Genomic DNA, 71,863 nt, shown 5'->3' with positions numbered 1-71,863 from the left:
CGGAGCCGGAGTTCCTCTAGCAGCAAACACTTGTCGCAGATGTAATCACCATGAGCCTCAATGGGGTCCACCAGCTTCCACATCTCGCAACAGTAACACATCACCTGCTCCATTCTATATAATTAATTAAATTTCTTATTATTAGTTATGAAGACCCTGCCCGGATATAGATGATAATATCACACCACTATTCAATAGGACTTACCAACTTAAAGGTATAAAAGAGAAGGAAGAAAACCTACCAACCAGCTGATCACCAACCTCCTCTTTGAATACTGTCTGTGGGGCCTGTTTGGTTGACTCGTCTCGCTGCTCCGCTTCCGCAGTGCTGTCTAAGCCACACTCTCTCTCAACTCAAATGGCCTCCTCAACGCGAAACACCTACTTACTGACTATGGTGGATGAATATTCACGCTTTCCCTTTGCTTTCCCCTGTCCCAATATGCTTACTTCCACAGTGATCAAATGCCTTGATCAAGTCTTTTCCCTTTGCGGTACGGCCAATTTCATCCACTCTGATCGGGGTGCCTCCTTCATGCCAAGTGAACTCAAAAGTTATCTGTTCCAACAGGGAATCGCCACAAGTAAAACGACACCGCACCATCCCATCAGTAACGGACAGGTTGAGAGATACAACGCTATCATTTGGAACGCTGTTCGTCTTGTGCTGAGGTCACACAACCTACCAGACCAGCAGTGGGAAACTATGCTCCCTGACGTGTTGCATTCCATCAGGTCTCTCCTTTCTACGTCTACCAATGTCACACCTCACGAGCGATTCTTCAGCTTCCAGCGTCGCTCCACCCATGGGACGTCTCTACCATCATGATTGGCAGCTCCTGGCCCCGTGCTGCTCCGAAGATTCGTCCAATCATCTAAAACCGATCCTCTTGTCGACGAGGTAGAACTCATGGACGTCAACCCCACGTACGCGCATGTGCGGTACCCGGATGGCCAGGAGTCCACCGTTTCGCTCTGGGACCTGGCTCCCTGTCTGGCCGGTTCCACGGACCCAACCGATAGAGGGACCCACGGGGATGATGCCGACACTCTGCGCTCCCCCGAAGATGACACCCTACCTGGGGCATCGAGAGATCTGCCAGCTGCCCCACCGGATCCACTCGGGGAGCCGAGCGCTCCCCATGGGATGGCCACCCGAGGCCAGGATGCCAGTCAATCCCCGGCTATCAAACAGGATGAAGCCAGCTCTGCGCCTGTGGGGACCCGCACCCGGAGTCACGATCTCCCCAGCCTCCCTCTGGTCGATCAGAGCAACATGGGCCCTGTCGATCCACCGGTACGGATCAAGCGGCCCAGGAACCAAGACACGGTCCGGGGAGACGTGCCTTCTAGCCATAAACAAAAATCTAAAAGACTGCGGCTATTCGTGGTCCACCTGATCCGCTAAGAGGAAGTCGTCGGACTTCCAAATCTTTTAGGCAGGAAGAATGTTATAAATCTCATCATTCATCAAGAAACTACTCGTGAAATAATGCTGGACGACCAGCTGGTGGCGCCGTCCAAGGAGTATAAATACTCGGGCATCGGCCCCAGCTTGTGATGCACTATCAACAACACCAAAGACTACGAGTTGAACTTATACGAAGTAGGCTTTTATTGACTAAGAACTGGAGCATGCCTCTGCTAGTGGATCCATCCTAAGAGCTCCCGGGGGAAGGGTGGTGAGTCACCTTTATACCCGGGCTTAGGGGTGGAACCAGGGGCGGAGACATGCCCGGACCTGTACAGAGTTAACAGTGGTTTACCACATTCACCCCTCGTTTAAAAAAGAGTCCGGCGGGGTGAAGTGTTTCAAAAGTTCGTATACGAAAGTCTCTCCGGGGGTCTTGTCTGCCGTAATGATCTTCGTGGTGCCGGTTGCAGCGGTTCTTTGCCCGCGGCCGCTTCTCGCGTGGGACGGAGCACTGGTGTGTCGTCCTCTCGGGGTAGGGATGGCACCGGCATGTCGTCAGTTCGTGGTAGACACCCCGGTGGTGCGTCGTGGGTAGTGGTGGTGGGTGGAGGTAGTGGATGGTGATCGATGGTGTTTCGGGTGGTACCTGAGGGTGCGAGGTCTCGAATTGAGACTGTGTCCTCCCGCCCGCCAGGATACGCCACGTAGGCGTACTGTGGGTTGGCGTGGAGGAGGTGAACTTTTTCAACCAGGGGGTCCGTCTTATGGCTCCTCACGTGTTTCCTGAGCAGGACGGGTCCCGGAGACGTCAGCCATGGCGGTAGTGATGTCCCCGAGGTGGATTTCCTGGGGAAGACGAACATCTTCTCGTGAGGGGTGGCGTTTGTGGCAGTACAGAGCAGTGATCGTATGGAGTGGAACGCATCGGGGAGGACATCTTGCCAGCGGGAGATTGGGAGGCCCTTGGATTTTAGGGCGAGCATGGCGGTCTTCCACACCGTTGCGTTCTTCCTCTCTACCTGTCCGTTACCCCGGGGGTTGTAGCTGGTAGTCCTGCTCGTGGCTATGCCCTTCTCGAGCAGGTACTGGCGCAGCTCGTCGCTCATGAACGACGAGCCCCTGTCGCTGTGGATGTAATTGGGGAAGCCAAATATGGCGAACAGGTCGTTGAGGCAACTGATGACTGTGGCGCTGGTCATGTCCGGGCACGGGATGGCGAAGGGGAAATGGGAGTACTCGTCAATAATATTGAGGAAGTACGTGTTGCGGTCAGAGGAGGGAAGGGGCCCCTTGAAATCGACGCTGAGACGTTCGAAGGGGCGGGTGGCTTTAATCAGGTGTGCCCTGTCTGGCCTATAAAAATGCGGTTTGCATTCGGCGCAGACCTGGCAGTTCCTGGTCATGGTCCTGACCTCCTCGATGGAGTGAGGCAGGTTGCCAGCTTTAATAAAATGGAAGAACCTGGTGACCCCCGGGTGGCAGAGATCATTGTGGAGGGTCCGTAGCCTATCGACTTGTGCGTTGGCACATGTCCCACGGGATAGGGCGTCTGGGGGCTCATTAAGTTTCCCGGGCCGGTATAAGATATCGTAGTTGTAGGTGGATAACTCGATCCTCCACCGCAATATCTTATCATTTTTGATTTTCCCCCTTTGTCTGTTGTTAAACATAAATGCTACTGACCGTTGGTCAGTGAGCAGGGTGAAACGTTTACCGGCCAGGTAATGCCTCCAGTGCCGTACAGCCTCCACTATCGCCTGGGCCTCCTTCTCGACTGAGGAGTGTCGAATTTCGGGGCCCTGGAGGGTCCGTGAAAAGAAGGCCACGGGTCTCCCCGCCTGGTTAAGGGTTGCAGCTAGGGCGAAGTCGGATGCATCGCTCTCCACTTGGAAAGGGATGGACTCATCCACTGCGTGCATTGTGGCCTTCGCAATGTCCTCTTTTATGAGGGTGAAGGCCGCACGGGCCTCTGCCGTCAGGGGGAAGGAGGTTGACTTGATGAGGGGCCGGGCTTTGTCCGCATAGTTGGGCACCCACTGGGCGTAGTAAGAGAAGAACCCTAGGCATCTCTTCAGGGCTTTTAGGCAGCGGGGGAGGGGTAGTTCCAGGAGGGGGCGCATTCGGTCGGGGTCGGGGCCGATGACTCCGTTTTCCACCACGCAGCCAAGAATAGCGAGGCGCGTGGTGCGGAACATACATTTTTCTCTGTTGTATGTCAGATTCAGCCGTTGGGCCGTACGGAGGAATTTTTCTAGGTTGGCGTCGTGGTCATGCCGGTCATGGCCGCAGATGGTGACGTTGTCTAGATAGGGGAAGATGGCCTGCAGCGCGTTCTGGTCAACCATCCGGTCCATCTCCCTTTGGAAGACCGAGACCCCGTTGGTGACGCCGAAGGGGACTCGGAGGAAGTGGTAGAGGCGACCGTCGGCCTCGAAGGCCGTGTACTGGCGGTCCTCAGGCCTGATGGGGAGCTGGTGGTATGCCGACTTCAGATCAGTCGTCGAGAATACCCGGTATTGTGCTATCTGGTTGACCATGTCAGATATGCGGGGAAGTGGGTATGCGTCTAATTGCGTGTATCGATTGATCGTCTGGCTGTAATCAATAACCAGGCACTGTTTCTCGCCGGCCTTCACTACCACCACTTGGGCTCGCCATGGGCTGGTGCTGCCCTCGATAATCCCTTCCCTCAGGAGTCTTTCTACTTCTGATTTAATAAAGCTCCTATCCCGGGCACTGTATCGCCTGCTTTTAGTAGCAATTGGCTTGCAGTCTTTGGCGAGGTTAGCGAACAACGGGGGGGGGTTTGACCTTCAGGGTGGACAGGCTGCATACTTTGCGCGGCGCCGTGTTTAAATTCTGCCGGCTGCAGACTGTAAGTGGGGGCAGGGGCCCACCATATGCCATCGTGACGCTCTCCAGATGGCACTGGAAGTCTAATCCTAGCAGTACGGGAGCGCAGAGCTGTGGCAGGACGAGGAATTTAAAATCTCTGTACTCCACGCCGTTCACTGTCAGAGTCGCTACACAGTAGCCGTCGACGTCCGCCGTATGGGACTTTGAGGCCATAAAGACCTGGTGGCGTGTGGGCATAACCGATAGGGAGTAGCGTCGCACCGTGTCGGGGTGGATGAAGCTCTCCGTGCTTCCGCAGTCGAAAAGGCAATTTGTGGCATGGCCATTTACCTTTACGTTCATCACGGACCTGGCTAGTTGATGGGGCCTAGATTGGTCCAGGGTGATGGAGGCCATCGTCGAGGTCGGTGGGTCGCTGTAGTATTCGCCCGCGCCGGGGGCCTGGTCTCGAAATGGTGTCCAAGATGGCGGCTCCCCCGCGGCTGGTGTTGCCCAAAATGGCGGCCCGCACGGCTCACATGTGGTTGGTGGGGTCCAAAATGGCGGCCTGCATGGTTCACACGTGGCGCTGCTGGAATTGGGGGTCGATTTCGCCCTGCACACTCTTGCGTAGTGGCCTTTCTTGCCGCATTTGGAGCAGGTCGCATCCTTTGCTGGGCATTGCTGTCTGGGGTGCTTGGCCTGGCCGCAGAAGTAGCATTTCTGGCCTCTGGTCATTGCAGCTGTAGTTGGGCTGCTGGCGGCTTGTGGCCTTACCGGGTCCCAAGATGGCTGCTCCCGTGACATCCACGTGGCCATCCGGTCAGGGGGGTAGGCGTCCATGTTCTGGAGGGCCACGTCTAACGAGTTAGCGAGGGCCACCGTCTTCTGCAGGTCGAGCCCCCTCTGTTCCAGCAGCCTCTGCCGAGTATAGTTGGACCTGATGCCGGCTACGTAGGCGTCTCGGATCAGGTCTTCCATGCATTCCTTGGCCGTCACCGCTTTGCAATTACAGGCCCGGCCGAGGACTCTCAGTGCCAGTAAATATTCGGCGCCCGATTCCCCGGGGCGCTGTTTTCGGGTAGCCAGGAGGTGTCTGGCGTAGACCTCGTTAACAGGCCTCACGTATTGTTCCTTTAGCGTCGCGATGGCGGCCGCGTAAGTTGTGGCGTCTCGGATGATCGAGTAGACTCGGTGGCTCACCCGTGAGTTCAAGACAAGCCGTTTCGCGTCATCTGTAGTGATGGTAGTGCTGGAGGCCTCCAGGAAGGCTTCAAAACAGCTCAGCCAGTGTTCAAAGTTATTGGCTGCATCTGCTGCTTGAGGATCCAGGTCTAAACATTCCGGCTTCAAGATTTGCTCCATGTCGAAAATTTAGTCAATAAAATTGATGCACTATCAACAACACCAAAGACTACGAGTTGAACTTATACGAAGTAGGCTTCTATTGACTAAGAACTGGAGCATGCCTCTGCTAGTGGATCCACCCTAAGAGCTCCCGGGGGAAGGGTGGTGAGTCACCTTTATACCCGGGCTTAGGGGTGGAGCCAGGGGCGGAGACATGCCCGGACCTGTACAGAGTTAACAGTGGTTTACCACAGCTTGCCAGGGACATTTTGTAAGACAAGGAACTAGTGAAGTACAACTAGACCTCCATGTTCTGAAACAAGTTGATTAAAGCCTTGCTTTATGCTCAAACCAAGTGCGTAGTGAGTTTTATTACGTCACCTCTATTCCAAAAAAGTCCAAGTAATACTAGGGGTATGCTACAAATCCCCCAAGCCAGCACAAGAAGGACAAAGAGATAAGGATATGCAACAATAAAAGAAGTTGTTTTAACTGGAAACTTTAGTCAATCTAATATAAACTGGGAAGACCCATGTGTTGTAGAATCTGAGGGCGGAACTCCGGCAGGAGTGTAACACGGGCGATATCAAATCAGCCATCTGTTATATACCCGGTTGATGTTTCCTTTCCGTTGTCTTTTACAGACAGGAAAGTCAGGTGGGCTGTATAGCGGGTGGTCGATCTGACATAGCCCGTGTTACGCCCCTGTTGACGTTGAACATTCCGGCCAGAGTTGGTAAATGTAATGCAAAATGTTTTATGACCCAGTGGGGGTGATTTTGCCAATGGGGCGTGTTGGAGGCGGGATTGCTGCTTGTGCTGGCTCTTTGAAAGAGCTATCCAATTAGTCCCACTCCCCTGCTCTTTCCCCATAGCTCTGAAAATGTTTCCTTTTCACGTATTTATCCAATTCCCTTTTAAAAGTTACTATTGAATCTGCTTCCACCACCCTTTCAGGCCATGCATTCCAGATCATAACAGCTTGCTGTGTAAAAAAATTCTCATCTCCCCCCCTCCCCCCTTGTTCTTTTGTCAATTACTTTAAATCTGTGTCCTCTGGTTACCGACCCTCCTGCCAGTGGAAACAGTTTCTCCCTATTTACTCTTTCAAAACCATTCATTCATTTAATAAAATGAAAGAATAATCAAAGCAAATTGTTCGGATCAACTGTCAACCTCATTCCATCTATGGTTCACAACGACACGCTTTGAGTTAGCTTGATGGTGGAGTATATTCAACAGACATTATTCATATACAGTATAGGTGATCGATCTATACTGTACATAGAAAGTAGCTTTAGGTGTCTAATTCTATCTTTTGAGCTCGCCAAATAACTATTGAAAACCATGCCTCTTCACACACCTTGGTTTGCCTACATCAAAGGTACATGTCACAGATAAGATCTCATGATTTATCAGTTCCGAATCCTTTGAAAACAGTCTATTTACATAAAGTCTTAATTGTTTACTTCAAAGGTACATTCCTCAAACAAGAATTCCTGACCTATCTTTTCTTGAATCCTTTTAGTGGTTTTATTAACATCTGGCCTTCATAAACATTCCTCTCTACTATAGTTAATGGACCCCTCTGCCTATGTTTATCACACTAGCCACTAAAGATATACCTTAATCATTAATGTTTGATGACATCCCAGTCACTTATTTCCTTGCACAAGCATTTCTTGTAGATAATACTGATACATTAAAAGCAGAAGATAAGCTTCCTTCTCATGGCACCCCACTGCTATCCTGTCTATCTTGGACAGCTTGTTGCTCCAAGATACAAGGAAATATGATTATCAACTCTTAACTCTCAAAGATGTCCAACATACAACTCTTCCAAGATTTCCAACACGAATAGATTGGTGGAGTTCGTTCACCAGCACTTCAGTAGAAGACAAATGGAAATGCTGAAAATGCAGGTTAAATTCCCACAGAAAATCAGTAAGCCCAGACTAAGCAAACATGATATAAAATGATTTAACAAACAAATTAAAATTGATATAAAGAAGAAAAATAACATTTACCATTCCTACAGAAAGGGGTAGGGGTTCACTGGGAGGAGAACAAGAAAATGCAGAAATGAGTTAAATAGTGATCAGGGGACAAAGAGAGACCTAGAAAAAAAGCGTAGTGACAGAGGTTACACATAATGGTAAAAAATGATTTCAGTACAGTAACAGTAAGGGAGCAGTCAGAGAAGAGGTGAAAAGTATAAAAGATGCAAGTGGAACCAAAACTGAGGGTGAGCACAAGATAATCAATGTTCTCACAAAAGCAAAATACTGCGGATGCTGGAAATCTGAAATAAAAACAGAAAATGCTGGAAATACTCAGCAGGTCAGGCAGCATCTGTAGAGAGAGAAACAGAGTTAACGGGCTGGACTTTGTCAATGGAGATGACTTGGAGGCGGGACTACTGCTTGTCGTGTCAATGTCCCGCCTCCATCCTCGCCTGACCATTCAGAGGGATTTTCCCCTGATTGAGCTTGTTAAGCCTGCCCGGCGGGCTCAGCAGGCCAATTAGATAAGAAGTTACTGACAGATCACGTCAACGTCAGTCGTGCTATCTGTCAAGACTTCTTGAAAGAAGAAATGACAGCGTTTGACAGCTCTATGAAGCTGTCAAACACTGACATTCTCTTGAGTTTGATTAGTTTTTGTGGTGAGGACTGAAAAAACATTGTAAAAAAGTGAATTTCAAATGTCTGATGGATCGGAGGGTCCATCAGCCATTATCTGAAATTAACAAGGTGGATGTCCGCTCTCCCGATCCAGCACAGCTAAAGGTTACAGAAGTAAAAAAAAGGTAAGTGAACGCTTTTTTAAACTTATCACTCACCTTGCATACTTACCACTCCACACTTGCACCCATCACTCACCTCTACACCTTACATCCAGGTGCCTCCGACCGCCGCAGACCTCCTCCACGTCTCCTCCAACCCGGCGGGGTTCTCCGAGGTCGGGAAGCCTTCACCTGTGAAGGTAAAGTAGCACCAATCCCTTTTTCTGCCTGTTAACTACCTGTTAACAAGCAGTTAAAAGGAGTAAAAGCCTTTCCCGCCTCCAGGAGACGGGACCCGAAGCTGCACATCTTCCCGCCTCCTGGCAAAAGGGCACGGAGGCGGGATGGGGGCGGGTTTGCCATCCGCCCCCACTTTCTCCGATTTTACGTGCTGTCCCGCCTCCGTGCCCGCCTCCTCGGGGCTTGGAAAATCGAGCCCAACGTTTCAGGTCGATGACTCTTCGTCTGACATTAACTCTGTTTCTCTCTCTACAGATGCTGCCTGACCTGCTGAGTATTTCCAGCATTTTCTGTTTTTTGTAATCAATGTTCTGATTACATCCTCGAAGTATTCACAGGGGAAGCTCTGAGTAACATGTTAGAAGTCAGGTGGGCCGGGGGCGGAGGGAGAGAACCGACAGCCCCTTGGAAAGGGGAAAGTTGTGCCAACCTTTCTGGACTGTAGGTCCCCGAGGTGCATCCCTAGTGGCCTGGGCTCCCGGAGGCCCGGTGCAAATTCGGTGCCCTTCCCGAGCCTGCACTGGAGCACACTGGCAGCCGCAGACCCGGTGTAAGAGCTGGGAGCTCAGCCTTTGTCCACCAATCTAAATTAACATGTTTTTTTCCTACATCACAACAGCGACCACACTTCAAAAGTACTTTAGCAAAATACTGCAGATGCTGGAAATCCGAAAACAGAGCGTTGGGATAAATGGTTCATTCTCAGGTTGGCAATCAGTAACTAGTGGTGTTCCGCAGGGGTCAGTGCTGGGACCCCAACTCTTTACAATCTATATTAACGATTTGGAGGAGGGGACCAAGTGCAACATATCCAAGTTTGCCGACGATACAAAGATGGGAGGGAAAGCAGTGAGTGAGGAGGACATAAAAAACCTGCAAAAGGACATAGACAGGCTAAGTGAGTGGGCAAAAATTTGGCAGATGGAATATAATGTTGGAAAGTGTGAGGTTATGCACTTTGGCAGAAAAAAATCAAAGAGCAAGTTATTATCTAAATGCAGAGAAACTGCAAAGTGCTACAGTACAAAGGGATCTGGGGGTCCTGGTGCATGAAACACAGAAGGTTAGTATGCAGGTACAGCAGGTGATCAGGAAGGCCAATGGAATCTTGGCTTTTATTGCAAGGGGGATGGAGTATAAAAGCAGGGAAGTCTTGCTGCAGTTATACAGGGTATTGGTGAGGCCACACCTGGAATACTGCATACAGTTTTGGTTTCCATATTTAAGAAAAGATATACTTGCTCTCGAGGCAGTTCAGAGAAGGTTCACTCGGTTGATTCCGGAGATGAGGGGGTTGACTTATGAGGAAAGGTTGAGTAGGTTGGGCCTCTACTCATTGGAATTCAGAAGATTGAGAGGCGATCTTATCTAAACATATAAGATTGTGACGGGGCTTGATCGGGTGGATGCGGTGAGGATGTTTCCACTGATGGGTGAGACTAGAACTAGGGGACATAATCTTAGAATAAGGGGCTGCCCTTTCAAAACTGAGATGAGGAGAAACTTCTTCACTCAGAGGGTAGTAAATCTATGGAATTTGCTACCTCAGAGAGCTGTGGAAGCTGCGACATTAAATAAATTTAAAATGGAGATAGACAGTTTCCTAGCTGATAAGGGAATAAGGGGTTATGGGGAGAGGGCAGGGAAGTGGACGTGAGAAACATAGAAGCAGGAGTAGGCCATTCGAGCCTGCTCCGCCATTCAACGAGATCATAGCTGATCATCCAAACCCTAGCACCCGGTCCCTACACCGACAGCCATCCCACCCAAGCCCTATCCCCGTAACCCCACGTATTTAATCCCCCCTAACACTAAGGGCCAATTTTTATCATGGCCAATCAACCTAACCCGCACATCTTTGGACTGTGGGAGGAAACCGGAGCACCCGGAGGAAACCCACGCAAACACGGGGAGAATGTGCAAACTCCACACAGACAGTCACCCGAGGCCGGATTTGAACCCGGGTCCCTGGCGCTATGAGGCAACAGTGCTAACCACTATGCCACCGTGCTGCCCGAGTCTAAGTTTGGATCAGCCATGATCCTATTGAATGGCGGAGCAGGCCCGAGGGGCCGTATGGCCTACTCCTGCTCTTACTTCTTATGTTCTTATGTAACAACAGAAAATGCTGGCAAAACTCAGCAGGCCAGGCAACATCATGGAGAGAAGATAGAGTCAACGTTTCGGGTGAAAACCCTTTGTCAAGACTAAAGAAGCACAGGGAATGAAATAGATTAAGAGGCCAGGCTGGGAGAGAACAAAAGAGAAGAGACATTAAGAGGTATTCAAAACGAGACGAGATGGTGATAGGACTAGTGGAGACAAAAGACAGCTCTAGATTAGGTGTGGAATGCTCTGGCAGAATGGGAGACAGCTGCCATGTGGGAGAGGGGGGAAAAAAAGGAAAGGGGGGGTGGGGGGGGAAACCAAAACAAAGGATAAAAAATATAAGTAAAAATGTAATAGGGGCCGAGGTTATGATCTGAAATTGTTGAACTCGATATTGAGTCCAGGAGGCTGTAAAGTGCCTAATCGGAAGATGAGGTGCTGTTCCTCGAGTTTATGGTGAGCTTCCATGGAACAATGCAAGAGGCCGAGGACGGTGAGGTCCGAGTGGGAATGGGGCGGTGAATTAAAATGACAGGCGACCGGAAGCTCGGGGTCACCCTTACGGACTGAACGGAGGTGTTCCGCAAAGCGGTCACCCAATCTGCGTTTGGTCTCCCCAATGTAGAGGAGACCACATCGTGAGCAGCGAATACAGTATACTAAATTGCAAGAAGTACAAGTAAATCACTGTTTCACCTGGAAGGGGTGTTTGGGGCCCTGGACAGTGGGAAGGGGAGAGGTATAAGGGCAGGTGTTGCATCTCCTGTGCTTGCACGGGAAGGTGCCAGGCGAAGGGGAAGAGGTGCTGGGAGTGATAGAGGAGTGGACTAGGGCGTCTCGGAGGGAGCGGTCCCTACGGAATGCTTCAAAAGTACTTCATTGGCTGCGAAGCGCTTTGGGACGTCCTGAGGTCGTGAAAGGCGCTATGGAAATGCAAGTTCCTTCTTGAAGTAGAGTGTTCCATGCTGCAGCTTTGTTCCGATGTGAAATTTAAGGGTTAAAAACATTAACTGAGAAAATGGGAGATAGAGCAAATGTTTGCACGCTGTGCTGGTAAACATTAACACTTCAGATTTCGCAGATTCTGTAAATGATAGTATCTCAACCGAAATGTGTTCCCTGGATGATATTTAAACGCCGAGGGCTGAAGCCAGATTCCGTTCCTGAATCTTCCCCAGTGGCTTGAAGTGACTTCGCAGGATGGCCCTGCCTTACCAGTGTGTTGGCCAGCTGGGATGTCTACTGCTTTGCTTGCAGTGCTTCTGGAGCCCAGCTGAGAGCGGGAAGCTGCTGGTTATTCCTGTCGACGGGAGCCACTGGCTGAGCATACAAGTTGTTCTGGAGGAGCTCCATGGAAGGGGACATGATATCGTCGTTGCCTTTCCTGAAAACAGCTTGACGATTAAGCCGTCCCCTCACTACAGCAGCAAGACTTACCCCATTCCCTTCAGCAAGGACGAAGTGGAGCAGATATACAAAAGTCTAGTTGAGATGGCTTTTTATGAGGGAACTTTTTACGAAAAGGTGAGTAAAAGCTTGGAACATGTGAATAAATTCAGGCAGTTCGTGCTGACTATCTGCGAGGATCTATTGTACAACACAGAGCTGATGCAGGAGCTGGTCGACAGAAGATTTGACGCTTTACTCACTGACCCTTTCAGCCCTTGCGGTGCTATTATTGCTGAGTATCTCTCGCTGCCCACTGTGAATCTGCTGCGAGGAATTCCTTGTGGTTTGGATTATTTAGCCACTCAGTGCCCTAGGCCACTCTCGTACGTGCCAAGGTTTTTCACAGGGAACACCGATCGAATGACCTTCCTCCAAAGGACAAAAAACGTGCTGGCCAGTTTATCGGAGCCATTGCTGTGCCATTTTATATATTCACCTTTTGAAGAGCTGGCCACCAAGTTCCTTCAGAGAGAGGTGACACTGGTCCAACTGCTGAGTCGTGCTTCCATCTGGTTACTGCGGTTTGACTTCATATTTGAGTATCCGAGACCTCTGATGCCAAATATGATCCTAGTTGGAGGCATCAACTGCAAGGAGAGAAAACCTTTACCTCAGGTAGGAACAGCACTGGTGGAAAGGGAATGAGCGAATATGCCTTAACATAACAAATGCAAGGATAGGGATGTTAAATGTCAAATACACACTTCATTGGAACTAGAAATGCATGTAATTTGATATCATTATCTAATTATTTGAGTTTTTAGGTCATTTGAATAGCCATCTATTTAATTTGATAAATTTATCAGTGGTATTTTAATATCCAAACTTGTGCATGTACTTTTGGAATTTATATATGTACTGAAGTATGCTGATCCAATTCTCATTGTGCTCTTATAGCACTCCTTCACACCAAGAACATTACCAAAGTTTCTCCACCACCATCTTCGGCAGCACCTCCCAAACCCGCGACCTCTACCAACTAGAAGGACAAGGGCAGTAGGTGCATGGGAGCACCACCACCTCCAAGCTCCCCTCCAAGTCACACACACCATCCTCACGAAGTCATATATCGCCGTTCTTTCATCATCGCTGGATCGAAATCCTGGAACTCCCTCCCTAATGGCATTGTGGGAGTACCTTCACCACACAGACTGCAGCGGTTCAAGAAGGCGGCTCACCACCACCATCTCAAGGGCAATTAGAGATGGGCAATAAATGCTGGCCTTGCCAGCGATGCCCACATCCTATGAACGAATATAAAAAATTGTACTTAATGAGACTTTGGGTGTTGACATAATATCTTACATTAAAGTAGATTGAGAGTAACTTGGGTCTCTTTATTCATTCTGGGAATTTGGGTGTGACTGGCAAGGCCAGCATTTATTGCCCATCCCTAATTGCCCTTGAGGAAGTGGTGGTGAGCCGCCTTCTTGAACCGCTGCAGTCCGTGTGGTGAAGGTACTCCCACAGTGCCGTTAGGGAGGGAGTTCTAGGATTTTGACCCAGCGACAATGAAAGAACAGCGATATATGACTACGTGAGGATGGTGTGTGTGACTTGGAGGGGAACTTGGAGGTGATGGTGTTCCCATGCGCCTGCTGCCCTTGTCCTTCTAGGTGGTAGAAGTCGCGGGTTTGGGAGGTGCTGCCGAAGAAGCCTTGGCGAGTTGCTGCAGTGCATCTTGTAGATGGTGCACACTGCAGCCACGATGCGCCGGTGGTGGAGGGAGTGAATGTTTAAGGTGGCCCTACCTTTGCTTACCATTATCATAGAGGAGGAGGAGGAATGGGAGAACAAGAAACAAGAGGCCTGGAGAGTGAAGCATCAACAGCACAGTCAGCACCCCAAAATTAGGCTTGCCAGCTCTGGTTGGACGTACTCCAGGAGATTTCATCACTTGTCCTCCCGCCTCTTACCGGTCCACCCCCAGTCTCCTGCTATTGGTCCTCCGCCTTTCCACACCAATTGAGAAACAAACAGACTGTTCCTTAACCAATTAGATGGTTCTTCACTGATAAATAATAAACAAAGGCATTTAAAAAAATGAAAAAGGCACAGCTTTTTTTAATGCCCTTATGATTTTTTTCCCGTGTTGCTTGCAGCAGTGTCTTTAATTCCTGGAGACTCCAGGACAATCCTGGAGGGTTGGCAACCCTGCCACTCATGCCAATACCTGACTCGGAGAGCGCATAGGTCTCAACTGACATTCTAGGCCTATACAAAGGAGCCCTTTGGCTGACTCACCAGTCCGTGGCTGCCGGTCTCTCCAGAGAGGTGGCAGCATCCTTCACCTACTCAGAGTCTCCATGCTCCCTAAAACCTCTTTCCCACATCTGGAGAGCTCACCTGGTCTTCAGGCATTCACTTATCATGGTGGAATGTGTTCACGCTGGTACCCGGTTGAGGAGAGTCGGGTAACTCTGACTCTGCTTGAAGGTGGCCTGAAGGTGGGTGCTCTCCCAGGGGAAAAGGGAGGTGTGAGGCTCTGGCTTTCCATTACTTCCTCATCTGGCAGCTCAATGGGGACAAGCTGTACAACAAAGCCAGGGTCTGTGATCTCCAGCTCCTCCAGAAGCTGCTCCCCATCCCTCTCAACCCATCCCTCCCATTGCCATCTTCTTCATCTCCTCTTCCTCCTCCTCCTCATCCCCTTCTACTTGCACAGCGACTGCCATCCGATGCCTTGAATGATCTGTGGGAAATAATAAACATATGGTTAGAATAGTTGCCTTTGCCAGTGCTGAGATGCCGCATGGTGGTGGGGTGGGGGAGAAAAGTAGGGGTAGATGGGGCCCTGCTCTAGAGCATCAAAAGGTAGCAAGTGGACAGGTACTCACCTGGTTTTGGACACTCCCTGCCCCCTACCACCATGGCCACAGCTCCACTGCCACCTTCTCATGGGCTCAGAGGGTGCAGGGTTGTGACCCCTGCTCTTTGCCCTCTCGGGAGATGTGCACCATGTTGCCCTGCAAAGAAAAAAAGAGAGAAAAGTTAGGCTTGCAGTCGTTTGAGTGTGTGGAACGATCGAAAAGGCAACTGGTCTGCACCTTTCCAGGGATTTCGCTGCAAGATAATTTAGTTCCACCTCATAGCCTTGAGTGTGGGACCCACAGTGAGCGAAGAAGAAAGGGAGAGCATGATAAGTGTCTTACCTTCCCTGCTCTGGTCAGGTCATTGAATTTCATGCAGCACTGTGCCGCCACCCTGAGGACTATGGATGTGGCACTCAATGCCTCTGCCACCTCTGTCCACGCCCGCCTCCTGACTGTACGTGAGGGTTGGGATGTGGAGGATCTGAGGATCTGGTCACCTCTTCCCTCTATTTCATCCAGGAGGGCCTTCAGGTCACCCTCTGCGAAGTTGAAGGCCCACTTCCTGGCAGCTTCTCCTGTCAATCGGTAGGCATTCGAGACTGAGTGATTTAAATTAATTAATGAAAAACTTTATGATAGAGAGCTGGCTGACATTTACCTTGCACTCCCCAGCCTCACTCTGAAGGAAATTATTTTCACCCCACCAGTGCTTCGCCCTAACACCGGGACGCCCCATTGGTTATGGTCCAGTTGCGCTCATACCACGCTGGCCACTTATGCCAAGTTACACCCATTTTTACATTCTGCTGTATGCTAGGAAATTTGAGCATAACTTGGCATCAGCAGAATGGCGCAGGAATGCGCGTAATTTCAGGGTCAACGTCCAGGTTATGCCATTATATTATCACCTCCTCAAGGATGTTGTCAATAGCAGATCCTATGAATTACTGGCTCATCATTGGCCATCTTGGTATCAACAAGGTTTCCTGAATCAACCATAAATAATTAACATAATTAGACCTAATTACCATGGAACAGATGTTTCATTCAGTCATATTTAAATATTCAAAATGACTTCTCGGTTCCGTTTTTATTCCGCAGGACTTAGAAGAATTTATGAACAGTTCTGGAGAACATGGGGCTGTGATCTTCTCCTTAGGGTCAATGGTTTCAGACATGCCAATCGCAACAGCCAATCGGATTGCAGAAGCATTGGGTCAAATTCCTCAGAAGGTGATTACAGATAGAGGCAGTCTGTTGTGTGATCAACACTTGAACAACAAATTTATGCTGCTAATTGCAGTTTAGTAGTGTTAGGTATCTATTCATTGTGGTTTCACATAAGCTTCACGTGTTAAAGCTCTTCCAACTCATTCAGAGTCACTGCTGCTTTGTAATATATGGACCACAAGGATTGGGCAATATGTCATGTGGTTAACTTGGGTTCCATAACTGTCAGGACTTGAGAGAGGTCTGGAAGAAATATCATAACTTGGGGAGAGAGAGCATCAAGGTAAGGAAAGATCATAGAATCATAGGCCTAGAAATTCAGTATCGCCACGTTTGGGGCGCTATAGTCGAGCATGCGCTAAATTTAGCGCCCGGCGCAAATTATCGCCACCTTCAGCGAAATTGAGTTGCTTCGCCCCAAGAGGTTGTTGGTGCGCTAAATCAGGCGCTGCATAACTATCCTAAGGTGCTAAGCTGGAGAGGCGAGGCGCTACCACCAAGGGCGGGCGCAGCGCAGGTGCGGCCAGTTAGCGATTGCAGGCAGACACGCTGGCGCCAGTCACCTCTTAAAGGGGGAGTGTCGATTTGGCTTGCAGCCACGCCCTGCACATTGGAGCCCTGATTCTCAGCCTGGACAGACCTGCTGCGACATTGTAACGCCTACGACCATGGAGAGGGCCAGGGAGCGAGCGCAGCGGTTCAGTGAGGGGGCCCTGAAGGTTCTGGTTGGCGCAGTGGAGCGCAGGTGACCTATCCTCTTTCCGGACAGTGGCAGGAGGCCGCTGCCCAACGAATATCGAAAAGCTTGGAGGGAGGTGGCACACAGAGTGACCTCCAGCAGCATGGTACCTAGGACCCCGATGCAATGCAGGAAGAAGTTCAACGACCTCACTCGGGTTGTCAGGGTGAGTACCCTTTCCAGTATCCACTTCATCCCTGCATGTGCACCTCACTTTATGGCCAAAGGGTCCTGAAAGCCCCAATGCCCAGCCCTCATCCAACACCTATGGGCCTCTCATGAAACTCACATGCACATTCAGCAATTTACACACTGTAAGGGCTATTCCACCATGGGAGGCATTGCAGCCAAGATCAGGGCTTCACACTGTACTGAGAGCCCGTCCTTTCTCTTGCAGGGCAAGCTGGCGCACAATAGGAGGCAGCAGCAACGGACCAGGGGAGGCCTTCCTGAACTTAAAGACCTCAGCGATCTGGAGCAGCGAGTGGAACGGATTATGGCAGGCCGGCTGATTGGCCCCGTCGCCACTGGAGATGCCGACCCCGTTCTGGACAGCAATGGTAAGGTCATCACCTTTTTGACCTCTCTCCTTCCACTTGTGCCTCACATCAGCATCCTTTGCCACTATCGAACCAATGCAGTGCATTGCGGCACTCATGCCTCCCTCGCTGCCGCCCTGTCCTCACGCTAAAGCAACTCTTGTACCTCCCTGCTTTCAGATGCTGATTCGCCAGCTGAGGAGGCGGGCCCTCAAGCTGCCACTGTGAGTGATTCGGAAGGCGAGGAGGAGGAAGAGGAAGCCGGCCCATCAGTGCCACCCTCAGCCAAGGCAGCCCATGCCATAATGGGGACACGTCTTCCCTGGAGGGGAGCAGGGGGGAAGGGTCTGAGGAGGGTGAAGCTCTGGGGCCCAGCGGGCTGCAGCAACGCGGGGGGAGTAGGGAAGCGCGGCGGCCTTCTCCCCGGAGGGAGAGTGTGGCCTCCAGTCCTGCTACAGTGAGCGTAGAGGAGGTGCGGCTCCTCGCTGAAATGGGTGCCCAGGCGGAGCACAGGCACACTGAGCTCATGACTGCACTGGCAAGGATGCTTGACTCCATAGAGTCACTGGCAAGGAGTGTACAGGAATTCAGGGCAGCACAGGTCAGGAGTCTGCAGGACTTCGGTGCAGTACAGGCGGCTTCCACGCAAGTGCTTAGTCGTGCCATGCAGTCACTGGCTGGTCTGGTGCAGACACAGATCAGGGCCACACGAGCTCTAACTGCTGCCATCCTCGCTGGATCGGGCAGGATTCGCCGGGGCCCTTGCCACGCCACAGCAGGCCACCAGTCTGTGCTTCAGCAGATTGCTGTGCATGCTTCAGTGCTGCCCCGTGCGAGTGCCAGTGTCTCGTCTGACCAGGGAGTGCCTGTGCTCTGTCAGGTTGGCAGCATTCCTGCTGCCAACACTGTCACTCCTCCACTGCAGCTGCCACCTCCCGTAGGACAGACTGCTGCCGCCCATGCAGAGTTGGAGCAGTCAGCAGCCAGGCCATCCAGGCCCAGAGCTGGTCCAGGCCGTCCCCCAAGGGCATCTGCTGACTCACTATCTGACACTCAGCAGCCTTCCCCCAGCCTTGCTGCAGCCACTGGGGTCCCATTGCGGAGGAGCTGCAGGGTGGGAAGGGGCCAATCTCGCAAGCGAGGCAGATCACCCTCGCAGGCCAAAAAGTAGGAGGTATGGCAAAATGCTGTGATTTTTTTTAGTGAAGGCCAAGGATCATGGTCATTTTTGGTTAAGTCTTTTGTTCATTGTCTCCAGGTTGTAAGAGCCAGTTATGTGTCTGACTGTTATTTTGGGGGTTTCTCTGTATTTGTTTGTCATGCGGGAAGGGCACAGAGTTTGTTAAATAAATATTTGTCTTTATTCAGATTGTGCATGTTTGCTCTTTGAACTATTTGTTACCTTGACTGGCTCAGGGTTTGCAGCCCGGTTCCATTCTTGTTCTATTCAATGGCACAAGCCATTCACTCAGAGGGGGCCTAGAACCGACTTGCAATAAGCTGCTGACGGACTGCCCTTGCACTTTGTGCCTCCCTCCCGTCTTGGTGCTCCTCCTCCTCCTCTGGTGGTCCTCCAATGTGTGCTGGCAGTGGCTGAGTCCTGAGGATAGCCAGGTTGTGCAGCATGCAGCACACTACAACGAAATGGGAGACTCGCTCAGGCGAGTACTGAAGGGTTCCCCCAGAATGGTCCAGACAGCGGAACCGTTGCTTTAGCACACCAATTGTGTGCTCAATGATGTTCCTGGTCGCTTGATGGCTGTCATTGTATCGTTCTTCAGCAGGGGTGCTGGGCGCACGGAGCGGGGTCATCAGCCAGGTGCACAAAGGATAGCCCTTGTCCCCGAGAAGCCAACCTCCTGAGTGAGCCGGAGCTTCGAAAAGGTCTGCCACAGAAGTCTGGCGCAGGATGAAGGCGTCATGGCTGCTGCCTGGAAAGCGGGCATTGACAGCTAGTATCAGCTGTCTGTGGTCACACACCAACTGCACATGCAACGAATGGAACCCCTTCCGGTTGCGGTAACCCTCGTTATTCTCTAGAGGCGCCCGCAAAGCCACATGCATGCAGTCAATGGCACCCTGGACCATGGGGAAGCCTGCTATTCTTGCAAATCCCATTGCACGCTCTTGCTGCTTGTCCAGGGTCATGGGGAAGGAAATGTGCTGACGTCTCCTTTTGAAGAGGGCATTCATGACTTGGCGGATGCAGCAATGCACCGCGAACTGGGAGACATTGGCAATGTCCCCAGTAGCGGCTTGGAAGGAGCCGGTGGCATAGAAGTTGAGAGCCACTGTCACCTTCACTGCCACCAACAGAGACATCCTGCTCCTCAGCTGTGGCTGCAGATCTGTCTGAAGCAGGTGGCAGAGCTCAGTTACCACCTCCCTTCTGAATCGAAGCCTCCGAATACACTGCTCCTCAGACATGTTGAGGTATGAGAACTGCTGGCGGTATACCCTGGGAGGGTAAGGCCTCCTGTGCCGGCGCCTGTTGGCCCTCCTCTGTCTGGCCATGATTGGCACTCTCTCTCGGCGTCTCTGAGCCCTCTCAATGCAATGGAGAAACCCAACGTTTCCACCCATTGCAGCCCCCATAATATGTGGCCACTCAAGGCTATGGCACTGAAAAATCAATCCACCTGCAAAGTTCTGGGCTGAAGCCAGAAGTACCTGTGCGAGCGCTGAGTCAATGCAGAAAGCTCTCTCCCTTTGTCTCTCTGTAAATCTCTCTCTTTCTCACACAGAAGGAGTGGTCCAAAAATGGCTACCACTAAGAAGCCTGGAGGAGCCCCCTTTAAATAGCGCCCCCCCAGCCCCACAGCGACTGGGAAGCGTTCCACTCAACCAGTCGCTGGGAGCACCAGGCGGAAAGAAGGGGGGCGCCACTGAAGTTCCAGTTCGGGGCGCACCAAGGGCGTTGCACCATGAAATGACGTAAGGATGTGCGCGCGCAGCTGAGCGGGCGTTGCGGTTTTGCGCCACCGCTAAATGTCCGCTCAATTTCGCGAGAGGCGCAGGTCGCGCCGTGCCCGGGCGCTAGCCGCTTCGCGCCCCACTTATCGCTCTCTTAAGGCGCTAGCGGCTGGCGCTACCAATTGTATTTCTTCCCCATAGAACCTTACAACACAGAAGCAGCCCATTCAGCCATTGTGCCTGTGCCGGCTCTTTGAAAGAGATATCCAATTAGTCCCACTCCCCTGCTCTTTCCCCATAGACCAGCACCCTGTTTTAATATGCAGTGATCTTCTATCAATCAAATCAAATCAAATCAAATCAAATCAATTTTTATTGTCATTGTTAGTGCACAAGTGCAGTACAACGAAATATAGGCTTGCGGCTCCCGAGAGTGTACATTTGGATTAAGACATTTAAACATTCAACATACATTTGGCTTGTAGTATATTAACATAAATATGACCATAATAAAGTGCATTGGCAGATGTGCAGGCTTTAGAGTTTATTTGTGGAGTTCAGTAGGATGACAGCCCTGGGAAAGAAGCTGTTCCTAAATCTGGTCGTACGGGTGCGAATGCATCTGTAGCGTCTCCCAGATGGTAGGAGGACGAACAGACTGTGGCTGGGGTGGGTAGGGTCTTTGATGATCGACCGTGACCTCCGTAGACAGCGTTTCTGGTATATGTGCTGTATGGTCGGTAGCCGGGTGCCGGTAATGCGTTGGGCAGTTTTGACTACCCGCTGCAGGGCTTTCCGGTCATAGTAGCTACAGCTGCCATACCATACTGTGATACAGTTTGTCAGGATGCTCTCTATAGTGCAGCGGTAAAAGTTAGAGAGGATCAGGGGTGACAGATTACATCCCTTCAGCCTCCTTAAGAAATATAGGCGCTGCTGGGCCTTCTTCACCAGAGAGGAGGTGTTGAGGGACCAGGAGAGGTCTTCCGTGATGTGGACTCCGAGGAACTTAAAGCTGTCCACCCTTTCCACCACAGCCCCATTGATGTGGATGGGGGTGTGACTTCCGCCTTTGGACTTCCTGAAGTCCACAATGATTTCTTTTGTTTTCTTGGTGTTAAGGGCCAGGTTGTTATCGGCGCACCACTTCACGAGATGTTGGACCTCCTCCCTGTAGGCTGACTCATCGTTGTTGGTGATCTGGCCTACTACCGTGGTGTCATCCGCAAACTTGATGATGGTGTTGGAACCATTAACAGCTACACAGTCGTGGGTGAAGAGGGAGTAGAGGAGGGGGCTCAGCACACATCCTTGTGGGGCCCCCGTGTTCAGGGTCGGGGGGGGGGAGGTGTGGTTACCTAATTTGACAGACTGAGGTCTGTTTGTTAGGAAGTCCAGGGTCCAGTTGCAGAGGGAAGTGTTCAGGCCAAGAGTTTGGAGTTTGGTGGCCAGCTTGTTGGGGACGATAGTGTTGAATGCTGAGCTGTAGTCTATAAACAGCATTCTGATGTAGGTCTCCTTACCATCTAGGTGATTCAGTGCCGAGTGTAGAGCAGTTGTGATTGCATCCTCCGTTGATCTGTTTGCACGATCGGCAAACTGGTGTTGGTCAAGGGAGGCAGGAACACTGGCTTTGATGTGGGCTAAGACCAGTCTCTCGAAACACTTCATTATGATGGGTGTGAGTGCAATAGGTCAATAGTCGTTCAGGCACGTCACAGCCGTTTGTTTTGGCACAGGAATAATGGTAGCGGTCTTGAAGCATGTAGGGACTACTGCCTGGGCCAGTGACAGATTGAAGATGGCGGTGAAGACATCAGCCAGCTGATCAACACATTCCTTGAGTACCCGTCCAGGAATGCTATCCGGTCCAGCAGCCTTTCGTGTGTTCACTCCGCGTAGAGCGCCCCTTACAGAGTCTCAGCATGTGCTGCTGCCCTTCGAGGTTTGTTGTGGTAGAATCACCTGCTCGGCTAGTTTGTTCTCCAAGACGTGCACGTCCTACACCCTTTATGCTTTTAGGCCTCCCTCTCCTCCAGGTCCTGGTGCACTAAGGTACCCGTACCATGGGACTGAAAACACTGCAATGCTATTCACTTCGATCAGGGCTGTCTGATTGGCCTTCAGCTAACAGTGTTAGTTCAATGTCTAGCTTTGAACTCAGAACTCCATTTTCCATTATGTGCCCCTTCTGCTCAATTCTGTATCATTTTTCAGGATTGGTTTCAATCAGGCTTCAGTAATACCTAAGACATGTTTGGACTTATTTTTTGTTAACACATTTAGCATTGAGCAGGGTTTGGAGTAGCAGTAAAACAATTAAATATTGTTAATAAGAACAGATAATGCTGGAAACACTCAGCAGGTCAGGTCTTTGGAGAGTGCAACAGAGTTAACGTTTCAGGTCAATGACCTTTCATCAGAACTGGAAGATGTTCGAGCCTGGGAAAGGGGGAAGGGAAAGAACAAAAGGGTGATAGGGTGGAGGGCAGTTTTGATTAAATGACAAAAGGGACAACGGTGCAAGGCAAAAAGGGGGTGATAATGGGGCAAGTATAGAGACAAAAGATGGGTCCAAGGGAGGTATAAATGATTACAGCAGAAAGCAGAGGGGGAAGGAAGCATGCAAAATCTGGCAAAAGCGAATGTTGCGAGAAAGGCAGGTAGACCCCTGGGGTGCGGACCACCCCGCCGGCCATGTAGCGATGGGCGATTCCCACCCCAAGCTCCAGCCCACACCTCCTCCACTCCCGGTGGCTCTGGCATAGCCATCCTCCATTACCAGCACCTGCTGTCCGAGAAAATAGGAGCAGTTAGAGCTATGGTTAAGATCTAAAGTTGTTAAACTCAGTGTCAAGGCCGGAAGGCTGTAAAGTGGCCAGTAATCCTAAAATTTCACTACCGCTTTCCACTCACCTTGTTTACTCCCATTCTGCTTTTTTATTCTAATTGGCACAGAAGGAAATATGGCCCTTGCTGACTGACAGTACCTTTGTAATATTTATAAACATTATACAGATAAGTTGGTTTGTACTGTATTGCAGCCTCAAGAAACCATCTAAGAAGATTAATTTAAGTATTGATAGAGACCTGTCAAAAGCTTGCTACCCAATGAGATAGTTTTAAAGTTCACAACTGGGGGATAGTATGGATTTAGCCAAAATAATGCATTGAACTGGGTAGAGAAGGATAAGGGAAAACTGGGTAAAATAACTTGCATTTATATATGTCTTTCATGACCTCAGGATGTTCCAAAGCGCTTTACAGCTAATGAAATATTTTTGAAAAGTAGTCACTGGTGTAATGTAGAAAACGTGGCAGCGAATTTGTGCACAGCAAGCTCCCACAAACAGCAATGAGATAATGACCAGATAATCTGTTTTATTGATGTTGTTTGATGGATAAATATTGACCAGGACACCGTGGAGAACTCCCCTGCTCTTCTTCGAAATAGTGCCATGGGATCTTTTATATCCATCTGAGAGAGCAGACGGGGCCTCGGTTTAACATCTTCTCCAAATGACGGTACCTCCGACACTGCAGCACTCTCTCAGCACTGCACTGGAGTATCAGCCTAGATTTTGCACTCGGGTCCCTGGAGTGAGACTTGAACCCACAATCCTTCTGATTCAGCACAAGAGTGCTACCCACTGAGCCACGGCTGACACCTAACTATCTGAATATCTCAGTCAATAATGAGGTCGATCTGGTAACTCACCATTGGAATGTTGCCTCTTTTGTGATAGGTCCTATGGAGGCACACTGGAGAAAGACCTTCTACACTGGCACCAAATACAAAACTGGTGAAATGGCTGCCACAGAAAGATCTGCTAGGTAAGAGAGCAACATGTGCTGATAAAGTCACACCACACGTGCTACCATTTGTGGCAGGATGGGAGAACTGGTAGCAACCCCACCCAGCTAATATGCTCACTTCGCAATAGGAATATACGCCTTTATGAAAACACCTGATTGTGACAAATTGAGGGTTGCAGTAATGTTGTTAAACTAGACTGAGATTTCGCTGTTTTCTTGTGTTGCCCTCAGTGGTAGCTGCTATATTCTACAACGTTCATTCAGCTTTTTGGAGGATGAATTTTCTCACTGATTTCAGTGGTGTACACTCGACGCAGGAGATTTTTTTTTTAGCGAGGAAATTCAGGCGAAGTCCTTTCTGACACGTGCGTTTTTTAAAGGGCTTCCTCTCCCAGTTTCCTCCTTCACATGATGCCCCCACCTGGTCCCCAGGGGTCTCATTTACATCTGTCAGAGTGACAGCCAATGGCGCAGCAGCAGCAAAACTCCTGATTTCACCTTGCTGATGTACTCTGGGTGAGATGGGCAGAGATCGATGAGGCTCACCACCTCATCAAGGGTGGAAGTGAGGAACCCCTGAGCTTGAAGTGTCTGCATAGTTTATTTCTGCAGCTCAAAACACTTTCTGCATCCTTGTCTTTATCCACAAAGACCAGTATTAGCTTTTGACTGGGTCCAGCCCATCAGAAGACTGTTGGACTTCCCCACCTCCTGCCATAGGGGCATCTCAGCAGCAGGTATGGCTTTTCCTATGGATATACCACTCTATGCCATCATCATGGAGGAGGAGAACAGTGAGAATGGCATGCCCCCGCCCACTTCCCCTTCCTCCGGCTCCCACATTTTCAGTGAATCACCCACTGTCACTGACACTATCTAATTGCCCCCAGAGTGAAAGTATCTAGCCCAGGTGCTAGCGCAGAATGAAGAAACAAGTGACGCACGGTGGGGGGGGGGGGGCGGGGGGGTGATTTGGGTGGGGGGGGTGGGTGGTGAGCTGGAGGGTGTTGAAGAAGATGAACACAGGGCAGGAGGCCTCTGCAGGAGCTCGTGGATGAACTTTGTTTCCTTCTTCATCATCATCCTTCTTGTCATCATAGTTCACACGGAGGTCGTTAAGTCTCTGTTCTTCCTCCTCCTCCTCATCCTGATGATCATCCTCTTCCTCACCCTATGCCCCCCCCCCCCCCCCGCCCCCGCCGTTGCTGTGGTGGATCTGCAGAAATGGAGCGTAAGAAACTAAGAATGGGTGAGAATCACCCACTCGGGATTAAAGGAGACAGAAAAGGGGCTGGAAGGTTGTGTCTTGTGTGCTGCTTCACAGAGATGTCGGAGCCTTGCTGCTGAACATCCTCCCCTTCAACAATGATCGTCATTGCTGCATCCCTTCCTCTCCCTCAATCGGCCGAACCCTCTCCCTTTCACCCCTTGCTGGAGGCCTGTGCTCTGTAGATGACCCATCGGATTTCCTGCCCTGCCAAAATCGCTGAGCTGCAAATCGGCGCTCACGACACGCGGGCGGCTGGAATTTAAATGAAGCCCGGCCATCAAAACGGTTTGGGTCTCTCGCTGACAGCACTGCAATCGCTCCGAGCCCCCTCTCCCCAACCCCATGTACGGTGAGGATGAAAATTGACCCCAATCTTTCCAAATTCAGTGCATGGGAGAAGAACAAGATTCTCCATACTTATTGGCCCAGACTTTGCAGGTGTAATGACAGCGAAACTGTCAGCGCTCGCCGTCATTTCTGTGTAAAACTGACAGCGACTTCTGGCATCCGCACATGCACAGTTAAATGCGGAAATCCAGCAGTTGCTGTCAGTGATACCCTGCTCCTCCACAGGGTGTGCTGTTGCAGTCTTCGCAAATGCAATGAACACAGAATCAGTGATTTGATATGAATTTCAACTCTCTATGCTCTATTCTCGTTGTAAAAACCATTGAAAAAGTTAATCCTTGTTGAATGAGGTGTAACGGAGCTTTTAACAGCATACTAAATCATAATTACTGATGAACAACCCCTCTGGCCCAGAAAAACAAATTTTGTGTGTGGAGTGTCATTCCCACCATTCCATGATAAAATTTGTATTGATTTTTTAAATGATAAAAAATATTTTTTAGGTTTTTTAAGTTTGTTTATGATATTTCAGCTTCTACCTTAATCCCATGTGTATGTCCCTATCTTCATTTCACATTCTGTAAAATGATTAAAAAGTGAATGAAAAAACCTGCTTATTATTTCCTGCTTTGCGGTCTATGAGAATTCTTCAATCTGATTGGCTGCTCAGCCTGCTTGATGACATCACTGTTGCTGGACTCTACAGATCCCCTATAGATGGCACTAGATGGAAAGTCACACCGGAAAAAGGGAAATCGACGCCACAGAGCCCGCTAAATCCCTTTGGGCAGCTTTCTTCGAGGTCAGTGACGAGTGCCATCACTTCGCCGCTGACCGCAAAATCCAGGCCAATAACTCCAGCAGCTAGTTCAACTGAGTTGATGAATTTGAAATCAAAACAGAAAATGCTGGAAATAGACATCAGTTCTGTTAACATTAGGAAAAATTATTGGCCCAGAAATTCGGGGTCCCAACGCGGTGAGTACGCACGGGGTACTCACGATGGACCCAATGGGAATGCCGGTTTCTTGCATGCACTGCACATGCGCGGGGAAACCGGAACTTCCATTCCTCTGAACGAAGGGGTTCAGAGGTCGAACGCTGTGCGCGCGGGAGTCTGCGCGTGCGCTTTGAACTTACGTTTTTTTTACAGGTTTTTCCGTGAGGGTAAGTCTTTAGATTTTAGAAATGTAAAAACCAGGCGTAAGGCCTACATTTTAAAAGGTAAGTGGTCAATTAATTAAAATTAAAACATTTTTTCCACAGGTTTATTATTTTTAAATACATTAAAGCAAGGTAAATTTATTTTTAGCCCTGGTTTTTTATAAAATTATTTTTTTCAAAAATTTAAATTATTGTTTAAAATAGTTATTTAATGTAATTTATAGTTTATTTAAAAAGTGTGATTTAAAAAAAAAATTATTTGAAGGGTTACTGTTATTTTGGGGCCCGTATATTCATAAGTTTAGACAGGTCTTCCTGTCAATCTTATGAATGGGCTTTTCCCTCCTCTGATTGGCTGCCCATGGCTCAAGTGATCCCAGGGGATGCATCGCACTAACTACGCCCCTGGGACACGCAAGCACAGCGCGCCAGGAGTTGGAGCAGGCCCCGGAGCGGAATTCCACGGGAGCCAGAGCTCAACTGCCGGCGCGCAAGGTAAGTACAGGTCGGGGGCTTGCACCCGCGGGAAGCCCCCGACCCGAATTTCTGGGCCAATATAAAGCTCTTTTCATCATAAAAGAGACCATTCATCTGAAAGACAGACTTTTGGGATATTCTTTCAATACTATACATTGCTGAAGGTAATTGATTCAAGCTTCACTGGATCGTAGTAGCATTAACTTTATTGTATTCCATTGTCCTGTGAACTAGGACATCCCAAAACACGAGCTTTCCTGACTCACGGAGGGACACATGGAATCTACGAGGCTATCTGCAGTGCTGTTCCAGTGGTCATGTTACCAATGTTTGGAGACCAGATGGATAATGCAGAACGTATGAAGCATCTTGGGGCCGGCATCACCTTGAATTTGAATGAAATCAGCTCCCGGGATCTAGTGAATGCATTAAGCATGGTTATAAATGATACCAGGTGAGTGAAATTCACACAGCTTTGATCTACATGGAATCTTCAAAGTCTTTGTGGCTGCTTAAAACCCAAAGGATACAAAATAAAGCGGAGAAAAGAAAGGTCTGTCCAGTTGTTAGAAAGAACGACTTGTATTTATACAGTGCCTTTCACAAATTCAGGATGTCCCAAAGCGCTTTCCAACCAATTAATTACTTTTTAAAGTGCAGTCGCTCATGCGATATAGGAAACACAGCAGCCAATTTGTCCGTAGCAAGTTCCCACAAACAGCAATATGATAATAACCAGACAATCTGTTTTTTTAATGATGTTGAGGGATACATATTGGCCAGGATACCAGTGAAAACGCCCCTGCTCTTCTTTAAAATAGTGCCATGGGATCTTTTACATCTACCTGAGAGGGCAGACGGGGCCTCGGTTTAGCGTCCCATCTAAAAGGCACACCTCCGACAGTGCAGCACTCCCTCAGCACTGCACTGGAGTGTCAGCCTAGATTTTGTGCTCAAGTCCCTGGAGTGAAACTTGAACCCACGACCTTCTGACTCAGAGGTAAGAGTGCTACCCACGGGCCAAGGCTGACTCAAAGTGGCAAAATAATCAACAAAACTTTCTGATGTATGGAGCTGTCTCAGAGGAGAGAGTGACACCACTGAGCCATGGCTGACACCTTGTTGGTCGAGGGCTGTACCCCTTCATCATAAAATGCCATTATTTTGATTACACAAGGGATAGATTATCGCTTTGGTATAGTACTGAGTATACTACCGATCTGGTGTATACTGTGCACAATGTGGCTGTTAATTATACAGGCTGATAGTTTGACGGTAGGTAGCTGATTCCTGGCAAATCGGAAGCTGGACGTGTGAAGCCTGCAACGTTTCCAAGGCACAAAATGCATCCCAATGCAGGTTGCTAGCATGAAGGCCGTTGGTAGCCCAAAGCTCATCAGGCTCCTGAAAAATACTAAATTAGGTGTAGCATTTCAAAATGACTGGAGTGCCTGAGCATCACAGTGCCCGATTGGAACCAGGGGAGACCACTACTACTACTACTGCTAAATTCCCACTCACCAGCGACGATGGGGGCCAAATGAATTCACTCCATCGTTGTCAGTTCTGAACTAGCCCTGGTCGCTTCAGTCATCTGTATCCCTTTCTGCGACAGGTCGCTCTTGACATTGTCTATCCGATGTTTCCTTGGTCTTCCTCGGCTTCTTGTTCCACCTAAAAGAAAAATAAGAAAGAACTGCCTCAAGACTTCCCTTTGAATAGACCATTAGGATACAGCTATCAGGCTCTTACTTGATAAGTTGGAGTAACAGCCCTCTATACAGCACCTCAGGACGTCCCAAGGTGCTTTACAATGAAATACTTTTGGAGTGTCGTCACTGTTGTAATGTAGGAAATGTGGCAGCCAATTTGCACACAGCAAGGTCCCACAAACAGCAATGAGATAATGATCAGATAATCTGTTTTTAGTGATGTTGGTTGAGGGATAAGTATTGGTCAGGACACTGGGGATAACTCCCCTGCTCTTCTTCAAAATAGTGCCACTTACATCCTCCAGAGAGCACAAATGGGGCCTTAGTTTAACGCCTCATCTGAAAGACGGCACCTCTGACAGCGAAGCATTCCCTCAGCGCTGCATTGGAGTGTCAGCCTGGAATTTTTTGCTCAAAGTCCCTGGAGTGGGACTTGAACCCACAACCTTCTGACCTAGAGACAAGAGTGCTACCCACTTTTTTTTAATTTTTTTTTAAATTATACTTTATTGAACATTAAGAACATTTACAACATCGTGATCATTACATTGTATGATACAAATCAATTCCACTGCCCTGCACAGCCATTCCGCCACCACATTTTAACATCAAAACCTGAAGTTTAATTTGTCACCTGTAACATATATTAATCGATTGTACTTTAAAATTGGTTGTAAAATACTGTCCTTAAATTCCTTTCTGAATAAAACATCCACAGAGCCTTATAATGGTCTTTTAGCTTATATTTAAAATACTCTTTTAGATTGATTCTCCTCCCGTTAAAAAACAGAGCATTCCTTCTTTGCACAATCACGAATCTAGCCAAACTGAACATTAAATTAATTGCCGCTCCGCTAGACTCTGGCAGACTCTCCTGCAATCCCCATCTCAAAATTGAGTCCCACAGGATTCCCATTCTCGCTGTTTGGTCCCCACCCAGCAAAAAAGCTTCACACAACTGTCGAACATAGTACTTAAAGTCATTTAACTGCAGACATAACACCAGTAAATGGGACAGAGTCTCATCCTGTGTCCCACACATTGGGCAAGTTGCCGCCTCCACTCGTCATGGTAAAAATCCAGTTATGAGCCAATTTGAAATCCAGTTCAATCCATTCTGGCATTTAAAATTCACCACACTCCCTTCCAAATCCTGTTGAAGTCCAGCTGTGGGTATATACTCTGCCAAGGGGCAGCACGGTGGCATAGTGGTTAGCACTGTTGCCTCACAGCGCCAGGGACCCGGGTTCAAATCCGGCCTCAGGTGACTGTCTGTGTGGAGTTTGCACATTCTCCCCATGTTTGCGTGGGTTTCCTCCGGGTGCTCCGGTTTCCTCCCACAGTCCAAAGATGTGCGGGTTAGGTTGATTGGCTATGATAAATTGACCCTTAGTGTTAGGGGGATTAAATACGTGGGGTTACGGGGATAGGGTGGGATATGTGTTGGTCTAGGGGTTGCGGGGATCGGGTGGGATATGTGTCGGTGCAGGCTCGATGGGCCGAAATGGCCTCTATCTGCACTGTGGGGTTTCTGTGATTCTGTGAAAACTCCTGACCAGCAGGTGTCTTGAATCTCCATTCTCTGAATACCTCATAGAAATCTCGAGTATTACAGTTGTTAAATTGGACTAACTCTCCCCCTTTCTCCAGTACAAAGCTTGGAAAAGCAGGACACATTTTACTTCCTTTGGAGATTTCTGCATTTATTTCTTCCATCCAATCCTGTGGTGCCCGTGTGTAGATAAAGACACTGAAGACAGGAGTTGGTTCATAGGTATTTACTAAGCAAGTCTGGGGGGGGGGTTCCTAAAGGATATACACAATACACAGGCTTATATAGCCCAAGTGGCAATTACCGGCATTACGCACACCTGGGGCTCTTAAAGGCACATACACCATAATTGCTCTTAAAGGCACATACACCACAATTCCTCCCCTTCTAGCTAACTAGTACATCATATTTTAAGTAATTATTAATTACATGTTATATGCAAAATAATATACATTGCTGTATTAATTAATTATAAGTTAGTCTCTCAGGAGGCTTCCTGACTCGGTCCGGATAACGCCTCGGGGGTGTAGTAGTTTCTGGTGGTGTAGTAGGTTCTTCTGGCAAGGCTGATTCGGCTTGAAGGCCAATGTCGGGTTCATCGGGCTCCAGTATCACCGGATCGGAGGTAGATATGGGTATCTCTACTTCATCGTTAGATGTATAGAGTGGTGGTGTAGGTTGTCCCTTTTCGGATGACTTGATGATTTGGTCAGCATGGCGCCTTATTATGCTGTCTCCGATGTCCACGGTATACATCAGTGGTCCTAATCGTGTGCAGATAGTTCCAGGCTGCCATTTCTCGGTACGGTAGTCCCGGGCCAAAACCGGTTGGCCTATCTGGAAGGCCCTAGTTGGCCTTTCATTCATGCCCTGAAACTGCCAGTTCTCCACGTCCCTTCGGATGTTGGGCTTGACCAAATCCAGCCGGCATCTTAGGTTTCTATTGTAGAACATCATGGCGGGAGTTTGGTTAGTAACCATATGCGTTGCATTCCTATATGCAAATAAGAAGTTATCCACCTTGTGCTGAAGTTTTATGTCTTCATTACCCATGGCCTTGATGGCCTTCTTGAAGGTCTGGACAAACCTTTCAGCCAATCCATTGGTGGCGGGATGGTATGGGGCGGACGTGTAGTGCTTTACCCCATTGTTCTTTAAGAACTTTCTGAATTCTTCGGACACAAATTGCGGTCCATTATCAGAACATATCTGCTCCGGCAGCCCATTCCTGGCAAATATGGTCCTTAATACTGTGATGGTTTTTTCCGTGGTGGTGGAGGACATCTTTATTACCTCCGGCCACTTGGAGTGTGCATCAACTGCGATTAAAAACATTGAGTCCATAAATGGACCAGCAAAGTCGATGTGCACCCTTTGCCAGGGAGATGAGGGCCACTCCCATGGATGTAGAGGGGCCTGTGGCGGAGCATTTTGGACCTTCTGGCATCCTAGGCAGCTCTTGGTCATGTCTTCGATGTCTCCATCGATACCTAGCCACCATACAAACGCCCTAGCTAGGTTCTTCATTTTCACTCCACCCAGATGCCCCTCGTGAAGCTCCTTTAGTACTTTATCCTGGAGTTTGGGTGGAATCACCACTCTGGATCCACACATCAAGGTTCCTCGGCACACTGACAGCTGTTCTCTTCTTTGCGAAAATGCTGGCAACAGTGGTTCGCCATGTGCTGGCCATCCCTTCACTGTTAAATCGTAGACCCGTGAGAGAGTAGGGTCATTTCTTGTCTCCCTTTCAATGGCAGAATTTGTCACCGGTAGACATTCCACTATGGTAGAGTGGAATATCTCTACTGGGTCTACTGTAGGTGCCTCTTCTATCGTTGGCAACGGTAGGCGTGATAAACCGTCAGCATTCCCATGCTGTTTTGACCCTTTGTATTCAATGTTGTATTGGTGTGCCCCTAGAAAAAGGGACCACCTTTGTAGTCTTTGTGCCGTCATAATGGGGACACCTTTTTTAGGGTTGAATTTCTTCACTCCCCATACCAGGCTGAGTGCTTCCCTGTCTATCTGGGCATAGTTACGCTCAGCTGAGTTCAATGAGCGTGACGCAAAAGCTATCGGCCGTTCCGAGCCTTCAGGGAATCTATGGGACAATACCGCTCCTATGCCGTAAGGGGATGCATCGCACGCCAGTCTGATTGGTAGTGATGGGTTGTAATGAGCCAAAATTTTCTCGGATGTGATTAAGTCTTTACATTTATGGAAGGCACGTTTACAGTCTTCGTTCCATTTCCAAATCACTCCTGTCTGTAGAAGATCATTAAGAGGGTGTAGAATAGTTGATAAGTTCGGTAAAAATTTATGATAGTAATTTATTAATCCCAGGAATGACCTTAATTGTGAAACATTTTCAGGTGCTGGGGCTTTTATAACTGCTTCAATTTTTTCAGGTGACTTATGCAACCCTTCCTTATTAATTATGTGGCCACAATATGATATCTGATTTTGGAAAAATTCGCACTTGGGGCGATTTGCTCGTAGGCCCCGTTCTTTCAGCCTAGTGAGCACCTGCTCCAAATTGGCAAGGTGCTCGTTGTCGTTTTCTCCTGTTATAAGGATGTCGTCTAGGTAACACTGAGTCCCCGGAATCCCTTGCAGGACTTGCTCCATAGCTCTTTGTCAGATAGCTGGAGCTGATGCTATTCCAAAAACCAGTCGATTGTACTGGTACAGGCCTTTGTGTGTGTTTATTGTGAGATACTTTTTAGAGGTCTCCTCAACCTCCATCTGTAGATATGCCTGTGCCAAGTCAATTTTTGTGAAACGTTTCCCTCCGGATAGTGAGGCGAAAATATCTTCTATCCTCGGAAGAGGATACTGTACCGTGTGAAGGACAGGGTTTACAGTCACCTTAAAGTCCCCACAGATGCGAATTTTTTTCTGTTCCTCAGAGTTATTTTTCAATGTTTTTTTCATGACTGGAACGATGGGTGTTGCCCATTCGCTCCAATCTATTTTGGATAATACGCCTGCCTTTTCCAAATTCTTCAGCTCTGCCTCGACTGCCGGACGTATTGCGTATGGCACCGGTCTTGCCTTAAAAATTTTTGGAATTGCTGTATCTTCCACTTTTATTGAGGCGGTGATGCCTTTCAAGGTTCCTAGTTTCTCTTGAAACACTTCTTTGGCGTTGGCCAAGATGTCTTTTAATCGTTCAGGTATGATGTCATCATTGTTTTTTTCCTTACTGGTCACCGTCAGTGCCTGAATGGAGTGCCAGTCTAAACGTATCTTCCTTATCCATTCACGTCCCAACAACGGTGGACCACCATCTTGTAGAATGTATAAATACAACTTTTGTATTTCTTTGCCGTTGTATACCACAGGCACCCTTATTTTTCCTTTGGGGTAGACTTTCTGCCCCGTATATGTTTTTAAGATAATGGATGTGTCTTTTAGAGGTATATGCGAAAATAGCCTCTCGTAATCTCGTCGATTTATTACGGTTAGAGCTGATCCTGTATCTAGCTCCATTTTAACTGGGGACCCTGCTATTGTGAGGGTAACCCAAATGGTTTGGTAATCCTCTTTGGCAAGTACATTATGTAATTTGAGACAGCTTAGTCTCTTGTTTCCGGAGTCGCTATCGCTATTCTGGTCTTCGGAGCTATTGTCCGTCATCATTTGTACCTTCCTGTACTTTTCTTTATTGATTTTTTGTTTTCTGTCAGTGGATTTATTTTGTCCAGATTGGCACACCCATGCAATGTGTCCAATCTTACCACATTGCCTGCATGCTTTGCCCTTGAACCAGCAGTCCCTCTGGTTATGGGCGGCTCTGCCGCAGCGATAACATCTTCCGAACTCCTGTGTCATTTTATGGGTGCCGAAGTCCTGTGTCTCTTGTTGTATCTCTGCAGCTCCTTTTGCTGCTGCTTCGTATGATACAGCCATACTGAAAGCTTTGTCCAATGTTAAATCTTTTTCAGAAAGCAGTCTTTTTTGTGTTCCTTCACTTAAGAGACCGCAAACAAATTTGTCTCGAAGATAATCCGATAGTCCTGCTCCGAATTGGCAGTACTTTGATAGCTTTCTTAATTCGTTTAGGTAATCAGCGTTACTTTCATTCTTGTGTTGATTTCTCTTGAAGAACTTGAATCGTTCCGCTATCAGCAGCGGTGTTGGGTTTAAATGCTCCTGCAGGGTATCAACAATTTCTTTAAAAGTCTTGTCCTTTGGTTTGGCTGGAGTGATTAAATTTCGTAACAGCCCGTATGTCTTCGCGCCCATTAAGTTCAGAAGTACTGAAGCTTTTTTTTCATCTGTTATTCCATTTGCAGTGCAATAAACCTCTACTCTTTCCACGTATGTGGTCCAATCTTCTATTTCGCCATCAAAAGCCTCAATATTACCAGATTTAGGCATTTCAGAAAAGATATGGCGCTTCCCGCGCTTTTTTTTTTCTCTCTGGAGCAACGATATGGCGCTTCCCGCGCTTTCCCGCCGCTGCTACCGATAACAACGCTGTTTTACTGTGGTTTCCGTTTATTCACTGTTGGAGACTCGTTCCCGATGGAGGTCTAGATGCTGACCTGCTTGCCGCGCCGGCCGTCTCTCGAGTGCACCCTCCCAGTCCGTTATTGCTTGCCTCCGATTTCGCTGCCTGTCTCAGCTGTAGAGCCCGCCGCTGGAGCTCCAGCCTAACGCCCAGGAAGGATTAGCGCAGTACCTGTCACCAGCTTGGCCAGCTGGTGAAACCACAGTTTCTCTTACTTCCTTGAGTCTTCTGGACGCTGGAGGAATCGATGTCCTTGAGGTGCTGCCGAATTGCAGGTAAGTCCGTTTCCACTTCGTCGCCACTGTAGTGCCCGTGTGTAGATAAAGACACTGAAGACAGGAGTTGGTTCATAGGTATTTACTAAGCAAGTCTGGGGGGGGGGGTTTCTAAAGGATATACACAATACACAGGCTTATATAGCCCAAGTGGCAATTACCGGCATTACGCACACCTGGGGCTCTTAAAGGCACATACACCATAATTGCTCTTAAAGGCACATACACCACAGCATTGCCCTCACAATCTTCTTATACATGATTCCTATTGCTTTTCCTTCTACCTCCTGATCCTCCTCCCACACCATGTCCCTCACTATCGCTTCCGGCAACCAACCTGGAATCACCTCGTATAATACATCTTTCACCGATACAATCCCAGCTTTTATAAAAGCTTGATTAAATAAAACCTCTCCTTCGATGTTGACCCACCTGTTCAAAAATAAGGGCTGTTCTAAAAATTCCTCAGCCCCCTTGGGCATTAACTGCACACTTTTTAAAAATTGAGCCCAAGTCTCTGCAACCCCCTTATAAAACCTAGGGAGAAGCTTAATCGATTTCAAAAACATATTATTGTATTCCATATACAATATCCCCTGCCCTCCTATCCCACTTTGTTTTAAAAAATGCTCAAAACAACTCTTCCAAAAACTTGAATTTGACTTCTGAAGAAATCTCTTCACCCATTTGATTCTAAAGGATTTTTTCTTCAAATCAATATCTGGGAAGTTGAGTCCTCCCTGATTTCTCCGTCCAATGATGATGGTATTGTAAGCCACCAAGGCTGGTTTCCCTTCCCATAAAAACCTCACACAAGCCTCTCGGATGGACTTTTCTGCCCACTCAGGAATATCCTCCACCGTCAATAAGCACCATAGCTTAGATAGCAGGAGAGCAGACACCACTGTCGCTCTTCCTTGCACTTTCAACCACCTTCTTTCCCATCTTCCCAAAATCTTTTTAATTTTCATAACCTTCGGTTCCCAATTTAATCGATCCACTTCTTCCCTGTCTTTCTTGCACCCCATATGCACCCCCAGAACTTCCAAAACCTCCACCACCTTAAAGGGACATTCCCCCAACCATTCCCCCCTACCCCTCCCTGCAACCAGGCTTTGGGACTTACTATAATTCACTCTGGCACCTGAGGCTCTACAATATTCCTCCACTACCTCCATAGCTTTCCTCACTGACTCCCCATTTCTCAATGTTAAGGTTGTGTCATCTGCATATTGGTGTATCACCGACACCAGCCCAGAACTGGGTACCACAATCCCAACTACACCTTGTTTCTTTCGCATCATGTAACCTAATGGTTCTGCTGCCAATGTGTACAGCAGTGGGGACAGGGGACAACCCTGTCTCACTGATCTCTGTATCGGAAAATACTTAGATAAAAAACCATTACATTTAACACAGCTAAATATGTTTGAATAAAAAATCCTTATCCACTGAATGAAATTTTCCTTGAAACCAAATGCTTCCAAAACCTTCAATAAAAACTCATGAGAGACCCTATCAAAGGCTTTCTCTTGATCTATCTTTAATACATAAGCCTCCCTCCCACTCTCTTCCATGAGTTCTATCGCATCTCGGATTGAGACCACAGAGTCTGCGATGTCCCGGCCTATGACTCCATAGGACTGAGAGGGCCAAACTATCTCCGGTAACACCTCCTTCAAACGATTTGCCATAACCCTCGCCAAGATCTTATAATCCACATTTAATAGTGTGATGGGCCTCCAATTCTTCAGATCCCGTCTATCCCCTTTATTTTTATAAGCTAAACTTATGATACCTCTCCTCATAGATGGGGCCAGGCTTCCCTCAATTTTAATTTCCTTAAAAACTTCTAAGAGCAATGGACTTAAAATCTCAAAAAATTCCTTATAAAATTCTGCACTTAGTCTATCGGACCCTGGGCTTCCCACCCCCCCCCCCCCCCCCCTTCATTCCACTTATTGCTATTTTTATTTCTGCTAATCCTACTTCTTTATCACACATGCTTCTCTCATCCTCCTTTAAACCCTTTTCAATAAAAGCAGTAACCTTCTCCATCTCCAAATTGGAAATGTCTTCTTTTGTATATAGCTCTTGATAAAAGCTGCTAGCTGCCTCCAAAATCTCCTCACTTTCATGAATGATCTTCTCCCCAACCTTCAACTCCTCAATTAACGATAATCTCTGTCGCAGCTTCTCTTGCTCTAGAAAATATCTAGTGCATCTTTCGCCCTCCAATGCATCTCTAGCCTTTGCACGGAGAATGGCCCCCTTGCATTTTTCAGCTTGCAATAATTCCCACTCTCCCTTTAGCACCCGGAACTTAGTCTCAGCTCCCTTATCCCCTCCGTCAACTGCTTTACAGACATCCGTAAACCTTTTGTTTATATTCTCTTCTCGATGCCGGTTAGCTGCCGCCCTCTTTTTCCCATAACGTACCGAAAAAACTTTTACCTCATATTTGAAATTGTCCCACCAAACTCTTCTTTCTTTCAAGAACAAAAGTTCCTCTGAGCATTCTTTATTATATTTATAATCCCTTCTTTATAAGCACTTTCCTTCAGGTATTGATTGTTTAAAATCCACACCCCTGAACCGATCTTAACTCTGCTGTTCCTAATTCTAAGAACCAAAGCCGAGTGATCACTAAAAAATACTTTTTTATAATAAATCTCCATCACCTCCGAACTTAACCCTTCCCGCATTAACACAAAATCTATTCGGCTCTGTTTTAAAACATCACCCACCCAACCTGCTCTGGAGAACTCCCTTTTTATGGGGTTCCGGTCCCTCCATAAGTCTCTCAAATTTAAATTTGCCATCATTTTTATAATCATCCCTCTGGAGTTATCCTCTTTAAAGGTCATCTGGGCTGAAATGTCCATCCAAGATAAAAATACATTAAAATCCCCCACTATACAAGGATTTTCCACCTCTGCCACTTCAGTGAATAACCCCCGAAAAAACTCGCGATGCTTGCAATGGTCGTTCGGTGCATAGATATTAAAAAGATCACAATTAAATCCCTCCAATTTTACCCTTAGCTGTAAAAATCTCCCCTCAGTGTCCTTGTCCACCAAGGCAACATTCTCTTCTATGGACGGACTCACCAAAACAGCCACCCCTCTATGGTTATTGTTTGCACAACTTGCAAACACCTCTCCCTTCCAAACCTTCTGAACTCTTTCGAGTATATCCTCATCCCAAAAGGTTTCTTGCAGACACAACAAGTCCGTGCCTTTAAAACCCTGCAACAACTGCTACAATTTCTTCTCACCCCTCAGTCCGTTCACATTGATCGAGACCAATGTAATCATGGCTCCAAAGAAGGGAAGCATGCCCAATAATCGCCCCATCATTTAATCTCTGACTCTTCCCTCCTCATGCTCCTTCCCAACTTTCCGGCCAGCTGTTGCTTTTTCCTGCAGCCTCCGGCTGTTTTCCCCCTCCTGTTTAACCCCTCCCTGCTGTTTCAGCCTCTTCCTTGCCTTAACTTTGGGCCCAGGAGCTGCCCTTTCTCCCTCCTTCTGCCCCTCACTAACCTTTCCCTTTCCACATGATGCCACCCCATCCCTGACTTCCATGTCTCTGTCCCCCTCTAATTCCTCACACAAGCTCTTCTGCAACCCCTTGTGCCTGCTCCCCGTCAGATACATAATCCTGCTCCCCGTCAGATACTTCATCTCCCATAGAGAGTCTTCCTGCTATCGCAGTTTCTCCCATTGTGCCGCCCCCTTCGACCACGTCTCTACCTCTGACCCTTGCACCTTGTTCCCTCACTCCATGGGACAATGGCGCACCTAAATTGTTCCCTTCTGACGTCTCTATCTCGCCAATCCCATTCTGCTGTCCCTTTAAGTCTCCTGCCTCTTGCACCCTCTCCCCGCCCTGCCCCCTCCCGCTCACCAAAATATCCGACTCCCCGCCTTTCCCCGGAGCACTCACTTCCACCACACACCCCGCTCCTGCCTCCTCTCCCCCCGCAGACACCAGACTCCCCAGGGGGAGCCGAACTGCACTAAGGCTCGAGTCTGCACTCGACCCTTGCTGCCCGCTGCTGTCTTTGTTCCCCTCCATAGCACTCGCCGTGTTTTCCGCCATCTCCATCTCGATCTCCGCTCCGCCAACCTCTGCCTCTTCCTGTGCTCCATTTTCCTTCATTTTACCGGCTGTGTCCTCCGACTGCACCGCACCTCCGGCCGTTCCACACTCCTCTCCTGGTCCTTCTCCCATCTCCTCATCACTCATTTCGCTCCCTTCTGCCACACACTCACAGCGGGCGGGGCCTTTACGACACACCCCACAGCTCTCCGCCTTGCAGCTCCGCGCGATATGTCCCGACTCACCGCAATTGTAACAATACAAATCAGGACAGTTTCTCACGAGATGGTCATGTCCCAGACAATAGTAACACACCTTTACTTGGTTATCGTGCAGCACACGAAAGTATTGTACTCCTTCCAGTGTCTCGAACTTCATACTGTAAGGCAAAGACCTCACCCCCTCTGGGAACCGCACCTTTACATACCGGGTTCCATCTGCTACCCGTGTTCCCAGATAGTACCTCTTTATTTCGGAACAGATTTTAATGTCCCACGACTCCAACTTTTTGCTCAGCACTTCGTCCTCGATGTACACAGGCAAGTTCAAAACTGAAACCACCACCTCCTCTGAATATAGCAGAGTCACCTCCAAAAATTTCTCCCCAACTTTCAGACTGAGCAGCAGTTTTTCCACCTCCTCACGGCCACTGACCGTCACCTCAAATCCCACATTTGGTTTTGGTCGGCAGGCAAAACAGCTTCCCTCACCACAGTCCTCATGAACCGCCTGGATTATATCCCAGGCTCGAATCTTCTTATCTTCACATTGCACCACCACCGTATTTTCTTTACCAAACCTCCTGAGGTCCCGACCCAAATCTTTGGGCCTTTTTTTTCCCCTTCCCACCACAGTTTCTTCCCTAATAAAATTCCTCTCGGGAATATTGTCCTCTGAGTGGCCCGGCACTCCGGACCCCCCAGCAGCCATCTGGCTGTTTTTTGTGGGCCAGAAAGGCCCTAAAACCTGAAAACAACACCCCAAAACCCTCCATCAACTTTTTACAAAACTTCCTCAAACACCCAGCTGCAATTAGGCAACCAGCCACACCTGGTTCACCTAGCCCCTCCCACCTAGAGAGTGCTACCCACTGAGCCACAGCTGACACCTGTGTGAAGGGCTTCTAGCTGTTTCCATTCTTCAAATATCGCAGTCGTCTTTCTTGGGTCTTCTGTACAAGTGATGTTTCTTGTCCTAGCCATGTTCTTATATTATTCTTGATTCTTTGTAACCTGGATACTCCCAGTATTCCGCCCAACCAACTCAGCTCTGCTGTTAGTATCTTTTGCTCGTCAACTTTTCTCATGTTCCAATACTCAGATCCGTAAAATAAAATGGGGATAACCATCGCGTCATCAACTCTTACCTTTAACCAAAATATCTTTAGTCTTCCCTAGCCTGCTTAACCTTCCTGAAGCAGCAGAAGCCAATCCAATCCTTCTTTTGATGTTCTTCACAACTCCCGTCTCTGACACTAACCCACCACTTGTTTTTCCAAAGACCTGTCACCCCGCCTGGTGCCACCCCCTGCCCCAGTGTCACCTTAGACATATGCCACTCCCCGCCAACCACCCCCCACACTGGGAAATTCTTCTGATGCTGAAGGGGCCTGGCGCTCCCCATATATCAGGGGATGGCACATTTTCCCCGCAGGCACCCTCAGCACCTGAATAGCACTGGCTGCACTGAGCAAGGTGCTGATTATCAAGCCTGTAGTGATGACGTACGCACTGTAATACTCCATTTAGTCCATTCTGAAGGAATCAGTAGATATCACAAAACAAATCGTTTATGTTAATTATTTTATGAAGCTCAGTGTTTCACATTCCAGCTCACTGCTGGGGAAAGGTGCCACATGAATAATCCTGTGTATGGATCATCTAACTCAGCCTGTCAGCTTGGCTCAGTGGTCCCACTCTCCTCCCAAAGTAATCAAACAAAACTGCAGCCTATCTACCCATCTCCTCACTTCTGCTACTCAACCATGGTCAGTTGCTCGCCATAGATCTCGGCTTCCCACGTGAAGCACGTTCCAAGCTGTGCCTCTGCACAGTGCGTCTCAGATCAAATTTGTTAATAGTCATTCACACACAAGGGAAGAGCCAGATAGTCTGTTGGGCAGCATCTGTGGAGAGAGAAACAGAGTTAACATTTCAGGTCAATGACCTTTCATCAGAACAAACTACAGCCTCTCTACCCATCTGAGGTTTCCAGTGTTTTCTGTGTTTATTCAGGTCATTGACCTGAAATGTTAACTCTGTTTCTCTCTCCAAAGATGTTGCCTGACCTGCTGAGTGTTTTCCAACATTTTCTGTTTTTATTTCAGATTTCCAGCATCCGCAGTATTGTGTTTTCGTAGCTAGACAGTCTGGGTCTGGTGTAAACTAATTGATAGAGATTGGTTGCCCTGATTAGTCAACAACTCCATTATCATTGTATCCTGCGATTACCAGGGTGGTAGATGGAGTAAGGTGGCACCAGGGTGGGTGCGGGGGCGGGGGGGCGGGGGCGGGCGTGGTGGCGGTGGGGGGAGGGCAGTGGGGGAGGCATCAGGCAGGGCTTTAAAAAGAACAAAAAAAAATAGTGGTGGATTAGTTCCAGAGGGTGGGAGTTGTGAAGAAGACATCAAAAGAAGGATCATAACCACTGTTCCTATTTTTTCGGACACAGGTGCTGGTAATGATTCTGCTGTTGCCATTTACACCTCCTTTAGACCCATCTTTTGTTTCTTTACTTGTCCCAATACCACCCCCTTTTGCCGCACACCATCATCCATTTTGTCATTTAATCACTCCTGCCCTCCACCCTATCATAGACCCTCCCTTTTGTTCTTTCCTCTCTTCCCCCTCTTTCCCTGGTGCTGTACTTAAAACCTGTTACATCTCTAACTGCTTCCAGTTCGGAGGAAAGGTCATTGACCTGAAACGTTAACTCTGTTTCTCTCGCCACAGATGCTGCCTGACCTGCTGAGTGTTTCCAATATGTTCTGTGTTTATTTCATGGCAGAAGGACTTTGGTCTAGTAATTCCTATGTACATTTAGACTGCATTTCCAACTGTAGTGTTGGTGTGGTGGAATGAGACGCTTAACTTGTTTTGTAAATGCAGCGTTAGAACTCGTAAGCATGTCAATAATGCTGTGCTAGGAGGATAGATTAAATGGTCCTCCTGCTTCGGGGCTCTTCACATCAGGGTTTGGGAAGAACTGCAGTGGGGCCAGGTGTCTTAGCTGTGCAATGACTTTGTGTTTCAGATACAAGGAAGCCATCATGATGTTGTCTTCACTCCACAAGGATCGCCCAATAGAGCCCCTGGAGCTCTCTGTCTATTGGGTGGAGTTCGTGATGAGGCACAAAGGGGCCGAACATTTACAACCTGCAGCTCACGACTACAACTGGATGCAATACCACTGCCTGGATGTCATCGGGGCCCTCCTTGGCATAGCGCTGCTACTTCTCTGCCTGGTGATCAAGTGTTGCTCATTCTGTCTACGCAGAGTGAAAGGTCAAAAAAAGAGGAAACTTGATTAAGAATGTAAGAAATTGGAGCTGGAGTAGGCCATACGGCCCCTAGAGCCTGCTCCGCCATTCAATATGATCGTGGCTGATCTTCTACTTCAACTCCACATTCCCGCCCTATCCCCATATCCCTTGATTGAAGTACCTTCTTAAAAATGAGCCTTCCTCTGACCACCTGATAGTCCGATGGATAAAACATTCTCTTCACGTGCATGTGGCGGCTGAGTCGAGCTGCAGTGCTGGCTGATGATTGATTCCACCAGCACTAAGATGGGAGTTAAGTAATTCTCCCAGTTTAAAAGCTGGACTGCTAGGTTACGCAGTCTTTTGGAAGTCAATACGCCATTCATCTCTTGGCCACAATGTAGCACTAAATGGGATGTAAAAACTGACATCCAGTTTCCAAAAACTCCCAATTCAAAACACTCAAGGTCACTTCCTAAGATGCTTGGAGGAAGGGTGAAATTAATGGATTATATCACATATACACACATAGATCATAGAATCATAGTATTGAAAGGATTATTACTAGTCCTAGCCACTTTAGGGCTACCCCAGATCAGGCGTATTCCCCAGACATTCACTTTCAACTAAAGTTTGAGGTAGCCGAATCCTAAAGACACTTAATTGGGTCTAAAGGTCCAAACTATCTCTCCCTAAAGGAAAGGAACAACCTGAAGATGTTACCGTCCTCCAGATAGCACTTTTAATAAGTTTAGCTAGAGTGTAACATTCCGGATATTATGAGGGTCCGGAAAACTCCCCCAGAATTCTGCAACTCCTCACCAAGGAGTGTACAGAGATTGAGTTTGTGAGTTTGATACGGAAGTAATATGTGAGACAATTCTAAAAATATATAGATTTATTAAAGAACCGACATGTAATTTACAGTTGGTGATTCAATCGCAACATTAACAGTTCCAAATACAAAAAGTTTTTACAATCTTATCAGAGATCCTTATTCTCAAATCTTAAATTCACTAGTTTTACAGTTCTTAGTTTATTCCAGGATATCCACCAAAATCAAATACAATACCTTAATCCCCGAGATACAAAGAGTTGAAGACTTACAGAGCTTGCCTCGGAAGCCTGAGAATCGCTTTGCCTCTTTACAGAGAATCTATCTTCCCATTTGAAAGTTCAATTTTTGTACCCTTTCTCAGTGGTATTTCCTTTGAAGTTTTCTGCTGATGTAAGCTAATTATCTCTAGTCATTTTTCTGCTGACTCTGCTATTTTTACAGTTAGATCAGCTTGTAGCATTAAGAATTATGTTTCTACCCTTAGGTGTTCGAAGCTTATCATAAAAAATGGTGTGGAGCAGATGTATCTATTTGATGTCATTCTTACCAAGGTCTTCTATGCAATTCTTAAGACACCTCAGCTGGTTGCAACACAGACTCATGTCTCCTGTGTTTTATTTGATGTCATTTTTACAAAAGCATATGTTTCTTAATCTTATGTGATTCTTTCCGAAGTGTTGGTTTAAGACAGCTTAACAGGGTATACCATTATGTTCTTTCCCAGGCTTCAGACTTTCAGGAACCTCCAACCTCCTGTTTCAATAAGGTTATTGATTCAGTGTCAACAACTTATCTTATCTCAATAGCCTGTATGCTGTTTACAGCTTCTGCATTGTTAGGTTTTTAGATTTTCAAGCCCAGTTTCTCATGTTTTAATAAAGTTAGAATTCTTTCATAGAATGGTATATTTTTCTGAATAGGTATATTGCTTATTCCTTCACACACCCCTCTTGACCAAAAAATGAACTGGAGCATCTAGACAGAGTTTGGTCAATGTTACTAATAAGGTTACAATAGCACATTCATTTCACAAAATTCACAATCATGTGCTACATGAAAATTCCTTTTAAGTCATCCTAGGACAATGTTTTGCCTTATTTTAAATTGATCACAATTTAAAAGGATGATAGGTACATTGTCATGCAAGTAGTGAAACAACATGCACTTAGAATGTCCAATTGGCAGATGTACGTTCCGTAGAGTTGAGTTATTCATACGAGTCAAGGAGACGCCATTTGGAACTAGCTGAAGCTTGACACGCTGTTCCTTCGATCCGGCGTGTGGACAGATTCTTGTTTTCGTAAAGGCCTTGCCAGGCACTCAGTTGATTCCGCCTTCATCCGCGGTGTCTTCCTCCTTCATTGAAGTAACCCGTTGATCTTTCCTTGTTTCGGTTGTTGCTTTTCGCGAATCCAATTCCTGAGGCATTGCCAAGCATCGTGTGGAGGAGTCGGCGACACCGTCTGACTGACGGTCGTCAGTAATTCGATCGCATCCATTTCCTGTGTCGTGCTCCAAGCTGGGTCTTGAAAGACAGTGTATGACTGCACCTTGTATTGTTCCTCCATTTCGGTATCCTGCAGGACATCTTTTGAGATTGTCTATGGAGACAGTTTTAAGAATATGCTTGCCATTCGGCTGGTTAATATGTATTTTAACTGTTTTTTCGTTACTAACAGAATGTATTTGAACAGGTTTTTCCCACTTCGGTCTTAAACCAGGTTTTTGCTCGAACATTTTTTCCTGTACCCATTCTCCTACGAGGGGTTGCCATGCTTTGTTTGTCAATTTTTTCTGTCTATTTGCCTCACTTATCCTCTGATCAATTTGATGAATCTCCTCTGTTGCTTCTTTTTTTAAATCTAACTGCCGCTGTTGGGTCAAGGACTCAGAGAGTGTAGAGGCAATAAAAGAACTATGGGTAAGCGCTGTATGCATCTCAATCCCATGCATCAGATAATATGGAGCTTTAAGGGACATTGTCCCTGATGCAGATGTGGGCACATTATTAAGTGATAGCTGCACCTCCAGAATGACGATAGTCCACTTATTCCCCCTGATTCTCAACAGTTTGAGCAATAGCTTTTTACTTCCTGGTTTTTATGTTCCACCAGCCCTGCTGATTGCGGATGATGTGGCGTGCTGTGCTCTAACCCAATCCCCCTTTGTTCGCAGTAGTCTTTGAAGACCTTGGAGACAAAGGCTCCGCCTTGATCGGAGTGTAAGATTTTGGGTGCACCAGCTACAGTAATTATGTCAGGAATAGCATTGGCAAGTGCGTTTTCCGAAACAGTTTTTGTGGGGACCAGCCAGCAGAAGGAAGTGCATCCATCTACACAAACGAGAACATGTCTGTATCCCAAAGATGGGGGAAGTGGTCCAATAAAGTCAATAAAGAATTTTCCCATTAGCTAATCAGCTTTCACAGGAGCCAATGGTGGTGGCTTAATTAGTGATGACTTATTGGTTAAATAGCATGGCTCACAATTTGCCATGTATGTTTTACAGGTCTTAAGCATGCCTGGCCACCAATATAAGGGGGTCAATTTGCAGAATGTTGTTCTGGCACCACAATGTGCTTGACCTATGCCCTCGTGAGCTTCTTTTACAAGCTGTTCTCGTTTGTGTCTCGGGGGTACTTCTCGGTTTCCCTTGGGCAACTTAACTAGCACAATACCCGTAGGGGTTTCCGAGTAAAAGTACTTTGGTGGATATCCTGGTGGATTCTCTCTTGTTGGGTCTAATAGCTGAATCAGTTCCTCATCCTGATTAGCTGCCCGTTCTGCCCTAGTGATTACACTAATATTGGCAGGCCCCTCTCGAGGGGGTGTCATACAGACCGAACATTTCGCTTGTTCGTCTGCAAGACTGTTTCCTTTTGAGTTTACTGTCCCAGTGGTATGCCCGTTTACATGAATCACCTGACAATTCTGTTTCTCCATTCTCGAACGGAGAATGTCTTCCCACAATGACTTATGTTTTATGGGTTTACCCTTATGATTGGTAAAATTTGTTTGTTCCCAGAAAACTAGATCTTGGTTATATCCTCTTTTACAGTAGTCACTATCCGTACAGATTAGTATGGGTTTAATAGGGTCTGCCTTTTCTAAAGCATACCGTAATGCTGCGGCTTCAGCATATTGCGCTTATGGCCAAAGGGTATAGACAGTAATTCTTCTGGATAAAAAGAATAGGAATCTCGAAAAGTCCCTACGACTATCCCCATCCCAGCTGACGATTGTTGGGATGTCCCTTTTTTAATCGTCATTGAACATCCATCACAGTAAATGACTTGATGGTACTCTGTAAGCGGTCTCATAGGTATTTGTTTGATTCCCTCCTCCGTATCATCATCCTCCATGATGGGGAGAGGCTCTAAGTCCATTTCCAGGGAGCGGAATTTAAAAATGAGTGTAGAATCATTCAAGAACAATGCCCATTTATCATATCGGATCTGGGTGGCTCTTTTTTCATCAGAGGCCATCCTCAATACTGATCTTAAATCGGAAATCTCAGTATAGATGGTAATGGGGTATTTCCCTTGAAGGGTTTGTGCCTTGATGAGGCATTGATTATAATGGATTCTAAGCTGTCTATAGTTTTCTCGAAGATTCTGGTCATTTATTTCATCATGAGCTTGCCACCTTAACCGGAATCCATGGCCCCCGGGAGCATAGGCTGCTCCGGGTCCTACTATTCGGCCATGGTTGCCACCACCTTGTTGGGCACCGTTCATTAGGCCTCCCAATTGTGTGGGTGTGCACATTATCATTAAGGAATTTAGTGGATTTGGAGTATTTGTTTGATTATCCCACTGGATATTCTGTATCCCCTGGTTCTGGGGATCAACCTCAATCGTGCCATGAGTTCTAATGGCTCCATCGGCATCAATGCCTTCTATTTCAAAAATTATCACTTGGTTTTGTGAAGGTACAGGGATAGGATTATTTCCCCTAATAAAGCAATCGTTTGAATTTCCTAATAAAAAAACTTGGCCAATTCCGACAGGGTTTGCCATTTCGTCAGGACCTAACCTCGATTAGGGTTTAATATGAACTTTATAAGAAAATTTCTAGACCTCAATGGTATATTGAGGGAGTTCTGATTTAAGTTCTACAAGGTCTGATCAGGGACTTGTCATCTCTAGAAACTTAAATCTGGGACTTAGTACCACTGTCAGTAAAACACTCCTTCTATACTTAACAATCTACAAGATGGATATAGATATAAATATATGTATAGATTCTGTGTCAACTCTTTAACACACACGTTGGGTGCCAACTGAAGGGATAATTACTAGTCCTACCCCTTTTCAGGCTACCCCAGATCAGGCGTATTTCCCAGACGTTCACTTTCACCTAAGTTTGAGGTAGTTGAATCCTAAAGACGCTTAATTGGGTCTAAAGGTCCAGGCTATCTCTCCCTAAAGGAAAGGAACAACCTGAAGATGTTACCGTCCTCCAGATAGCACTTTTAATAAGTTTAGCTAGACTGTAACGTTCTGGATATTATGAGGGTCTGGAAAACTCCCCCAGAATTCTACAACTCCTCACCAAGGAGCATACAGAGATTGAGTTTGTGAGTTTGATACAGAAGTAATATGATTGGTTGGTGAGTATTTCTTTCTTTCTAGGTAAGTGATTGGTTGGTGAGTATTTCTTTCTCCTTTTTATTACAAGCTTAAATTCTGCGGTTTATATTTTCTAGGGTCTCTGTGGTGTAGTGGGGACAGTTGGTAAATAAGCGCCCTAGAGTATATCTTTAACTGGTGGTATTGAATTAATTTAAATTAATTAAAGGGGTAAGTCATGCCAGGAGAGCCCAACCGTGTTATGCTCCTCTTGCTCTATGTGGGAATTCAGGGACGCTGCCAGTGTCCCTGACGACCACGTGTGCCAGAAATGCATCCAGCTGCAGCTACTAACAGGCCGTATTGAGGCGCTTGAGCTGCGTATGGATGGGTTGTGGAGCATTCACGATGCTGAGAGGGTCGTGGATAACACGTATAATGAGTTGGTCACACCGCAGGGTAGGGCTGCACAGGCAGAAGGGAAATGGGTGACCATCAGGCAGAGCAGTAGAGACAGGCAGGTAGTGCAGGGGGCCCTGTGGCCATCCCCCTTTCAAACAGGTATACCAATTTGGATACTGTTGAGGGGGATGACTTACCAGAGGAAGGCAGCAGCAGCCAACTTCCTAGCACCAGGGGTGCTTCTGCTGCTCAGGAAGGGAGGAAAAAGAGTGGGAGAGCAATAGTGGTAGGGGATTCTATCGTAAGGGGAACAGATAGGCGTTTCTGTGGCCATAGACGTGACTCCAGGATGGTTTGTTGCCTCCCTGGTGCCAGGGTCAAGGATGTCACTGAACGGCTGCAGGGCATTCTGAAGGGGGAGGGTGAACAGGCAGAGGTCGTGGTTCACATTGGGACCAACGACATGGGTAGGAAGAGGGATGAGGTCCTGCAGCAAGAATTTAGGGAGCTAGGTAGCAGATTAAAGAGTAGGACCTCAAAGGTTGTAATCTCTGGATTACTCCCGGTGCCACGTGCTAGTGAGTATAGGAATAGGAGGATAGAGCAGATGAATGCGTGGCTAAAGAGTTGGTGCAGGAGGGAGGGCTTTAGTTTCCTGGATCACTGGGCCTGCTTCTGGGGAAGGTGGGACTTGTACAAGTCGGACGGGTTGCACCTGAACCAGAGCGGGACAAATATCCTTGAGGGGAGGTTTGCTAGCACTGTTCAGGGGGGTTTAAACTAAAATGGCAGGGGGTTGGGAACCTGAGCAGGGAGACAGAGGAAAGGAAAACAGGGATAAAAGCAAAAGATAGGAAGGAGAAAAACAAAAGTGGCAGTCAGAGAAATCAACGGTTTAAATCAAACATGGCCACAATAAATAATAATTCTAATAGGTCTAAGAGTGTTAAAAAAACAAGCCTGAAGGCTTTGTGTCTTAATGCGAGGAGCATTTGTAATAAGGTGGATGAATTGGCTGCGCAAATAGAGGTAAACAAATATGATTTGGTTGGGATTACAGAAACGTGGCTCAAGGATGGCCAAGACTGGGAACTCAACATCCAGGGGTATTCGATATTCAGGAAAGATAGGCAAAAAGGAAAGGGAGGTGGGGTAGCATTACTAGTTAAAGAAGGGATTAATACAATTGTAATGAAGGATATTAGCTCTGATGATGTGGAATCTGTATGGGTAGAATTGAGAAATACTAAGGGGAAAAAAACATTAGTGGGGGTGGTATATAGACCTCCAAACAGTAAGGCGGAAGTTGGGGATGGCATTAAAAGGGAAATTAAAGAAGCGTGCAATAAGGGCACAGCAGTCATCATGGGTGACTTTAATTTACATATAGATTGGGCCAACCAAATTAGTAACAATACTGTGGAGGAGGAATTCCTGGAGTGTTTACGGGATGGCTTCCTGGACCAATATGTCAAGGAACCAACCAGAGATCAGGCCATCTTAGACTGGGTATTATGTAACGAGAAAGGATTAATTAGCAATCTTGTTGTACGAGGCCCCTTGGGTCGGAGCGATCATAATATGATCGAATTCTTCATTAAGATGGAGAATGAAGTATTTGACTCAGAGACTAGGGTCCTGAATTTAAATAAAGGAAACTACGATGGTCTGAGGAGCGAGTTGGGTAGGATTGATTGGGGAATGGCACTCAAAGGGTTGACGGTGGATAGGCAATGGCAAACATTCAAAGATCGAATGGATGAGCTACAGAATTTGTTCATCCCAGTTTGGCATAAAAATAAAACAAAAAAGGTGACTCAACCGTGGCTAACAAGGGAAATTAGGGATAGCATAAGATCCAAGGAGAGGACATATAACTTGGCTAGAAAAAGCAATAATCCTGAGGATTGGGAGCAGTTTAGGAGTCAACAAAGGAGGACAAAGGGATTAATTAAGAATGGGAAAATAGAATATGAGAGTAAGCTAGCATGGAACATAAAAACTGACTGTAAAAGCTTTTATAGATATGTGAAGAGAAAAAGATTGGTGAAGTCAAGCATAGGTCCCTTACAGTCAGAATCAGGGGAATTTATCATGGGAAACAAGGAAATGGCAGACCAACTAAATACATACTTTGGTTCTGTCTTCACAAAGGAGGACACAAATAACCCCCCCGAGATGCCGGGGAACATAGGGTCTAATGAGAGGGAGGAACTGAAAGAAATCAGTATCTGTAGGGAAATGGTGTTAGGAAAATTGATGGGACTGAAGGCCGATAAATCCCCAGGGCCTGATGGTCTACATCCCAGGGTACTTAAGGAAGTGGCCCTAGAGATAGTAGATGCATTGCTGGTCATCTTCCAGAACTCGATAGACTCTGGAACAGTACCCATGGATTGGAGGGTAGCTAATGTTACCCCACTATTCAAAAAAGGTGGTAGAGAAAAAGCGGGGGAATTATAGACCGGTAAGCTTGACATCGGTAGTGGGGAAAATGCTAGAGTCTATTATAAAAGATGTAATAGCAGAGCACTTGGAAAGCAGCGACAGGATCGGACAAAGTCAACATGGATTTACAAAAGGTAAATCATGCTTGACTAATCTACTGGAATTTTTTGAGGATGTAACTGGTAAAATAGATAAGGGAGAACCAGTGGATGTGGTGTATTTGGACTTTCAGAAGGCTTTCGATAAGGTCCCACATAAGAGATTAGCGTGCAAAATTAAGGCACAAGGGATTGGGGGCAAGGTATTGACTTGGATAGAGAACTGGTTGGCGGACAGAAAGCAAAGAGTTAGAATAAATGGATCATTTTCCGAGTGGCAGGCAGTGACTAGTGGGGTACCGCAAGGATCGGTCCTAGGACCCCAGCTGTTCACAATATATATTAATGATCTGAACGAGGGAATTGGATGTAATATCTCCAAATTTGCAGATGACACAAAGCTGGGTGGGAGGGTAAGCTATGAAGAGGATGTCGTGAAACTCCAGTATGATTTGGACAGGTTGGGTGATTGGGCAGAAACATGGCAAATGCACTATAATGTGGATAAATGTGAGGTTATCCACTTTGGTGGCAAAAACAGGAAGGCAGGTTATTATTTGAATGGCAATAGATTGGGAGAAGGGGAAGTGCAAAGAGACCTGGGTGTTATTGTGCACCAGTCACTGAAGGTAAGCATGCAGGTGCAGCAGGCGGTTAAGAAGGCAAATGGTATGTTGGCCTTCGTAGCAAGAGGGTTCGAGTACAAGAACAAGGATGTCTTGCTGCAGTTGTACAGGGCCTTGGTGAGACCACACCTTGAGTATTGTGTGCAGTTTTGGTCACCTTACCTGAGGAAGGACGTTCTTGCCATGGAGGGAGTGCAGCGAAGATTCACCAGGCTGATACCTGGGATGGCAGGAATGACGTACGAGGAGAGATTGCGTCGATTGGGCTTATACTCACTGGAGTTTAGAAGATTGAGAGGGGATCTCATCGAAACCTATAAAATTCTGTCAGGTCTGGACAGACTAGATGCAGAAAGGATGTTTCTGATGGCCGGGGAGTCCAGAACCAGGCCTCATAGTCAAAGGATAAGGGGTAAGCCATTTAGGACAGAAATGAGGAGGAATTTCTTCACCCAGAGAGTGGTGAACCTGTGGAATTCTCTGCCACAGAGGCCGGTGGAGACCAGTTCATTAAATATATTCAAGAAAGCGTTGGATATGTTTCTTGAGGCTAAAGGGATCAAGGGATATGGGGAGAAGGCAGGGACAGGGTACTGAGTTTGGATGATCAGCCATGATCTCATTGAATGGCGGAGCAGACTCGAAGGGCCGAATGGCCTACTCCTGCTCCTATCTTCTATGTCTATGTTCCTATATGAGACAATTCTAAAAATATATAGATTTATTAAAGAACCGACATGTAATTTACAGATGGTGATTCAATCACAACATTAACAGTTCCAAATACAAAAAGCTTTTACAATCTTATTATCAGAGATCCTTATTCTCAAATCTTAACTTCGCTAGTTTTACAGTTCTTAGTTTATTCCAGGATATCCACCAAAATCAAAAACAATACCTTGATCCCCGAAATACAAAGAGTTAAAGACTTACAGAGCTTGCCTCTGAAGCCTGAGAATCACTTTGCCCCTTTACAGCGAATCTAACTTCCCATTTGAAAGTTAAATTTTTATACCCTTTCTCAGTGGTATTTCCTTTGAAGTTTTCTGCTGATGTAAGCTAATTATCTCTAGTCATTTTTCTGCTGACCCCTGCTATTCTTACAGTTAGATCAGCTTGTCGCATTAAGAATTATGTCTCTACCCTTAGGTGTTCGAAGCTTATCATAAAAAATGGTGTGGAGCAGATGTATCTATTTGATGTCATTCTTACCAAGGTCTTCTATGCAATTCTTAAGTCACCTCAGCTGGTTGCAACACAGATTCGTGTCTCCCGTGTTTTATTTGATGTCATTTTTATGAAGGCATATGTTTCTTAATCATATGTGATTCTTTCCGAAGTGTTGGTTTAAGACACCTTAACAGGGTATACCATTATGTTCTTTCCCAGGCTTCAGACTTTCAGGAACCTCCAACCTCCTGTTTCAATAAGGTTATTGATTCAGTGTCAACAACTTATCTTATCTCAATAGCCTGTATGCTGTTTACAGCTTCTGCATTGTTAGGTTTTAGATTTTCAAGCTCAGTTTGTCATATTTTAATAAAGTTAGAATTCTTTCATAGAATGGTGTATTTTTTTGAACAGGTATATTGTTTATTCCTTCACAGTTTGGTTACAGCACAGAAGGAGGCCATTCGGCCTGTCGTGCCCATGCTGGCTCACTGCAAGAGCACTTCAGCTAGTCCCACTCCCCCGACCTGCGAACTCCTGTGAAGCGTCTTGGGATGTTTTACTATGTTAAAGGCGCTGTATAAATGCAAGATGCTGTTATTGTAGAAAAAATCCAGAGCAATGAGGTATGTTCATATTGGAGATTCACATTTAAAGTACACAGTGTCAGCATTATGTACTCCCAATACAGAGCCAGTGACAGAGAGAATCACCACCTTCTTTGCCCCAACAACCTGCCTTTCCCCAACCTGGTCCCTGGAGGAGTAAGTCATATTTTCCATTTCCAATTCCCAACATTGCAACCACTCCACTAGATTGTCAATCACTGCCAAACTAGGGGAATATTGCGCTTTGAGTCTAGAACTCTAGGAGGTAGGTTAAGATCACTCGTTTCAGATATGATCAAGGCCGTAGATTTGTAATTTTAAATAGCAAAAAAAATTCTCCAGAATCCCATGTAATGTGAACAGAATTTGACATTTTGGGATGAATTTCCAAGAACCTGCCTCTACAGGGACAGTGGGACATTTAAGCCTGCCGTCTTAACGCTGCCAAGATTCCTGGGTGGGGGGTCATTAAGTATTCATGGTGGGCATCTGGCGGGATTCCCGCCAAGAAGTGGGTGTCCAATGATAGTTCCTAGGAAGATACTTCAGCACGACTGCCAATGTGGCACCAGAAGAGGCCCACAGGTAATCTGAAGGGTTCACAGGGTCCTCAGGCTTGTTCCAAGTCATCCATTGAAGGCCTTGGCTGAGATTGAGGTTTTCAGCAGGTTTGGAGGGAAGAGGAGGCCACTACTAGGTTGCCCCCCTTTATTTGGACCACATTGTGGCCATTCATGCTGCTGACACAGGCCTACTGGCAATGGTCCATCTGGTGGCCCCAGGGTCCAATAGGAATGGCGGGGGGTGGGGGGTTGGTGGCGGTGGCAGGGAGAGACATGGGATGGCAGGGGAATAGACTGGGAAAACAGCATTTTCATGAAAAATTAGGGAAGATGCAGCCAGCAGCGGTCCCAGCAGGGGCTGGAGAAGGGAAATTCAAGTTGGGGTGGTGACGGGACGGTAGGCCTCAAAGCCCAACCTTTTTCCCTATTATTTCTGCAGCTTCCCCCTGCCCAGTTTTAGGTGTGATAGCGGAGTAATATCCACCCCATTCAGTCACTGCAAATCATTGGACCTAATTGTAAATGGAAAAATCATGGAATATGATTTCCAAGATACCAGTAAAAGTTCCATGTAATTGAAAACGTACCTGACTTATTCAGTCATAGAATCTAACAGCACAGAAGGAGGCCATTTGGCAAAACAGTGGCCCTGGTTATAACTCAGCCAACAGAGAGACTTGACTGGTTTCAAACCCTTTGGCGAGGGAAAACAGCTTCTATCATTTTTTTAAAATGAGAATGAGAAGAACAATTTTTCATCCAGCTACAGGAAATCCACACTGATTTCTTTTTAAATCATTAAATGGCAGTTAGTATGAAGCATGAACCCATTTCTCTTGTACCATGTATCTCCAAGGGTATTGGTGAGACCACACCTGGAGTACTGCGTACAGTTTTGGTCTCCTTATTTAAGGAAGGATATACTTGCATTGGAGGCAGTTCAGAGACGATTCACTAGTTTAATTCCAGAGATGAGGGGGTTGACTTATGAGGAAAGGTTGAGCAGGCTGGGCCTATACTCATTGGAATTTAGAAGAATGAGAGGTGATCTTATTGAAACATATGAGGGGGCTCGACAGGGTAGATGCAGAGAGGATGTTTCCCCTTGTGGGGAAATCTAGAACGCGGGGGCACAGCTTTAGAATGAAGGGTCGCCCTTTTAGAACTGAGATGAGGAGGAATTTCTTCTCTCAGAGGGTTGTAAATTTGTGGAATTCTCTGCCCCAGAGAGCTGTGGAGGCTGGGTCATTAAATACATTTAAGGTGGAGTTGACAAAATTTTGCAAGATAAGGGAGTGAAGGGTCATGGGGAGCAGGCTGGGCTGAGCCCAAGATCAGCCATGATCTTTTTGAATGGCGGAGCAGGCTCGAGGGGCCAAGGGGCCTATTGCTGCTCCTATTTCTTATGTTCTTATGTCCAAGATCTCACAGTAATATCCCTACAACTCCTCCCCCCCCCACCCGAACTATCCATTTCTCCGACTCAGACCTCTTATGCACCCTCCCCCACTTCTTTTGCTCCAACATTGGCGGCCGTGCCTTCAGCCGCCTAGGCCCCATGTTTGGGGTCGCTCCCTAAACCCCTCCACCTCCTTGTCCTTCTTTAAACCCCAACTTTTGACCAGGCTTCTGGTCACCCCGTTAATATCTCTTTCGAAGGCTCGGCAGCCATTTTTGCCCCCTGATAACGCTCCTGCGAAGTGCCTTGGGATGTTTGAACTGTGCTATATAAATGTAAGTTGTTGTATATAAACAGTGTAATGAAAGAAAGGCAGTCGATATGAAATAAAGTAGCTTAACAATTCTATATTGAAAGAATTGCTGTCCTCAAATAAATTCAAAATAAGCTTGATGTGATGGTTCATGAAGTGATTGGAATGCCTGGATTAGATTACAACTTTGAAGGCAACCCCTGCTTTTTTGCTGTTGAGCTTTTTTGGGGGAAAAGTGTACTCTCACAAGTTTTTTACAAAAGGCACCTAGGCAAAAGGTGGTTAATAAATGGAAGTTGTTTTCACCAGAAACCAAGGCAATAAATAATTTGTTACCTTGTCTGTGTTATTGAAAAACTGCTCACACCCATTGGGGTCAATTTTCACTTCCTGTGCCTGGCATTAATGGGGCCTTAAAATGAGGATTGCTGCCGCCTCTTCGCCACGGGTACGGGCAATCAGCTGCCGCTGCTCGGTCACTCGAAAGTCAAAATCAACCCTATTGTGTTAGAAAGTCCTTTAATCTCTGTCTGTCTGTGGAAAGTAGATAAAAAAAATAAAGACGCAGGGACACAGACACACTCTCATTCAAACTGTCAGCCGCAAAAGCTTTAGGCAGGCTCAGAAATGCTGGACAATGATAGTTGGGAGGTATCTGGGTCAAGTCAAGTAACAGTGTACTGATGTGGGCTAACGTGGCATATTCTTTATTTTTTTATTATTACACATAGCTAAATTATACAGATTGAATTGAGTCCAGGCAGCATGGCTGTTCTACATGTTTACCTTCCTGTCCAATAAAGCAGGTTAGTAATTCAGAATAAAAACAGGAAATGCTTGAAACACTCAGCAGGTCAGGTAGTATTTGTGGAGAGAGAAACAGAGTTAACGTTTCAGGTGGATGACATTTTCTGTTTTTATTTCAGATTTCCAGCATCCGCAGTATTTTGCTTTTGTTTTAAGAATTCCTATCCTGGTCTTGTCTCACTAAGGGTTGCGCAGTCTGCCTTCAGAGACATTGAAAAAATACAGGTGAATAAAACACAAATATCCAGGGTCATAAGAGGATGTTATAATTATGTCCCTGGGGTGCACCATCGTACAAGTAGGTGTAATGCAGTGTCAGCCAATTACCGTAAAAATAAGATGCTCAGACAGTAGTAACAAACATCACTGAACCCGAGAAGGTATCAATGACAGACCTGAATTCATACGTGTATGATTTTTATTTATTATATTTACCGTATTCAGTAGTGGATTCTTGTGATGTTGCAGTGCGTCACCGCTCTGCAGGTTTTCGGATTGTCAGTGCTTGGTCACCTGTACTGTTTTGTTGTGTTGGTGCCCGCTTCAGGTTGGTTATCTGATTTCTGAAACTTTGCACACTTGGAGCACTTGTTCAATTTTTCAACAACAATAATAGCCCTCTGTGGCTGGTAAAATAAATTTACTTCCTCAAGAATGCTTCCTTTCATCTTTTTTTTGTTTCAAAAATATACTTTATTCATAAAAATTTGTCGGGATACATTACAATATAGTCCACATCACATTTCATGTGGTACAATATAAATAAACTGCGGTACATGGCACTCAATTTACAGAGACAAATTGCAATACATTTTCATTACACATTTCAATACTTGTTAAAACACATTACAATACAAGCCACAAATCATATTACATATAGCATAATACAGATGAATGCAGTACAGGTTGAGCGTCCAAAATCCGGAGTTCCGGAATCCGGACTCCAGGACGATTGGTGGCAGGACCGTCCGGAATCCGAAATCTGGGCACCCTGTCAAACCATTTCTGCCGCCAGACGGGCCCAGTGAAAAGTCAAAAAATGAAATCCAACTACTGAACAGAGACAAAAATTGCAAGAATAAAAACGCCAATCCTACCTGTTCCAGGCCAGGTCTTCACAGTCACCGCACGGTCAGCGAGGACTACAAGGCCTGCGAGGAGAAGAACTACAAGGTGACGTCCAAAAAACGGAAATATCGCAACCTGGGCCCAGGCATTTCCAGACTCGGAACGTGTTTCTGTTTTCCGAAGTCCGGAAACGCCCGAGCCCAGGTTGCGATATTTCCGGACTTCGGACATCAAAAACACGTTCCGAAGTACAGAAAAACACGAAAGCCGGCTTGGCTTCGGTCCCGAGGTTGCCGAATTCAGGACGCTCAACCTGGACATGGACCCTATTTACACAAACAGGTTTCAAGTACATTTTCATTTAAGCATTTCTGCGTCATTTGGCCCGAGGTTTTTTTTTATACTGGTTCCAGCCCCTCGGTGTACACTGGCGGGAGGGCCTTAAACTGTGACCCTTCCCCATCGTGCCTTTGCGGCGGCGGCACCAACCTTTAGTGCGTCCCTCAGCACGTACTCCTGGACCTTGGAATGTGCCAGTCTGCAACACTCGGTCGTGGACAACTCCTTGCTCTGGAAGACCAGCATGTTTCGGGCAGACCAAAGGGCGTCTTTCACCGAGTTGATGATCTTCCAGCAGCAGTTGATGTTTGTCTCGGTGTGCGTCCCTGGGAACAGTCCGTAGAGCACAGAGTCCTGTGTTACGGAGCTGCTCGGGACGAACCTCGAGAAAGACCACTGCATCTCTTTCCAGACCTTCTTTGTAAAGGCACATTCCAGAAGGAGATGGATGATGGTCTCGTCACCGCTGCAGCTGCCTCGAGGACAGCGTGCGGTGGAGCTGAGATGCCGGGTGTGCATGAAGTATCTGACGGGGTTGGCCCTTTTCACCACCAGTCAAGCTATGTCTTGGTGCTTGTTTGAAAGTTCTGGTGATGAGGCATTCTGCCAAATAACTTCGACAGTCTGCTCGGGGAACCATCCGACAGGATCCACCATCTCCTTTTTCCGAGGACGTTACGCGCTGACAACTGCTTTATGGCCTTGTGGTCAAAGGTGTTTCCCTGTGCAAACTTTTCCACAAAGGACAGGTGATCCGGCACGGTCCAACTGAATGGAGCGTTCCGCGGCAGCGTGGCCAGACCCATCCTTCGCAACACTGGGGACAGATAGAACCTCAGCACGTAGTGACACTTGGTGTTTGTGATGAAATATATGCCTTCATCAGCCCCTGTGTTTTACCTGCATTGTATTGTGTGTACCGCCCCCCCCTTTTTCCCCTATTGTGTGTATTGGCTCCGCCCCTGTCTTTTGTCATATAAAGGTCTCAAGAGCTGTATGAGTCATTCTGCCAGACGAATCCGATGTGGAATGACGTGCAATGTTCTTAGTGATTAAAAGCCTTCAGTTGAATCCTTTAAGTTCTTGTCTTTGAGTTATTGATGGCACATCAATTTTAATCGCTAAAACACCAAGATGGATCGACTCCTGAAACCAGAGCGCTTGGATCTGGACCCCCATGCCACAGACGCAGCCACACAGTTCGGACACTGGTTCCAATGCTTCGAATTTTTCATCGAAACTTCAGCCACCGCCATAGCAGCTGCGACCGCCACCGGAGACGTGAAACTGGGAATCCTGCGAAACCGGGTGAGTCATCGGGTCTCCCCTCTCATCCGAGATGCCACCAGCTACGAGGATGCCTGCACCATTCTGAAGGCCCACTACGTGCGGCCAATAAACGAGGTGTATGTCAGGCATCTTCTGACTACTCGCATGCAGCGGCATGGTGAGTCACTAGAGGACTTCATGCTAAGCCTAAAAGTACTGGGCAGAGACTGTAACTGTAAGGCCGTGTCTGCCACCGTGTACACGGAGGAGCTGATCCGAGACTCCTTTATTGCGGGCCTCAGTTCAAATTACATTCGGCAGAAACTGTTTGAAAAGGAGGGACTGGACTTAAAACAGGCTATGGGCATAGCGCGATCGCTGGATATGGCCCAGAGGAACTCTGAATCCTGTTCCTCAGGCCACGCGGCCCACTCCGCCTCGTGCGCGCCGTGGGGGCCGCCATCTTGGAAGCCATCTTCACCTCCCAGGTCTCAGGCCAGCCCGCACTGTCGGAGCCCCAGCCTCCACCCAGGAGCCCCACTACTGCTGCGATGCATTGGGGCCCGAAATGCTACTTCTGCGGCCAGGACAAACACTCCAGGCATCTGTGCCCAGCGAAGGGCACCACCTGTTTTAAATGCGGGAGGAAAGGACATTTCAGTAAAGTCTGCAGAGGGAACCCCGCCTCCAACTCCGCCACCGCCGCGTGCGCGCCGTGGGGGCGGCCATCTTGGACGCCATCTTGTCCACCCTCATGGAGTCCACCATCTTGTCCCGACTACACGGACCCCCAGGACCCACTGGTGGCCTCAATCACAGTGGATCAATCCAGGCCGCATCCGTTGTCTAGATCGATGATGGACATAGAGGTAAACGGGAACAAGGTTAAGTGCTTGATTGACTGCGGGAGCACCGAAAGCTTTATTCATCCTAGCCTGGTAAAACGACTTTCACTAACGATAGTCCCTACACAGGGCAAAATCGCCATGGCTGATAAGACTCATACCTCAAAAATTACAGGTTTCTGCGCGGTTATGTTGTCGGTAAAAGGCACTGATTACAGAGATTTTAAACTGTTGATAATGCCAGATCTCTGTGTGAGTGTGATCTTGGGTCTGGACTTCCAGTGCCACCACCAAAGTATCACGCTTACCTACGGTGGGTCCCAGCCGCCCCTCACAGTGTGCGGTCTGGCTACCCTGAAGGCCAAGCCGCCCTCTCTGTTCGCCAACCTCGCACCCAACTGTCGACCCATAGCGACCAAGAGTAGGCGGTACAGCTGGGAGGACAGACGGTTCATTGCGTCTGAAGTAGAAAGACTCAAGCGGGAGGGTATCATCGAATGCAGTACCAGCCCGTGGCGCGCCCAGGTAGTAGTGGTTAAGGGTAGCGAAAAGAAGCGGATGGTGATAGATTATAGCCAGACGGTTAATCTATACACCCAGCTAGATGCCTACCCTCTGCCCCGCATAGCGGATATGGTTAACCAAATTGCACAATACCGGGTGTTTTCCACCATCGACCTAAAATCGGCATACCACCAGCTCCCCATTAGGCCGGAGGACCGTCCATACACCGCCTTCGAGGCGAACGGACGCCTCTACCACTTCCTCAGAGTCCCCTTTGGGGTAATGAATGGGGTCTCGGTCTTCCAGCGGGAGATGGACCGCATGGTCGATGAGAACCAGTTAACAGCCACCTATCCATACCTAGACAACGGCCATCTACGGCCACGACCAGCAAGACCACGACTCGAACCTCGCGAGATTTCTGAAAACCGCCCTCAGACTCAATCTCACCTACAACAAGGATAAGTGTGTCTTTAGCACCACGCGCCTCTGTATCCTGGGCTGCGTGGTGGAAAACGGGGAAATCGGTCCGGACCCCGACCGATTGCGCCCCCTACGGGAGCTACCCCTACCAAACAGTCCCAAGGCCCTGAAAAGGTGCCTGGGGTTTTTCTCCTATTACGCCCAATGGGTCCCCAATTATTCCGACAAGGCCCGTCCCCTCCTGAAATCAACGTCCTTCCCGCTCACGGCCGAGGCCCACGCCGCCTTCAACAGCATTAAACACGACATTGAGAAGGCCGCGCTGCGGGCAGTGGACGAAAACATCCCTTTCCAGGTCGAAAGCAATGCGTCCGACTTCGCTTTAGCAGCCACCCTCAACCAGGATGGGCGGCCCGTAGCCTTTTTCTCAAGAACCCTCCAAGGGCCCGAGATCAGGCACTCCTCGGTAGGGAAGGAGGCCCAGGCCATAGTGGAGGCAGTGCGGCACTGGAGGCACTACCTAGCCGGCAAACGCTTCACCCTGCTTACCGACCAGCGGTCAGTAGCCTTCATGTTTAACAACAAACAGAGGGGGAAGATCAAGAACGACAAAATTCTCAGGTGGCGGATCGAACTCTCCACGTTTGAGTATGACATAATATATAGGCCGGGGGCCCTCAACGAATCCCCCGACGCCCTATCACGAGGGATGTATGCCAGCATCCAGGGGGACAGGCTACAGGGCCTCCACAATGGCCTCTGCCACCCGGGGGTCACCCGGCTATTTCACTTTATAAAATCCCGTAACCTCCCCTATTCCATCGAGGAGGTCCGGTCTATGACCAGGGACTGCCGCACCTGTGCGGAATGCAAGCCCCGTTTTTACAGGCCCGACCGAGCCCACCTGATCAAAGCTACATGGCCATTCGAGCGCCTGAGGTTAGCTTTCAAGGGACCACTCCCCTCAACCGACCGCTATGTGTACTTTCTCAACATTGTGGACGAGTACTCCCGCTTCCCATTCGCCTACCCCTGCCCAGACATGACCAGTGCTACGGTCATCAAGTGCCTCGGCAGCCTGTTTTGCACGTTCGGCATGCCGAACTACATCCACACTGACAGGGGGGCGTCGTTCATGAGCGACGAACTGCACCAATACCTGCTGTCGAAGGGGATAGCCACGAGTCGGACCACTAGTTATAACCCCCAGGGTAATGGGCAAGTGGAGAGGGAGAACGCGACGGTGTGGAAGGCGGTCACCTTAGCACTAAGGTCTAAAGGCCTCCCTACCTCCCGCTGGCAAGAGGTCCTCCCAGACGTACTCCACTCGATAAGGTCGCTACTGTGTACTGCTACTAACGCCACTCCTCACGAGAAGATGTTTGTTTTTCCCCGCAAATCAACCTCGGGAGTGTCCCTACCTTCGTGGCTCTCCACCCCAGGGACAGTCCTATTACGGAAGCATGTGAGGGGCCACAAAACGGATCCCCTCGTGGAGGCAGTACACCTACTCCACGCAAACCCACAGTACGCGTACGTCAAGCACGCCGACGGGCGTGAGGACACCGTGTCCATAAAGGACCTCGCCTCGGCAGGAAGCGACGACGACCCATCCTCACCACCCCCAGAAGAACCTCCAACATCCCCAGAGGTATCCTCACCACCCCCAGAAGTACCTGCAACACCCCAGCACATGGGTATGCCCAGGAGGGCACCACGGACTCCCGGTCGGAACCCGAGGTACTGTTGCAACGTTCAGGAAGGACTATCACACCGCCGGACAGGCTAAATCTGTAGAAGGGGTGAATGTGATGAAATATATGCCTTCATCAGCCCCTGTGTTTTACCTGCATTGTATTGTGTGTACCGCCCCCCCCTTTTTCCCCTATTGTGTGTATTGGCTCCGCCCCTGTCTTTTGTCATATAAAGGTCTCAAGAGCTGTATGACTCATTCTGCCAGACGAATCCGATGTGGAATGACGTGCAATGTTCTTAGCGATTAAAAGCCTTCAGTTGAATCCTTTAACTTCTTGTCTTTGAGTTATTGATGGCACATCAGTGTTTGCGTACCGAGGGTCTGTGCACAGCTTGATGCAGCCGCACACAAAGCTGGCCATCAGGATGAGGGCGACATTGGGTACGTTCTTTCTCCCTTTCTCTGGAGATTTGTACATCGTGTCCCTCTGGACACGGTCCATTTTTGATCTCCAGATAAAGTGGAAGACGGCTCGGGTGACTGTGGCGGCACAGGGGTGGGGTATGGGCCACACTTGCGCCAAGTACAGCAACACCGACAGCCCCTCGCGCCTGATGACCAGGTTCCTGCCCGCAATCGATATGGAGCGCTGCTCCCATATTCCCAGTTTTTTGTCTTACCTTGGCAATACGCTCCTCCCTGTTTTTGGTGCACGCCCCAGCCGCTCCGAACCTGACCTGACGATGAAGGGGACAAAGGATCGGTCGGCCCAGTTCACAAAGAACATGGCCTCGCTTTTGCTGCAATTAACTTTCGCTCCCGAGGCCAGTTCAAACTGGTCGCAGATGCTCAACAATCTGCGGACTGACAGCGGATCTGAGCAAAAGACAACGACATCGTCCATGTACAGGGAGGCCTTAACCTGAGTGTTTCCGCTGCCTGGGATCGTCACCCCTCTTATGCCCATATCCCTCCTGATGGACTCGGCAAAAGCTTCGATACAACACACGAACAAGACAGAGGAGAGAGGACAGCCTTGCCTGACTCCAGATTTGATCGGAAAGCTTTCCAATTCCCACCTGTTGATTAGAACTGCACTACTGATGTCTGTGTAGAGCAGTTGGATCCAATTGCGGATTCCCTCCCCAAACCCCATTTTGGAGAGCACGTCCATCATGTACGAGTGCGAAATTCTGTCGAAAGCCTTCTCCTGGTCCAAGCTGATGAAGCTGGTATCCACCCTCCTGTCTCACACATAGGCGATCGTATCCCTGAGTAGTGTGAAGCTATCAGAGATCTTCCTGCCGGGTACGGCGCAGGTCTGATCCGGGTGGATTACCAGCTCCAGAGCAGATTTGACCCTGTTGGCGATGACCTTGGACAGGATCTTGTAGTCCACATTAAGCAGCGAAATGGGCTGCCAATTTCTGATTTCTTCCCTCTCCCCCTTCTGCTTGTAGATGAGGGTGATGATGCCTTTCCTCATGGATTCTGACATGCTGCCGGCCAGAAGCATACCCCCGTACACTTCCAGCAGGTCTGGGCCCATCCAGTCCCACAGAGCCGAATACAGCTCGACCGGTAAGCCGTCGCTTCCGGGAGTTTTACTCATCTCGAAGGACCGGATGGCCTTTGTCAGCTCGTCCAGAGTTAGCGGGTCATCCAGACTCTCCCGCTTGTTGTCTTCTAAAACCTCCAAGATAGACGACAGGAAAGACTGGGAGGCCGCGCTGTCTGTGGGCTTCACGTCATACAGCCCATCATAAAAGGATTTGCTGATCCTTCGTATGTCAGGCTGCGAGGACATCACAGAACCGTCTTCTTTCTTCAGGCTGTTGATCACAGAGCCCCCTCTGTGCACCTTTTGGAGAAACGTGAGCACGTCTCATCCTGCTCCACGGAGCGGACTCTGGAGCGGAAAACCTTTGAGGATGAAGAACCTCTTGATGTTTGTCTTGATCATTTCCCACCAGTGCACCAGGGAATCAAAGAGGGGTTTCACAGTTCTCCAACCTTTGTAATCCCTTTTGAGTTCCTCAATGTTTTCTGGGGTCAATAGTTTCATGTTCAGCTTCCATATCCCTCTGCCAACTTTCTGGTCTTCCTGTGGGTGACAGTCGGCCAGTAGGAGGCAGTGGTCAGAGAAGAACACCGGTGTGACGTCGGCGGATCTGACCGTGAGTGTTTGGGACACAAACAGGAAGTCTATCCTGGAACGGATGGACCCGTCTGGTCTCGACCAGGTGTATCTACGCGGCGCTCCGTCTGCAGGGTTGCTGAAGACGTCGCACAGCTTGCCGTCTTTTACCGCTTCCATCAGCAGTCTGGACGTAGCGTCCAGTTTGCTGTCGGCTCTGCCGGATCGTCCAGCCGCATCGATGGTGCTGTTGAAGTCACCGCCCAGAATAACCGGCCTGGATGTCGCCAGCAGCAGCGGCAGCTGCTGGAAGACGGCTAGCCGCTCGTTCTTGAGAGCCGGGGCGTACACGTTGATCAGCCTGAGCGGAGCGTTCTTGTACAATACGTCTGCTACGAGGAGGTGGCTGCCCACCACATCCTTAACTTTGGTGATGGTGAAGTTGCCTCCCTGCAGCAGAATAGCCAGACTTTGAAAGAGCTGTCCAATTAGTCCCACTCCGCCTGCTCTTTTCCCCTCAGCCCTGCAAATCTTTCCTTTTCAAGTATTTATCCAATTCCTTTTTGAAAGTTGTTCTGGGCCAGAAGTTCGGCTCCCCATGAGTGAGTACGCGCTGGGTACTCATGCGTAGGCCCAAATGTAAGCATGCGCGGGAAACTGGAACTTCCGTTCCCTTAAAGGAAGGGGTTCACAGGTCGAACGCGTGTGCCGGAGAGGCAGTGCGTGCGCCAGAGAGGCAGCGCGTGCGCCAGAGAGGCAGCACGTACTCCTGGAACTTCCGTTTTTTTTACAGATTTCTCCGGGAGGGTAAGTCTCCAGCAGCTACGCTTTTAAAAAGCAGTCGCAAGGCCTGCTTTTAACAAGGTAAGTGGTGAATTAAGTAAAATTAAAACATTTTTTCCACAGGTTTATTATTTTTAAATACTTTAAAGAAAGATAAGTTTATTTTTAGCCTTGTTAAAAACTGTAACTAATTTTTTCAAAAATTTAAATTATTGTTTAAAATAGTTACTTTATGTAATTTATAGTTATTTTAAAAATGTGATTTAAAAAAAAAAATTATTTGAAGTTTTAGTTATGTTTTGGGGCCGAACTGTATGCATAGATTTGACAGGTCTTCCTGTCAAATCTATGAATAGAGATTCCCTGCTACGATTGGCTCTCCATGGCCCACGTGATCCCAGGGGACGCTTCGAACTAACTGTGCCCCTGGGATATGCAAGCACTGCGCGCCGGCAGTTGGAGCAGGCCCAGGATCAGAATCCCACGCAGGCCCACAGCACAACGGCCGGTGCGCTAGGTAAGTGCAAGTCGGGGGCTTGCACCCGCGTGAAGCCTCCGACCCGAATTTCTGGGCCGTTGAATCTGCTTCCACCACCCTTTCAGGCGGTGCATTCCAGATCATCATAACTCAATGCAAAAAAGATTCTCCTCATCTTCCCCCTGGATTTTTTTGCCAATTATCTTAAATCTGTGTCCTCTGGTTACTGACCCTCCTGCCAGTGGAAACAGTTTCTCCCTATCTACTCGATCAAAACCTTTCAGAATTTTGAGTACCGCAATTAAATCTCCCCTTAACCTTCTCTGCTCTAAGAAGAACAACCCCATAGGTTTAAATCAAGACTTAATTTGTTAAACATTCAGGTAACAAGATTTAGTAAATGCTTTCAAACAATAAGAGATGTAATTTAATTCAGTAATATATCTTTACATTTTCAATTCAATCGCATATATCTCATATTCTTTCTACAATCGGCAACATTACTTTTCATCTACTTTTCCGGCCATGTTGAGTCTTAGATGTCAACCATAGTTCAGTGGGTAGCAACCTCGCCTCTGAGTCAGAGTTGTGGGTTCAGGTTCCACTTCAGAGACCTGAGCACAATAAATCTAGACTGACGCTCCAGTGCAGTGCTGAGGGAGTGCTGCACTGTCGGAGGTGCCGTCTTTCGGATGCGACGTTAAACCGAGGCTACGTCTGCTCTCTCAGGTGGACATAAAAGATCCCATGGCACTATTTCGAAGAAGAGCAGGGGAGTTATCACCGGTGTCCTGGCCAATATTTATCCTTCAATCAACATCACAAAAACAGGTTATCTGGTCATTATCACATTGCTGATTTTGGGAGCTTGCTGTGCGCAAATTGGATGCTGCGTTTTGACATTACAACAGTGACTACACTTCAAAAGTACTTCATTGGCTGTAAAGCACTGTGTGATGTCCTTTCCTTTTTAGATATTTGTCTCTTTTCTTTTAGATATTTGGTGCCATCTTTTGGTCATTTAAAGGGAAAACATGTCAGATGCAAGGGAACTTTGATAATAGGAGGTTTAGTCATACAGTCGATTGATAATGTCACCAAGCACGGTCGTATATTTAATCATTACTTCAGGCAGTCGTGGTATAGATTTCAGTTTGTGAGATAATGATCCGAAGACCCATGTAGATTATCAGCTGGTGGCATGGTTTCCCCATTATGCTCCTTGAAATGTGAAGAAACTTTCAAACCTCTGGACCCAGGTATTTAGTTTTCATCCGATGTTTGAAATACAGCCAATTGCTTTCTGAAATAGAACAGAAAATGCTGGAAACATTCGGCAGGTCAGGCAGCATCGGTGGAGAGAGAAACAGTTAACGTTTCAGGTCGATGATCTTTCATCTGAACTGGAAGATGTTAGAGATGAACAGCTTTTCAACAAATACAGAGCCAAAGAAAAGGTGGGGGTGGGGGGCGGCAAAGGAACGATGGGAAAGATCTGTGATGGGGGGAGGGCAGGAGTGATTAAATGACAAAAGGGATGATGGTGCAAGGCAAACAGAAAGTAATGAAGGTAAACAGGATCAAAGAGGCAAACAAAAATCCTGTCAGAGAGAAGAGCATTCTTCAAGGTGATATTAACTCAATTCCACTTCAGCAAAAACCTTTTTCACATCCAAGAAGAGCACAAAGATTCAGACATGCTACAGACTAATTCACAATGGAGTGGAAGTTTCATGGGGATTCTCCAATCTCGCTTTTCCCTTTTCCTCCAGGGTCTCCACCGAGGTTACAGCGGGAGATCTGGAGAACCCCCTGAGAAGTGAATGGCGAATGTCTTTTCACCGTGTTGTCTGCAGCAGCCATTGCCTTGTGGATATGCTGCCAGGTGCAGGCAATGCAGCAGTTCCTTAACTTCTCGCTCAAACTTTGCACAAAATATGAAACAGGACAGTGGAATGATATGAAGGGGATGGTGGGAGTCTTTTATGTCTACTAAGAGTCTTGTTCATCCCATCCTTTACACTATGTGGTCCTGGATGGTATGGAAGGTTAGTCATGCTTCCAGCTGACTTCAGTTCCCTTAGCCAGCCTGCTGAGGTTATTAAAACATTTCCAGCATTGCTTAACTGTTTGTGGGATGGTAGAGTTGGCACTGACTGTCATTGTCACCTCCCTCCAGAATGCTTGCACTCGCTGACCTACATTAGCCCCAGTCCACCAACACCTTGATGTTAAAATTCTCACCCTTGTGTTCAAATTCCGCCTTGGCCTGTAACCTCCTCCAGCCCGACAGCCAATGTTCCTTCTAATTATATTTTTTGTGCGTGGTTTCTTTAAATTTGCTGCGTGGCCGAGCAGGTGCGGTATCTTTTTCCAGCAGCAACAGTTGGTGAGCGGTCTGCGCGGGAGCTCCCGATCAATGCACGGCCGCGCACCTTAGGGGGAACCCTGCCTACAACCCTCCGAGATCTCGGCATTGCTCAAACACTGGCCTCTTGTGCATCCCCAGTTTCCTTCACTCCACCATTGGCGGCCATGCCTTCAGCTGCCTAGGCTCTAAGCTCTGGAATTTCCTCCCCAAACCTCTCCACCTCTCTACCTCTCTCTCCTCTGACGCTTCTTAAAACCTGCTTCTTTGGGAGGGGAAAGGAGAGAGAGAGTTGGACAGGGGCAAATTGGAGGGGGAGAGAGGTGTGGAGTTGGGGAGTGTGAAAGCAGAGAAGGAATAGGGGAGAGAGGGCAAGGAGAGGAGGGGTGAGTGAGATAAGAGGAAGGAGAAAGAGAGAGGAGGGCAGGAGAGGGAGGGGAAAGATGGGTGAAAGGGATGAAAATGAGGAGAGGAAAGAAGGGAGAAGAGGAAGAGGAGAGGCAAGGAGAGTGAGGAGAGAAGGGGACGAGTAGTGAGGAGAGTGGAGAAAGAGCAAGGGGAGGGGACAGAGAGGAGAAGGGTAGGGAGGCGGAAGGTGAAGGGGGAAGGGGAAGAAAAGAGAGGCAGGTATACGAGGTTCTGAAGACACTGAGGCTTCAAGAAGCTGCAATAACTACAAGTCTACATGCAGGGGGAGGGGTACCAGCTGACCACAACATTTCAACCTCAGGGGCTAAGGTAATGGCAAATCTCACCAGCTACATGTTAATCCTGCACCTATCTCTAAGGTCTAGTGGAAGTTAACTGAAAGCCTGAAGTATGTGGATAGTGGAATGGGTTTGGGATCGCTTGTCACTATTCAGAACGACAGGTTCAAAGGGAATCAGTGAGAGTCTCCAATAAGGTATCTCTTCAGGGGTTAAAGAGGTTTAGAATTTGAATAGGTTTGCCATAGAAACATAGAAACATAGAAGATAGGAGCAGGAGTAGGCCATTCGGCCCCTCGAGTCTGCTCCGCCATTCAATGAGATCATGGCTGATCATCCAAATTCAGTACCCTGTCCCTGCCTTCTCCCCATACCCCTTGATCCCGTTAGCCTTAAGAAATATATCCAACTCCTTCTTGAATATATTTAATGAATTGGCCTCTACTGCCCTCTGTGGTAGAGAATTCCACAGGTTCACCACTCTCTGGGTGAAGAAATTCCTCCTCATTTCTGTTCTAAATGGCCTACCCCTTATCCTTAGACTGTGACCCCTGGTTCTGGATTCCCCGACCATTGGGAACATTCTTCCTACATCTAGTCTGTCCAGTCCTGTCAGAATTTTATAGGTTTCGATGAGATCCCCTCTCAATCTTCTAAACTCCAGTGAGTATAAGCCCAATCGACACAATCTCTCCTCATACGTCATTCCTGCCATCCCAGGTATCAGCCTGGTGAATCTTCGCTGCACTCCTTCCATGGCAAGAACGTCCTTCCTCAGGTAAGGCGACCAAAACTGCACACAATACTCAAGGTGTGGTCTCACCAAGGCCCTGTACAACTGCAGCAAGATATCCTTGTTCTTGTACTCGAACCCTCTTGTTACGAAGGCCAACATACCATTTGCCTTCTTAACCGCCTGCTGCACCTGCATGCTTACCTTCAGCGACTGGTGTACAAGAACACCCAGGTCTCTTTGCACTTCCCCTTCTCCCAATCTATTACCATTCAAATAATAATCTGCCTTCCTGTTTTTGCCACCAAAGTGGATAACCTCACATTTATCCACATTATAGTGCATTTGCCATGCTTCTGCCCAATCACCCAACCTGTCCAAATCATGCTGGAGTTTCACGACATCCTCCTCACTGCATACCCTCCCACCCAGCTTTGTGTTGTCTGCAAATTTGGAGATATTACATCCAATTCCCTCGTCCAGATCATTAATATATATTGTGAACAGCTGGGGTCCTAGGACCGATCCTTGCGGTACCCCACTAGTCACTGCCTGCCACTCGGAAAACGACCCGTTTATTCCAACTCTTTGCTTTCTGTCCGCCAGCCAGTTCTCTATCCAAGTCAATACCTTGCCCCCAATCCCATGTGCCTTAACTTTGCACGCTAATATCTTATGCGGGACCTTATCGAAAGCCTTCTGAAAGTCCAAATACACCACATCCACTGGTTCTCCCTTATCTATTTTACCAGTTACATCCTCAAAAAAATTCCAGTAGATTAGTCAAGCATGATTTACCTTTTGTAAATCCATGTTGACTTTGTCCGATCCAGTCACTGCTTTCCAAGTGCTCTGCTATTACATCTTTTATAATGGACTCTAGCATTTTCCCCACTACCGATGTCAAGCTTACCGGTCTATAATTCCCCGCCTTTTCTCTACCACCTTTTTTGAATAGTGGGGTAACATTAGCTACCCGCCAATCCATGGGTACCGTTCCAGAGTCTATCGAGTTCTGGAAGATGACCAGCAATGTATCTACTATTTCTAGGGCCACTTCCTTAAGTACCCTGGGATGTAGATTATCAGGCCCTGGGGATTTATCGGCCTTCAGTCCCATCAATTTTCCTAACACCATTTCCCTACAAATACTGATTTCTTTCAGTTCCACCCTTTCATCAGACCCTATGTTCCCCGGCATCTCTGGGAGGTTATTTGTGTCCTCCTTTGTGAAGACAGAACCAAAATATGTATTTAGTTGGTAAGCCATTTCTTTGTTCCCCATTATAAATTCCCCTGATTCTGACTGCAAGGGACCTATGCTTGACTTCACCAATCTTTTTCTCTTCACATATCTATAAAAGCTTTTACAGTCCGTTTTTATGTTCTCTGCAAGCTTACTCTCATATTCTATTTTCCCTTTCTTAATTAATCCCTTTGTCCTCCTTTGTTGAATCCTAAACTGCTCCCAATCCTCAGGATTATTGCTTTTTCTGGCCAATTTATATGCCCTCTCCTTGGACCTTATGCTATCCCTAATTTC

At 47.6% G+C, this 71,863-nt stretch overlaps 1 protein-coding gene and 1 pseudogene across 2 annotated transcripts; one reads left to right on the top strand and one right to left on the bottom strand.

Moving 5' to 3' along the window:
• Nucleotides 1–11,880: 11,880 nt before the first annotated feature.
• Nucleotides 11,881–57,658, top strand: LOC147120029 (UDP-glucuronosyltransferase 1A1-like). Of its 2 annotated transcripts, XM_085985537.1 has the most exons (6): nt 11,881–12,794; nt 16,094–16,225; nt 24,160–24,247; nt 27,723–27,942; nt 42,900–43,180; nt 53,718–57,658. In XM_085985537.1, exons 1-5 carry the CDS (start codon nt 11,931–11,933, stop codon nt 43,174–43,176), a joined length of 1,581 nt encoding a protein of 526 aa, XP_085841663.1. In that variant the 5' UTR covers nt 11,881–11,930; the 3' UTR covers nt 43,177–43,180; nt 53,718–57,658. The 2 variants fall into 2 exon arrangements, with proteins under 2 accessions (XP_085841663.1, XP_085841662.1); XM_085985536.1 differs by lacking the exon at nt 53,718–57,658 and having other exon boundaries at nt 42,900–44,866.
• A 609-nt stretch (nt 57,659–58,267) lies between these two features.
• On the bottom strand, nt 58,268–64,291 carry LOC147120028 (uncharacterized; annotated as a pseudogene).
• Between the last annotated feature and the right edge of the window lie 7,572 nt (nt 64,292–71,863).

This window comes from Somniosus microcephalus, chromosome 4, assembly GCF_052327205.1.
Source record: "Somniosus microcephalus isolate GS21.2 chromosome 4, FLI_Smic_1.0, whole genome shotgun sequence".
NCBI lineage: Eukaryota > Metazoa > Chordata > Chondrichthyes > Squaliformes > Somniosidae > Somniosus > Somniosus microcephalus.
This window is presented reverse-complemented; position numbering and strand designations above follow the sequence as displayed.

Excerpts from the sequence above, each read along its gene's own strand:
- LOC147120029 (XM_085985537.1), top strand. The coding sequence starts at position 11,931 with ATGGCCCTGCCTTACCAGTGTGTTGGCCAGCTGGGATGTCTACTGCTT. Across the intron at positions 12,795-16,093 it reads AGAGAAAACCTTTACCTCAG|GACTTAGAAGAATTTATGAA; the intron begins GTAGGAACAGCA and ends TTTATTCCGCAG. Across the intron at positions 16,226-24,159 it reads TGGGTCAAATTCCTCAGAAG|GTCCTATGGAGGCACACTGG; the intron begins GTGATTACAGAT and ends CTTTTGTGATAG.